This window comes from Phragmites australis, chromosome 3 (assembly GCF_958298935.1).
Source record: "Phragmites australis chromosome 3, lpPhrAust1.1, whole genome shotgun sequence".
Taxonomy (NCBI): domain Eukaryota; kingdom Viridiplantae; phylum Streptophyta; class Magnoliopsida; order Poales; family Poaceae; genus Phragmites; species Phragmites australis.
The window spans coordinates 16,079,292-16,136,451 of record NC_084923.1 but is presented as its reverse complement, the minus strand read 5'-3'; the positions used below and the strand labels follow the sequence as shown (position 1 = coordinate 16,136,451).

General features: G+C 43.9%; 4 protein-coding genes and 1 pseudogene across 10 annotated transcripts; 2 read left to right on the top strand and 3 right to left on the bottom strand.

The window, feature by feature from the left end:
* Nucleotides 1-9,629: 9,629 nt before the first annotated feature.
* Nucleotides 9,630-22,202, bottom strand: LOC133910533 (galactan beta-1,4-galactosyltransferase GALS1-like; annotated as a pseudogene).
* A 5,508-nt stretch (nt 22,203-27,710) lies between these two features.
* LOC133912415 (pyruvate kinase, cytosolic isozyme-like) lies at nt 27,711-33,085 on the top strand. Its single transcript, XM_062355126.1, has 3 exons — nt 27,711-28,114; nt 31,469-31,930; nt 32,019-33,085. Exons 1-3 carry the CDS (start codon nt 27,860-27,862, stop codon nt 32,832-32,834), a joined length of 1,533 nt encoding a protein of 510 aa, XP_062211110.1. The 5' UTR covers nt 27,711-27,859; the 3' UTR covers nt 32,835-33,085.
* Nucleotides 33,086-33,430: 345 nt separating this feature from the next.
* LOC133912414 (E3 ubiquitin-protein ligase SIRP1-like) lies at nt 33,431-35,451 on the bottom strand. 6 transcript variants are annotated; one of them, XM_062355122.1, is made up of 3 exons: nt 35,075-35,451; nt 34,881-34,953; nt 33,431-34,778 (listed from the first exon to the last, which is right to left on the bottom strand). In XM_062355122.1, the coding sequence occupies exon 3, from the start codon at nt 34,720-34,722 to the stop codon at nt 33,778-33,780; it is 945 nt and encodes a 314-aa protein (XP_062211106.1). In that variant the 5' UTR covers nt 34,723-34,778; nt 34,881-34,953; nt 35,075-35,451; the 3' UTR covers nt 33,431-33,777. The 6 variants fall into 6 exon arrangements, with proteins under 6 accessions (XP_062211106.1, XP_062211109.1, XP_062211104.1 ...); XM_062355125.1 differs by having other exon boundaries at nt 33,431-34,758; XM_062355120.1 differs by lacking the exon at nt 34,881-34,953 and having other exon boundaries at nt 35,075-35,450.
* A 9,136-nt stretch (nt 35,452-44,587) lies between these two features.
* LOC133912413 (RGS1-HXK1-interacting protein 1) lies at nt 44,588-48,607 on the top strand. The gene is made up of 8 exons (XM_062355118.1): nt 44,588-44,807; nt 45,201-45,267; nt 45,396-45,485; nt 47,243-47,295; nt 47,615-47,751; nt 47,874-47,938; nt 48,085-48,143; nt 48,222-48,607. The coding sequence occupies exons 1-8, from the start codon at nt 44,724-44,726 to the stop codon at nt 48,309-48,311; spliced, it is 645 nt and encodes a 214-aa protein (XP_062211102.1). The 5' UTR covers nt 44,588-44,723; the 3' UTR covers nt 48,312-48,607.
* A 1,145-nt stretch (nt 48,608-49,752) lies between these two features.
* LOC133912412 (probable arabinosyltransferase ARAD1) lies at nt 49,753-52,304 on the bottom strand. Of its 2 annotated transcripts, none has more exons than XM_062355116.1 (3): nt 51,377-52,304; nt 50,178-50,704; nt 49,753-50,102 (listed from the first exon to the last, which is right to left on the bottom strand). In XM_062355116.1, the coding sequence occupies exons 1-3, from the start codon at nt 52,190-52,192 to the stop codon at nt 50,069-50,071; spliced, it is 1,377 nt and encodes a 458-aa protein (XP_062211100.1). In that variant the 5' UTR covers nt 52,193-52,304; the 3' UTR covers nt 49,753-50,068. The 2 variants fall into 2 exon arrangements, with proteins under 2 accessions (XP_062211100.1, XP_062211101.1); XM_062355117.1 differs by having other exon boundaries at nt 50,211-50,704.
* Nucleotides 52,305-57,160: the final 4,856 nt, after the last annotated feature.

The window sequence follows — 57,160 nt, the reverse complement described above, 5'->3', positions numbered from 1 at the left end:
AAAAGAAAGAATAGGTGTTAGTGGTAGTTAAAACGTGGAGTCGGAGCATCCTGTGGTTTTTTAATAATATTATTTTATTAAAAAATTATAAAATAATAGTTAAATTTATAAAATTATAAAAATAGGTACTTATCGGCACGCAGAGTGTAGATAAGGGACTTGTCCGCACTCCATATGCCGACTTGCTACGTGGCAGTGGGTACAGGGACATGTTGGCACGTGGGCAATGAGTCCGCACTCCATATAACTTTTTGATATGATCTTAGATGAAGATAATTTTTATATAAAAATTGTATCTCTCAACGAGATATACAACTTTTTTAGTTGATTTTTTCATTTGAATCTATTTAAATATCCAGAAAATGACCAGAGTTCTAGATCTAGTTTTTCATATCTAAAATTTATAACTATTTTTTAGGCATCTAAACAGATTAAAATAAAAATTTGTTCAATTAGAAAGTTATAGATCTCATCGAAAGCTACAATTTTCATAAAATAATCATCTTCATCTGAGATCATATCAAAAAGTTATGAATTTTTTCTTTCAATATCGTCTACGAGACATAGGATCAGTGCCGACAGGCCTCTTGGCAGTTGGCACACTGCCACGTAGGATGTCAGTATGTGGAGTGCTGACAAGTCTAGTCAACATTCCATATGCCGACAGATATCACTTCTTACAATTTTATAAATTCAACTATTATTTTTGTAATTTTCCAAAAAATACTATTATTGAAAAAAAAATTCGAGTATCCTCGGCCTCAGCAATGGGATGGGCTGGGATGTGCAAACATTTCTGGGCTAACAGCTTTTGAACAGCCCAAACCGGGCATCCTGCACTGCTAGACGTTGTAGGACTGGGAGCCTAGCACCGTGGCAGCCCCCTGCGAACCAGCAGCAACTGAAAGACGCGCTGACCACGGACTACGGCCCGCCACCGCTTCGGGGTGGACCGCGGCTGGGCGGCGGCCGGTATGGATCGGTTCCCTTCCGAGCAAGCGCTAGGCCGGCATGGTGGGTTTGGTTTCACTCTCACGCGCGGCGCGGCCGCCGGCTGACGACCGAGGCATGGAGGCCGGCAGGCCGCCGGATAGCAGAGGTCGCGGCCTCGCGGGGCCGGACGTGTCACGCTGATTTGACGGTGACCGGTAGGGTAACTGGGCAAGTGAGAGCGGGGGTGAGAGGAGAACTGACGACCGTAAGCGCCAAGCCCTCTGCAACGACTAGTGCAGATTTACAGCTGGCCTGCCTGCCAAGTGCCGAATACCCGGCGCTGGGATCCTTGCGGAGGAGTAAGGGCCTGTTTGTTTCAGCTAGGGATTCTGAAAAGCAGTTTATAAAAGTTGGATTGTTAAAAGCTAGATTGTGAAAAGCTGGATTGTGAAAAGTTTTTAGACTGTAGATTCTAAAAAAATTTAATGAACAGTTTAGTAAAATGGACTTTCACAATCTATCAAAAGCTAAGGAAAACTAGCTTCTCAGATTCTCACAATCCAACTAGCAGATTTTAAAAAGCTATAACTAAAAGCTGCCTGTTTATTTCAGCTTCGGATTATAAAAGCTGAAAGCCAGAATCCGAAGCTGAAACAAACAGGGCCTTACAAACAGCTCTGCTTTGCTACACCAACCTTGCACGTCTTTCCATCGCAGCAGGCAGTAACAGCTCCTATTGACCTCTCGAGCCACGCGTCGTTCGACCTCCACGCTTTACAAAGTCTGAAGCCCTCGGAAGCATCGTCACTTCGTCCCTCACCACTTCACCCCCACCACCTTCGAAATTCGCCCGATGAAAAATGAGGGGCGGCTTCCGACCTTCGGAACATGAGCCTGGTCCCCGTCAGAAGAGCGCCGGAAGCCTTCCGGAATAGAGCATGTCAAGAGTAGGCATTACAAAAGATACCAATGGACCACAGTACCAATGGAGTAGTATCAAACAAAAAGGTCCTACACCACATGATTAAGTCATAAACTAGTACATTTTGGTGATGCGTGCGCGCTTAGAGTAGTTGAACCAGCAACCAGCCGAGGCCCCTGCAACATTCTAGGGAAACTGTGGTCTGGCCGGTGCCAGAGAAAGAGGCAGACATCCTCTCACCGAAACCTTCCGATGCTGGCCTCCAATTAACACGGGTGCAGGTGTGCAGCTCGAGCCTCTGCACTGCGCCGACAAAAGAGGCGCCTCCATGGCTCTGCTCCACGGTTCTCTTCCCAGCAACCACAACCTTCCCAAAATCCAACAGATCTGGGCAGTTAGTACTTACTACTAGTGACAGTTAGTACTTACTACTAGTAGTACTACTGTTATTCCCTAGCATTATTGTCGCCACCCTGTATGGTCACTTCATCACTTGGTTGAAATTAGCCTATGCCAGAGCTCTTTGCAACGCGAAAATCCACGGAATTCCTATGGGTTTGTACCGAGTTATATAAAATTTCTATGAAATTCCATGTTATTGAGAGAATTGTATCAAGTCAATCTCTCGACTTCAGTTGGCACCACCTAACCTCAAAAACAGGAATTATTAGTGACACTAGTATTTTTATTAGACTATTTTGTTACAGATATAGAACCAAAGGACGACTAAGGAGGGAAACTCAAAGGCTAGACTAAGGGTGGCAATGGATCACATCGGGTTAGGGTCCCATAGGTTTCAGATACGGTGGAGACAGATTTGCATATAGAAATACCCTCATGGAGCCAAAGGGTTAGGGCTCGACTCGAATTGGGTTCGGATCCTATTTTGAACCGTGGATCCTGATGTGCCCCGAAAAATCTCAACTTGGCCCACAGCCCACTCGCCTTATCTCATTGCGCGACTGGCCCATTTGTCTCAAACTTATCTACTTCGTTCGTCTGCAGCGCCCCTCCGCACCCTCTCCTCTGACGCAACTTCACGTCCGCCATCTCCTGCCTCCCCATGTCGCTGCGCTGCACCCTCCCCACGTCGCTGCGCTCCTCCCGCTCGTCGAGGTCCGAGCGGAGCAGGAGGGACACGTGTGTGGAGTTCCCCATGGAGAGGTCAAACCATGCGGTGAGCGGCGCACCGAGCGCGAGGAGAAGCGGCCCGCGATGGAGGCCGTGTCGGCGCACCAGAGCTCAATGTGGTGGAACGCGAGCGTGTGGAAGTGGTAGGTGCGCGGGTTGGCACGGACAAAGTGGCGATGTCCGAGTCCGACGAGGCGAAACGCCTTCTATTCTGCCACTGTAGGCGCCACCAGTGGCGGTGGGGAAGAGATAACTCGGGTTTCGGGCCTGTCGGGTCTTGGGTCCCGCCGAGGGTGGGAAGGATTTACACTCAAATTTGATTTTTGAGGCTAGGTCAGGTTTTATGTTTTGATGTTCTTTGTTTTATCTGACTCATTACCACCCTTATGCTAGACATCCGGGAAGTCAAAGACCACCTAAGGAATTAGTGAGACCCAAAGGTTTGACCGATACAGAGTAAGGAGCCTAAAGGAACAAAGCCCAAAGAAGATTTGAATGTTTGGTTTTCGAAGGCCAGAGGTAGCCATGACTACGGTGGCAAAGACCTGACATGCATGTAGATGTACTCCACATCCAGTATATTGCATGGAAGCCACATATCTAAAAATAAAATAATATGTACAATGCACCAAACATCCAGCAAACGGTTGTCAATTCATTTGAATAACGATCAACTCATGTACATTGATTGGTGTTTCTAACAAGATCAAAACAAACAAAATGAACATTGTATGCATGTATGTGACAAGATAAGCAAAAAATTAGAGATGCAAGAAGAAAAATCAACCTGTGTCACCATTCTAATACATCCCTGTGCACAATATTCTTGGTGCTTCTCCCCATGGCATCTATATCTTTATTTGGTTTAGCCTGAATCCGTGTCGACTACTGTGATACACCTCTTGACAATGCAGCGTCTAGTTGTCCATGAGAAAACATAGGATCAGGTAGATAAATACCAACATTAGGAATAGTTTGTCCTTAAGATTTATTTATTGTCATTGCAAAACTAAGGCGGATTGAAAATTGTTTCCTCTTGAACATGAAAGGAAGTGAAATGTCCTCTTAGGGGGATAAAAAAATCCTAGAAATGAACACCCTCTTTCGAGCATGTTGGCCACCAACAATCTCAACATCAATGGCATTATGTTGGTAGACTCTAACCATTAGCCTTGTTCTGTTGCATACAGTGGATTTTTCATATCCAATTTGGTCAATGTCCAATGCTGCAACTGAACCATATAAATTATCAATGTTTGACTATTGGTAGTTATCATTCGGCACAGCCAACAAGTATTGTCGTCGGAAGTAACATTTTTCTTGTTCCATGCGGTTCAAGGTTGCCCACGTACACTTGAAATGCCTACAAACACATCACAACAAATAGCATGGTATGCTTCATTAGACCGCCTAGAAAAGCAAAGGTGTTGATGAAGAACAGTATAATGAATAATTAGAATTACCATGTGTTATTGAAAGTGGATTCAAAGTTCCACGCGATTGACAATGAGAATTGTTGAACCGTCTATCTTATTCTTATGTCGCTCGCGATTCTTCCTGAGCAATTCTTCTTTCTTTTCTGTAGACAGTTGCGTGTACCGCTCTCTTTCCATCTGCCTCTTATGTTCTTTCGGATTTGTGAGCGCTGGCTATGTAGTGGATGCTTGCGATCCACCACCAAATCTGTATAGGTTGGGGCTGTCTAATAAACAAATGAAACATGTAAGTATTTCTTTAAACATTAAACACTATGCATGACATACTGCAAGTTATTGGAATTACCAGAAGTTACTGAAAGTGAAGTCAACTCTTAATGGCATTCAACACTAAGAAGTGTTGCATCATCTTTTTGTTGCATACAAGCTTCACTGGGTATTATGAGGAATTATTCTTTCTTATCTACAGTCATCTGCGCGTACCAATCACTTCCCCTCTCATGCTTAATTTCGAGCAACTCTTCTTTCTTATCTACAACCATTTGCTTGTACCAGTATATTACCCTTTCACACTTAATTTCGAGGATTAGTTCTTTCTTATCTACAGCCATTTGCTAGTAACATTCCCGTGTGTTGCAACAGTTCATAAATCTCTCTCGAGGTATCAATTTTATTTTTGACACCAAGAGAGTAAAACATAATGCTAAAAATGATACTTAATTTCATAGAGCGATAATTCTATGATAATCAAAAGTACATTACTGTCTTTAACAATAGCATTCAAGAGATAGCTAGATATAATAGATAATATTACAAACATGTGGAATATTGTACATTACAAACTTATACCCTTTACAAACATGTCCCTTTTCCAACAGCAGTAGATAATATTGTTTTTTCCTCGGGTATAAATAGAACATGTCAAAATCAAGGTAAGGGACAGAAGAAGTAACATCTTTATATAAATTCCAACCTTCGGAATTTATCTCTCTTCAATCGATGAAAAATATTTAGTTAATAACAAGTGATCTAAGGGTGACAATGGGTCGGGTTGGGGTTAGATGGAGCAAGAACGCACCCGACATGAAACCGAAAACATAAAACCCAACCAGACCCAAAAATCAAATCGGGTGCAAATCCACCCTGCCCCGCCCTAAGGGATGACCTGAGACCCGACGGGGACCTGAACCTTATCTCTTCCCAACTCACGACCACCCATCTGCCTGCTCCAGTCCTGTGCCCTCCCCGCTTTGAAGCAGAGTCAGGTAGTGAGCACACTCAAGCCGCATGTGCGTAAATGAAGCAAAAGCAAACCACACCGACTAGCACGATGGTTTGCTTTTGCTGCGGTGGCAAGTGAGCAGTGACATCACCATGTAAGTGGGCTACAACGGTCATTTTCCTTGGTAATCGAGTGTCGATAGCAGCAGATCAGTATTGTGGCCATCTTCGCGGCAATAAAGTGGTGACTGCAACATCTCGATGGGTTACAGCTGTGTTCCCACTGATTGCCTTGTCCCTTCACTGGCGCCACATCCATAATCCTTGCCTCCCTAGGTTTGGCGCCAATGGCTATGAGGATGGAGGCGGGGGTCGGGCATGTGACATTAGTAGACCAAACACGCAGAGCCATCCCGAGCCAAGAGTGGTGGAGTTCAGCACCTCGGCCCATTGGCGCAGGTCATGGGTTCAGCGTCAATCCCGGGAGATGGAGGTGGAGATGGAAGGGGGTAGGGGTAGGAGGAGGGAGAGGGCTACGGTGATGGCACAGGCTGCCGAAGGGCAAGGGGTCATGGCCGAGTGGGGGTCTAGGCTTTGGGCCTTTGGGGGAAGCCGGTCTGGGGTGAGTGAGAAGTGATGAGGGAGAGACCGAGATATCGGGGGACGACTGGTGGTGTGTGGATTGTTAACGGGCCTCGCGATTTCGTTGCCTGTGTGTCACATGCGGGTGTAAAATACAACTTGAACCCGAACTAGCTCGTGTCAAGCCCCTGACCTGATGGCCCTATAGGGCGGTTTCTACACCCAAATCCACCCCCGCCAGGTCTAAAACCCATAGGGCCCCAACCAAACCCGACCCACTGCCACCCTTAAAGTGATCCATGTTATAAAAAAATTGTGGATGGTGTATTCTTTTTTCCCACCTCATATGAGTCAGTACTTGCAACAGAATCAAGGTATTTACGAAACCTTGATTAACAACTGAACTTTCTTGAAACTTAATATCATAAAAGTAAGTAAATTATACCTCAACCTGAAGGCCAAGAAACAAAACAGAAGAAGCAAAATTGCATGGGAATATCTGCAAACAGAGTATAGAGATCAATGTGTGCAGAGAAAATAGAGTATAGAGAAATCATGAAAGATTCTACAGTTAAGAGACTCAAAGATCAACTCTTTGTTGCAAGAGCTTACTATCCAAGGATTGTGAAACTTGAAGGGATGGAAAAACTTTCACATGAAATGAAACAAAATATCCAAGAATATGAGCATATGCTTAGTGAAGCTATTTCCGATGTTGATTTTCTTAAACTGTAAGTTTGATATTACATCATTAGTTTCTTCACTTTTGATTATAACATACATTTGTAATCCAAATACTGCAACTAACTTCAGAGATCAGATGTTTACTGACATAGAAGTGCTGAAATTCATGCTTTTGACAGCATAGCCTTAATTGATTGTGCATTACCTGAGTCATAAGTCTTTTATAACTTATTAGAGTATATGAATTCAATAGAAGTTAGGGGAAAACATTAAGTGCTCATGTTGGCTACTAGTAACATCCCACTTGCAGGTGAGCGCAATCCATTTAGCAGAGTGTTCCAGTAGTCTTTTCATAAAGAAGGTTCATAGTGATATTAGGATAGTCTATGTGCTCACCTCAGATTTTGTTTTGAGGTTCACACTATTTTGTGATATATTATATGTTTCGCATCTTTGTGGACCTCAATACTAGTAGTGTGTAGTTTGATTGAATAAGTAAGCTATAAGTGTGATCTTGTGACTAATAGTTTGCCAATTAATAATGATAACAATAAGTTGTTGGTTGGAAGGAAATGAGTGGAATGATCAGTTGATGGCTCAAAGTGAAAGGACACATTCCCAACAAACTTTCTTATGATCTTACCCTACCTGACTTTCAAAGAACAAATTTTATTGCATTTGTCGAATAGGTCATTATAATGAATCTTCGTTGCTCTGTTTGAAGTCATGAAGTCAGTATGGCAAAGATGGATCACAATCGATGTAGTAAAATTGTGTGCCATAGAATGCACTAATGTTGGGGAAAAAAAACTGAGGTGGCTGCTTGATATGACTGAAGATGATGCTCTTTTTCATGCAATACTGAGTGCTTATCTTTACAGGTTTGGAGTTCAGACCTTACCCAAGATCATCCACTGCCTTTCAATGAGATTGACAGTTAACTACTTCAAATCCTTGGCTAACTTGGAGTATTCAGATGCAAAAAAGCTTGACAATCCAGCTTTCCAGCACTGTTATTTTCTCGACCAACCTTCTTGCATCATCCATGACTATCAACTCAACTATGATAAATTCTGAGGTATGGTCTTATATAGTGTTGGACCATGTATTATTTTGAAAAGCTGTGTCATTTCACTCACCAGTTCTTTTCATGGTGTTTCAGAATCTGCAAATATATTTTTCCATCTCGTGACTGATGCACAAAACTTCTATGCACTCAAGAACTGGTTCATCAGAAATACTTACAAGGGAGCTACCATCAGTATCCTTAATTTTGAAGATTTTCGACACCCAAATATGGGAAAGTAGAACAATTATCACCATATGAGGAATCTAGCCTTGACACTATTTGAAATTTGTAGGAAACCCAGTATGCAGCAACAAACTATGGAAAAAGATAAGCTAAGGTATTTGAATTTGTACGAAACCAAATATGCAGTAACAAACCTAGCCTTGATGCTATTTGAATTTTATTTTGCGTAACAATCAGCTAAGTTGCAACCAAACAGGTTGCAATTAATTGCAAACTATAATATACGTATCTTGGGTAAGGAACCGCAATGATTGTTTATCTATGATACATAGGTAGGCATATTTTAATCAAACTTTAAATGAAGGTGCAAAAAGAACACATCTACCTTATTAAAGAACAAAAGATCTCACATCTGGGTATTTTTACAAAGTTACAGTTTTGTAAGCATCTTCCACAAGGAGAATATTATATTGAAGCTATATGTTATGAGCACCCACCTGAAAATAAGATCATGTTCAATAGCCAACCGGGCTTTAGATGTTTAAAATTGCTAGAATGTATTCTCATATAGTCATTGGAAAGTAAATTTCACTATCTCTAAAGCATTTCAGTGAGCATGCCATACATTGTAGATCACATAATTCTAGCATCCATGCTCCACTTTGCATGTACAAGATACTATTTCTAATGTTGATTATAATGCCTCTTGTAAAAGGCACCTTGTCATTACTGATTACGTGCAGCACATACACATAGTTGCTATGTATAAATAAGAAAATACAAAGCAAAAATGCTTACATAGTGTAAACCAAGAGGACAAAGCCCATGAATTTAAGATATTGATGTGACTATGCAGCAATGGCTTTCTCAGCAGATTTATCATTATGTGATCTAATAACAAGATGGAAAAAATATAATTTGAACAAGTTAGCCTGCACAATTATGATGTCATGATACCAATATATGAAAGCTTGCTCGACTCCTAAAGTGTTATGTTTTTGGAAAAAATAAATAAACATAGAGTCATTCTCAAAACATCTACCTTATCTAACAATGAATGACTCCTTGTTAAAATTCTCAAGAATTGTCAAAAATGAAAAGCATACAGATTGAAAATAATGTGTATCTCTGGGAAATTAAAACAAACACATGGTGGGTTGTTCAAAAAGTTTCATCTGTGAGAAGAATTTTAACAAACATGTTCCCATCATGTTGCTATTCATATCAAAGTTGACACAATTTGGTGACAAAACACATCTAGGGAGGAAGAAGATGACATGTGAGTGGTGGAGGATCATTTCATGGTTTAGACAAAAAGCACATTAGAGCAGCCACATCAAACGTACTGGGCGGTGTTATGTTGGTCCATCGCAGCCATCTCATCATCAAGTGATCTAGATCAAAAAAAGAATTGGCTTGATTGGATGCAGCTGGAACCTCTCCTCGTCGAACCACCTGTGTTACACCTCTAGGAGTTGCTGCCATGCTCCCGCCGCACATTTAGAGCTACCGCTGCACATCTAGGATCCACCGCAACTACCATCGCCGCTACACTACGGGAGTCACCACCGCCCCTGCACTCCAAAAACATCCGCCACCACACCATACACACCTGATCCAGTGTAGAAAAATCAATCCAATCATGATGGGGAGGAGACGATGACAGACATATGCTAAGGACTCCAAATCATGGGCAGATCATATCGGGGCTAAGGATTGACGACATCAGCTCACCTACGACACATGGGGTGGTGCCGGCGATGTAGACCCTCCAGGTCCCAAATAGCTTGAGACTGAAGAAGGTGAACAATTCCAAACAGTAGTGTGATTCGGTAGCTACTAAATTAACCTCTAGCATCTAAATAGCTTTCATCACCCTACTTCACCAGCACTGAGAAACAACTCCTCAATAGTAATTCTTATCAATCCCTAAGGGCTCAAGGAGAACTCAGAGTGTTAGCCTTACAATAATTCTCTCTGATCCCTAAGAGCTCGAGGAGAGTGCAATCCAAGAACAGCTACTCTGTATGAAGTAGGGATCACAACAGGAGGAAGCAACATTGATACACATTTGAACTATTCCAAATGATTGCATAATTAGACCAACACTGACGATATGACATTAATATGAGGAAGATTACGTGACTTTGGAAGGTGTGCATACCTTTTGTTGCTTGTACTTGTCTTGAATTGCCCTTGAAGTTGAACATTTCCTACTGAGCTGCAAGTCATGTATGGCTATAATGCAATCCTTCAGGTCTGAAACATTGTAGCATGTCACCTTCAGCAATTTTTTTGCTCTAGAACCACATACTTGTTGGATTGCTTGGGTCCCGGACGCACAACCTGCTCGACATGGGATTATGCTCAATTGTGAATTGCGTGTACGGCTCAAGCTCAGTGAGGACATCCTCAAGATTGTGGCCGTTAGGAAGGAAGATATACTCATCTACATCAAAGAAGAAGGTCCACTTGGTGGCCTGCCGAAACCGGTACAGACAGTTGTTGATGACGAGGAATTGGTTATAGTACCAAACCAGTCGTCATACTCAGCCTACGTGGGCACGTCCTGCAGCATGGCGCGCCTAGTGCATACCCAAGGCTCCAATGTGGCCCGCATGGTGGGGCTCACCCCGTTGATGTTGTGGAACACGAAGTGTGAGTGCAGGACAAAAAAGCGCATGCAATACACCATCCACTCATGCACCCATGTCGCACTGAGATTGTTGTAAAGCGATGAGCCATAATAGAGGTAGTCGTACATATGCGGTGGCATGCAGAATGTGGCCTTGTCATAGGCACCCAGTGCCTCCTCCATCACCATGATTCATTCGTGCCAATTCAGCAGCATTGGCGCACCGTAGTGCATGTACAGGATGAGCCATCCCCCATGTTGTCAGCGTTTGGGACACTCAAGAAGGTACAGTTGATGACGACTATGGTGTAGATGTGGTCATAGCCCTAGTTTGGGAGAATGTGGTACGTGTTGGCCGCGTGCATCGGCAGCGAGGATGAGGCATTGTTGGGAGTGTTTAGAAGGGTTTGTCGTAGACGTGGATGGGCTTGGATGTGAGCTCGACGACCGTGAAGGTGTACGACCCACTATGGTAGGTGGCCATTAGCAAGAAAAGCACTGTCGCGCTGCCCAGCGGCACCCTGATCCACCCCACCGCTGTCGGATCCACCCGCCCCACATGTCGTCGTCCCTATCGGGTGCCATCCTGGCTGGATCAGCGCTGCCCGTTCTGATCCGATGCCGCTCCATTTCATGCCGGCAATAGCAGTATGTGATGGAGGGAGAGAGCGAGCAGGGAAGAGGAACGTTGGCCGGAGGAGGGCATTGGTGTGACGGTAGCACAGGGGCCGGGCTGGTTGTGATGGGGCGGTGCCACGGGGCTGGCCGCAAACAAGCGAGCTGGCAAAGCGGTGCGTGGGCAGGCGGGGGTGGAGGGCGAGCGTAGGGAAGCAGGGAGGAAGGGGCCAGTTGTCACATCCAAAATGATAATTATGGGACTAAGCATGCATAATCATCATGGCGGTATGTTTTAAGCGATTAGTTATTATTTTGGATATTTCGGGAGTGAAAATGCTATAGTAAGAGATAGGAAGACCCTAAATACCTTGGAGAAAAGAAGAAAAGAAAGAAGAAAGAAAAGAGGAGGAAATTAGGACAAAATTCAGGAAATAATCCTTCTCGCGATCTGACCGCCAGGTGGATAGCCACGTAGGCTTGCCACGTGAGCTTCCCACGATTTAACCGACCCTTCCTGCAATCTGACCGCCAGCGCACAGAGCCTCTCTTAAGTGGTCGATCGCCTCTCTCACTCCTTCTCTCTCTCATTTGCCTCTCTCTCTCCCCCTCTCATTCACTCTCTCACTCCAACAAACCATAGAGAGAGAGAGGGAGGGAGCTCCAAATCGATGTGTCGACGGTCGGAGATCAGAGGTGGGGACTCCCACGAGCTTCCTGAAGGACTTCCCCGAGCTTCTTCTCCCATTCCTCCCCACTGGAGGGGTTTCCTCGCCATTTGTTCCTCTGCGAGTTCATTCACCCTCTGGGAGTCCAATCGGTGGATCGAAGCTTCCTCGGAGGATTCCAATCCAATAAAAAGTTCCTCTACACTAAGGTAAACATCCATCTACTGTTTTCTTGTCATTTCCTAGCCTTAGGCGATCGCCATTTTGATTTTCGCCACGAAACCCTAGTGAATACTAGGTCTAGATCTCATTTTTGGGGTTCTACGTGTTCAGACCATGCATGTCGTCCGAACAATCATAGAATATGTTTCATTAGTCCTATAGAGTACTTTGGTGCCCTTCGTCATCAAAGGTTTTGTCGGTGTCCTCGTCAGCGACCCCGCAAAGGTGTTGTCAGTAAGATCTGGCGATCTGGTCGCCACTAGGGCTGATCTGACCACCAGTAGGTCGGCTCAAAATATCTGAATTTAAAAGTCAGACTACCGTTAGGGCCGGTCTGACCATTGCGGTCTGTCCATCACTATGTCTTTGGTCTAAACGCTAGGGCCCTAAACTCTCTGCACGCTCGTAGTCCGACTGTCACTTGCACGTCGGTCTGACCGCCAGCCATTCAATACTATGTGTACTTAGGTTACCTTATCCGGGGTTTCAAACTCTGAAACCCTAATCTTTTGGCAGTCTTTTGCAAATGTTTTTGAAACCCGACGCTCTATTTTTATCCAAGCATGCGTCATTTACATATTTCTCCATCGTTCATTTATTTCTGTAATGCATTCTTGATTTGTTTAGAGAGCGTTGCAATGACGATCCAAGCGAGTGAAGGCGACGTCGAGCTATCAGAGTTTTGTGAGTGATGTGCGGGCAGTATCGGGTAACCGCCAGAGCAGCAAGGCATGCATCTAAGCATATTGCACCTTGTTTGAATTGAATGGAGTCTAAATCGATAAGTCGTCGCTTATGTATATTTGCATGTTTAGCGAGTCGTTGTCGGGCTTATATGGGTAGAGCCTATGTTGAGTGCACTACTTGTACCTTGAAATTGTTGATTATCCATGTCCTTGTCGCCTCGGTAATATTGTTGATGTCTAACTGAAGAGTTGTTCAAAATGCTTAGCAATGCATATGTCCTCGGTAGTGAAAGTGCACCTAGGCCCCCTATGTGGGTTTTGGCTTATTGATGACAAACGATTAAGGAACTAATGGGTTTGCTAAAGTTATGAACAGGTTTTAAGTTCCATTGGATAAGTTAAGAGATGTCAGCGTCCCTCAAAAAGAAAAGAGAAGTGACGTGTTGTTACTCAATAGGCTTTAATTCATTTTATTTTGAATTTGAGTTAAGGATAGCCGTACTATCAAGAGGGATGCATGTTGATAGTCTTGAAGGTGTCTCAGTGCTCAAAATATCCTTTTAGAACCAAAAGTTGAGAGACAAAATCACCCACGGACACCGGGAAAAAGGTTTAGTTATCTGAGCCTGGAATCTCCGGGTGAACCCGGATACTTTGGACTCTATTCAGTTGGTCAGAGTCTCCGAGTGAGACTCCGGCAGAGAGTCTCAGTTTGAGTTTGAGAAGCTCAACCCGGAGTCTTCGGGTTAGCCCAGATAATCCAGTGTTTGGTATGTGGTCAGAGCCTCCGAGTGAGACTCCTATAGAGAGTCTCGGTGTGAGAGTAAGAGCTCAATCCAGAGTCTTCGGGTTAGCCTGGATACTCTGGAGTTCTGTTTGTGGCTGGAGTCTCTGAGTGAGACTCCGCGAGAGATTCTCGGGTAGGTCTGAACCCGGAGACTCCGGGTTCTGGTGTCTCTGGACCCTCCGGAGAGGCTAAAAGCATCTAGGCCCCTAACTTGAGTTTTGATAATTAATGACAATATGTATTTGTCGACTAACTTGTTTGATTGGGTTATAAAAGGTTTAGTCATGGAGATGTTGCAGAGTGAGAAGAATGCGTAAGTGGAAGACATAAGAAAGGCTAGCTCAAGGCAAAGGTATATGTTAGGGCATTTTTATTTTGCCGGTCAAACAAGATTAGAGAAGAAAATGATCGGATTTATAGGATAAATGTCGTACTATTAAGAGGGGTTGATGTGTGTTTACTTGAGGTTTCTATAGTGCCAAATTTGCTCAAACTTGCATTTCATATAGAGTTAAAAGAAATAAATTAAGTTTGAGAGAAACTCCTTTAGAAAGGGCTGCTTTTGAAGCTACTAAGTGTTGGCGGTTTGAAGCTACTAAGTGGATTTGGAAAGAGATTGAAAAGGATGTTGAGCGGTCGGGGAAAATCAAAAGGGAGATTTGAGGACTCTGACTCAGATGATGAGAATCAGGGATCAGATTGGATGTCTTCACAAGGCACCATGGGTGAGGAAGCATCTTCTTATGTTGGTAATTTTAATGAGGATAATATGATGCAAGATGTTAGTGATGAGGATGATGAATTTAATTTTCAAGCATACACTAAACATAGAAAATCTTGGGCTGCATCTACATATACTAGGGCTAGAAATGTTTACCAATATGATTTGGATAATGATGCATCTATGCCTCAATTCTATACAGTGGTGCAACAAGATGCTTTCTTTGGTCATATTGTGAACAAGCCAATATTTCAGCACAAATGGATTGATTAGGCTTATGTAAGAAGTCAACCTAGCATGACTATCTTAGCAGATATTTTTCAGGAGCTAGGTCTCTATGAATTTCTTAGTCTCAAATGTCCTTGGAATGAAGGTGTTATTAGACAATTCTATGCTACTGTTGAAATATCTCATGAAAATAGGAAGATTGAGTGGATGACTAGAACTAGAAAATATGAGACTTCTTTCATGGACTTTGATAATGCTATTAGGATTCCTTATGATTCTGTTTGTGGATCTATCAATGTGCATGATAAAGAATATCTGACTGAACATGTGTGGAGTACATTCTATGAGCCACAGGGGGTTGTTCCCAAGGTTACTTTTGGGACTGTCACAGGCTTAAAGGTGCTCCCTGCTGCAATCAACAAAATTGTGAGAGCCACCTTTGCCCCCAAGAGAGGAAACAGTGATGCTATTAGAGATATCTATTGGAATATCATATATCATATTATGAATAGACGCTGAATTGATGTGATCAAGTTCATTTTGAAGAAAATTGATTATGTCACTGTGAGCATTTTGCCAAATCTTTATTTTGCTCCATATATTATGTCACTTGTGCTCATGAAGACAAACTTTTGGCAATCATCTTGTAATTGCAAGCATCCAGGATATTAGCCTTTCAAGGTCAATCCAAGTATTCTGCGTAGAGGTCTGGATAATCAGGGTGCAGCACTGGGAGGGCAGGGTGATGAGCATCAACATTATGTTCCTCCTCCAGCAAAGCCAGCTCTAGCGGTAGTACAGGTAGTTCCGCCACAGTGGGCACCTCCAGCAGGGTGGTTTGATCCATACATGGCCTCTATTCAGCAAAGAATTCAGCAAAGTATTCAGCAACAGTTTGCGGCCTTTCAGGGTCAGTCATTCTATCAGCCAATCATCAGTGCCACTCAGAATGCTATAACTCTTGCTCGAGAGGACATTGCAGCACTCAACACTCAGAACCAAGAGTTGCATGACATGTTTGACAGCTTATCTCTTGGACAAAATATTCTGCAGCAACAGTTTAACAACTTCTCCAGGCGCTTCGACACCTTCTCCGAGCATTTTTATAATGTCTATCCGAGGCCTCCTCCTCCTCCTCCTCATCATCATCATCAGGATGAGTGAATCTTTTTGGTATTTGATGCCAAAGGGGGAGAAGATGTGAAGTCGGAAGAAGTGTAATCTATCTCTTTATCATTATGTCTTGCATGTTGCGTGTTTATTTCATTGCATAAGTACTTTGAAGGACTATGCTTATTGTAATATGTGATGAACTATATTTATTCGTGTACCTTTATATTCATCACTATCTTCATTTGTTCTAATCTTGATTGGATATCTTGAGGAAGAATACCTTGACGATATGTTTTTATTGGATATATCTTGGTTATATTTTTTTCTTCCCCGGATCCAAGAAAGTAAGGTAAACTCCACCCAAAATTTCATTCAAATCTATGATTTGTGCTAATTACCCTTTCTTTACTCATATGGGCACATTTGTAGGGGGAGCTTACCTTACGAGAGTTTTTATTAGCATGTATTTCGTTTAAAATTCATATCCTTGAAATTCTTGCTAATGGAAACTCACATTCGAGTCTTCTTTATGCACAACACTTCTTTGAGTTATTGTCACCAATTACCAAAAAGGGGGAGATTGAAAGCATCTAGGCCTCTAATTTGAGTTTTGGTAATTAATGACAATATGTCTTTGTGGACTAACTTGTTTGATTGAGTTATTAAAGGTTTAGTCACGAAGATGTTGCAGAGCGAGAAGAATGTGTAAGTGGAAGGCATAAGAAAGGCTAGCTCTAGGCAAAGGTATATGTTAGGGCATTTTTATTTTGCCGGTCAAACAAAATTAGAGAAGAAAATGACCGGATTTATAGGATAAATACCGTACTATTAAGAGGGGTTGATGTGTGTTTACTTGATGTTTCTATAGTGCCAAATTTGCTCAAACTTGCATTTCATATAGAGTTAAACAAAATCAATTAAATTTGAGAGAAACTCCTTTAGAAAGGGCTGCTTTTGAAGCTACTAAGTGTTGGCGGTTTGACTGGGCCTCAGGCCCGTCTGACTGCTGTATAAGCAAGACAATTCTTTTCGGTGCCGGTCTGACCGGTAGCTTGTCACGGTCTGACCGCCCCAACTCAGAGAGTTCTCGTGCCTCTAGTCCAGTGGCGGTCTGACCGCCGTATCAGTCGGTCTGACCGCCAAGTGCACGAGTCTAACCGAAGTAGCTTTGCTGGTGGTCTGACTGCCAGCCCATGCCCAGAAGTCAAATATGACTGTTGCTGTAGCGGTTGAACCAGGCAGTCTGACCGCCATGTTGCCTGTAGTCTGACCGTCAGCGACGCAGAGTTGTCAGAACTCCTGTAACGGCTAATTTATGATGGAAAGGGTATAAATAGAGCATTGGCTGGTCCTTTGAGGTCTCTCTTGCACTCTAGCCATTCAATACACATACTTGGAGCTCTTGCCTTCCTCCTCTCCCTCTCTCAGTTTAGTGTTGCATCTTCGAGAGGTTTGAGAGCATCTGGTGCATAATTCCAAAAATTTGAGCAATTAGGCACTAGTGATTCTTCAAGCAAGTGTCATCGGCTTATTACTCTTGGAGGTTGCCGCCTCCTAGATAGTTTGGAGATTGTGGCACCATCGAGCCCTTCAAGAAGATTGTGAAGGAGCCGCGGTGGTGATTGTGAGAGGTTTGAGCACGCCTTGCCGCAGTGGTGAAGTGCATCGCTAGGATTGTAAACCTCAACATAGCTCTTAGTTGTCTTTCATTCTTGTTCTAAGTGTTCTTTGGTTTGTTCCGTAAGTTTTCTTGTTAGCTTAACAATTAGTTTTTAAAACTGCCTATTCACCCCCCTCTAGTCAGTGTGCTTGATCCTACAGAGGCTCTGGACAGTGTTTTTGCCTGCGTTCCCCTGTTGTTGGGGGATGATCTCCCGTAACCCTTCGGATGTCAAGTCGAAGTCCGCCGGTGGCTGAGCACTGATGAATGCAGTTGTGTTTCAAGAAATGCAGGCGAACGCTATGGCAGGCCTTCGGTCGGAGGCTGAAGGTTGATCAGCGACTTCACTCGCTCGTGCAGGCGAAGGCTCTCGCGTGCCTTTGGCCGGAGGCCAAAGGTCGACCCACGAGGTCGGAGAGCAGGAGCGAAGGTCATGGAGAACCTTCGGTTGGAGGCCAAAGAGAGACCCACGGCGCAGTCACGAGACTGGCCGAAGGCGCCCAGTGGATGTTGAAGCCCACATAGTCGCTAAGGGTATGGTTGTAATTATGCAAATGTACTTGATAGTACCATAATGCCCCCGAATATGCCGAGAATGTGGCAGTTGAGGGGGTGAAACTATAAATCCTAGCATGAAGTGGTTGAGTACAGGCTATAAATAGGGTCATACTGTACCTGAGATGACAGAGGAATTAAGATTATTTACCCTCTAAACACGTGTCACTCCTAGGAGCCTTTGACTTTCCCTCGGAGCGAAGGCCATCCTTGTTCGGGACTTTGGTTCCAACACTAACCTTCGACACATCACTGATCAAGCCTTCCTTTACGGGCCCAACTAGCACCTCGTCATCTACCTTGGACTGTCCAATCCAGTAAGTCTACGGGCGGTTTGACCTGACCTTTGTAGCCATCGCACTTAGCTTTGGAAGTTGAGAGATTGTGAGAGACTTCGGAAGCGAAGAGACCACGAAGCGAAGAGACCACGAGAGACTCTGTACGAGAGCTACAGCTTCAGTGAGTTCACGCGATAAAAAATAGACTACCGCGTGACGCATATTTATAGTGGTGAAAAGGGGGGAACGACGGTTAAAATGAGACGCGTTGGAAGTTGAACTGTAGCCTTAAAAGACGTTTCAGTATGCAATGAAGACATTTAACGTCCTTGATACGATGGTTGTACAGGGACAAGATGGTCATACCAACAAAAAAAACATTAGTGAAAATGAACAGTTGAGGGGGCAATCTGCTAAAAAGTTAACCTAGCCCCCGCGAGCCTTCGACGGGCCGAAGGGGATGGCGTTGAGCTATATCATCCGATTTACAGGCTCGACCCCTCGAAGATGAACCTTACCTGTAGGGGGGCTACTGTTGGGGGATGATCTCCCGTACCCCTTTGGATGGCAAGTCGAAGTCCGCTGGTGGCTGAGCACTGATGAATGCAGTTGTGTTTCAGGAAATGTAGGCGAAGGCTATGGCGGGCCTTTGGTCGGAGGCCGAAGGTTGATCTGTGACTTCACCCGCCCATGTAGGCGAAGGCTATGGCGGACCTTCGGTCGGAGGCCGAAGGTTGATCTGCGACTTCATCCACCCATGTAGGCGAAGGCTCTAGAGTGCCTTCGGCCGGAGGTCGAATGTCGACCCGTTGCGCCGGAGAGCAAGAGGAGCGAAGGTCATGGCAGACCTTCGGTTGGAGGCCGAAGAGAGACCCACGGCGCAGTCACGAGACTGGCCGAAGGCGCCCAGTGGATGTCGAAGCCCACATAGTCGCTCAGGGTACAGTTGTAATTACGCAAATGTACTTGATAGTACCATAATACCCCCGAATATGCCGAGAATGTGGCAGTTGATGGGGTGAAACTGTAAATCCTAGCGTGGAGTGGTTGAGTACCGGCTATAAATATGGCCATATTGTATCTGAGATGACAGAGGAATTAAGATTATTCACCCTTTAAACGTGTCACACCCAGGAGCCTTCGGCTATCCCTCCAGGCGAAGACCTTCCTTGTTCGGGGACTTAGGTTCCAACACCTGTGTTACCTAGAGTCTCCGGGTGAACTCGGATACTCCGGGTCAGTTCAAAATACACTGTAATGGCTAGTTTTTTGAAGTGAGCGATAAATAACTCACACCCCCCTCTTGAGTAGCTGCTGAACCAACTCATGGACAAACACATTCAAAGCCATTCAATAGCCCTCCTAACTCCTTTAGAGCTTTAATTTGTGTAAGATTTGGAGATTAGGTTTTGAGAAGTGAGATTGAGTGCTAGAAAACAAAAATCCACTCTTGAGCACTTGATGTCATCGCCAAGCTTTTGATTTGTACTCTTTTCTCTTGGAGCTTTGTGCTCCTAGACGGCAAGGCGTCACCTGGATAGCACCCAAACTTATGGAGTGCCCTGGGAAGTTTATATTACCCCTTTTGATTTGAGTAATAACCATAGCTTGATCTTTGTGGTCGCTTGGGAGAGGAAATGGTTGAAAAAGACCCGGCTCTTTGTGAGCTCCTCAACAGAGGTGTAGGCATCTCATTATGAAGTGGCCGAACTTCGGGAACAAATCCTTGTCTCCTTTACTTTGTTGCACATTTACTTTTTTTAGTTAATCTTTAGGGATTTTCCCGATCTACTTGTTTGTTTGTGTGTGACTGCAAGTTGTTGGTGATAAGGTAGAACCTATGGTAACTTATAGAATCATTTAGATTTACTTGAAAGTTCATAAGTTTTAATTTCCTGTATAATCCGGATTATCCGGATAAGACTGGAGTATGCGGGTTCTTTATAACCCGAAGTCTCCGGATTAACCTAGAGTATCCAGATTTAGTAATCCGCTGCAAAGTTTTAAATTTCAGAAAACGCCTATTCACCCCCTCTAGGCGACATCAAGTCGAGCGATGGTTCAACTATTGTTCGTGAGCTTAGGGCTTACTTATTGTTCACAATTACATGATAATGATGTGGGATCTATGAGATGTGAGATGAGACGAGTTGTGGGCGGTGCTAGGGGTAGGTCGGGAGTGGAACTCGGATATCATAGACCGCTTGCATAGTTTAAGCACCGTCCGTTTGTGTTGTTGGCTTTAGCACTTTCCGTAAAACCACATATTCGGATAATGAATGGATGAGCCGAGTATCATATGCCGTGCTGATGCTTGCCATGCGTCCCTATGGCGTGTAAGAAAAATAAAGGAGAATCAAATTGGTGGGGAGCTGGAGGTTTCTGGGACATGGTCGCGGTAACCACGGTGCCATAGGAGCTTGTGCAAGTGGGTAGTTTCTGGTATGAGAGAGGGTGTCTCGGGGGCCAAGAGGATGAACCCATGTCATGTGGGTAAAGTTGTACCTCCCTGCAAGGTGTAAGAACAATTCGAATTGCCATGCTCTTGGTCGTGAGCATGCTTTTGTCCATCCACATTGGTCGTAAAGTTTCCGAATTTGGGGATATGACATAGTATGTTAGGTTTGCTTATTGAGGATTATTGATTATATAAGATGGTTCCTTTTACATTTATATGCAGGTTGATGTTGTAGGATAGATGTGCTTTAGTTAAGTATAGTTGCTCACACATAGATGTTAGGTTTCGTACGCTTATAAATTTACTTAACCTTTTAGCCTACTCCTTGCTAATGACTTAAATGCATAATCCTTTAAGTCGGGTTATTATATGTACCCATTATGGATTAGTCTTGCGAGTACTTTCATACTCACGCTGCTCTTTTAGGTTTTGCCGGTGAGGAGGAGCTTGTGTTTGGCTACTTCACACCCGCCAATGTAGGTGGCGAGAATGAGTAGTGCAAACTACTTGTGTGGCGTGCTTTTGGGTGGATCCTAAGGGTATATGGCTTCACCTAGCTTTTGGTGTTAATATGTGTTATCATTCGCTACGTAGTTTCTAGTTTTGGTTAGGAGGTGATCTGTTCTTTACACTCCTAGCTTACTTTTGTTGTAAATTGTGTAAATGGTTAAGTGCTTACGAACTTGTAATATAATTTAATTATACGCTCTTTCTTAAGCTTTGTTGTGATGTTATATGTTGAAAAGTCATGCATTCTGGTCTTGACCACAAAACACATGTCGGGACTACCGTAATTGGATTCTGGTCAATCGTTATGGATGCGATTATGTTATAGATCATTCTTGATGATTAATTAGAATACAATTTAGAAAGTTCCTCACATCGGCGTGAGTGGTGTGTGCCATGGGGCAGGGGTGGCATGTGCTCGTGCATGTGGGGGTGTGGGCAGGGGGTGCGCTGGTTCTCGGACTGGGTTGGGGTAGAAAGATAGAAAAATGTGATGCATTGTGGTGAGGGGGAGACCGTTAGATTCGATCTAGAAGGATTGGATGGGTGCTCGACACCAAACACATTCGCACTTTTAAAGTTTAGAAGTTCGAGCGCGGGCCGAAGAAGCGTGGGTGGTACGCCATCCACTCGCACACACATGCCGCACTGAGATTGCCGTACAACGGCGAGCCACAATAGAGGCAGTTGTACCTACGCGACGGCGTGTAGAATGCAACCTCATCATAGGCGCATGGCGCCTCCTCCATCTCCACGATCCGCTCATGCCGATCTGGCGACGTCAGCGGGTCGTAGTGCACATACACGATGAGCCATCCCCCTACATTGTCAGTATTGGGGATGTGTGGGAAGGTACAAATGACAATGACAACGGTGCAGATGCGGTCGTAGCCATAGTTCAAGAGCATGTGATACGTGTTGTCCGCGAGCATCGGTGACGAGGATGAGGAATTGTTGTTGGAAGTGTTGCACCCCCACTCGCAGCTAAAAAGGGTTTGATGTAGATGTGGATGGGCTTGGATGTGAGCCCGGCGACTGTGAAGGTGTACGGCGCCACGGTAGGTGCACATCAGCATGAACAACACTGTAGCGCTTCCCACCATCATCGCTCGGCTATCGACGCCCTGATCCACCCTACCGCTATTGGATCCACCCGCCCACTCGCCGTCAACCTGATCGGGTGCCACCCTAGCCGGATCCGCACTGCCCATTCCAATTCGGTGCTGCGCCATCTCATGCCAGCCGCAGTGGTATGTGATTGGAGGGAGAGAGCGAGCGGGGAGGAGGAACGTCGACCGAAGGAGGGCTTCGGTGTGGTGACAACACGGGGACTGGGCAGGCAGTGATGGGGCAACACCAACCTGGGACGAGTGAGCTAGTGGAGTGGCGATGCGAGGCACAGGCGAGCGAGGGGTGGAGGGCAAGCATGGGGAAGCGAGGAGGAGGGGGTCACGCGTGAGCGGTGCGCGCCGTGGGGCAAGGGTGGCATGTGCGGGTGCTTGTGGGGGTGGGGTGGGGGCAGGGGGTGTGGTGGTTCTAGGACCAGGTTAAGGCAAAAAGTTAGAAACATGTAACACATTGTGGTGGGGGAGGTAGACCGTTGGATTCAATCTGGAGGGATTGTAATGGGTGCTCGACACCAAACATATTCATGTTTTTATACTTTAGATTAGGTAACCTAACTGCTCTATAAAAGCCATAGTTTAATTCTAGAAAATCAAGCAAATAGGAGCCCCATGCATATTCTATAGAATATCGTATTTCAAAATTCAAATACATGGTATATACGAGCAGGGCTGGCCCTGGAGGAGGGCAAGTGTGGCGGCCATCCTGGGCCCCCCTCCTATATAGATATATATGTATATTAATTGTGACCCAACAAAACACAATAGTCCAAATTCCAGTCGACTGGCGGCCACAATTACATGATCTTACATGAGCTTTGGCCTTTGGTCAGCCTAAAAGAAGCAGCTTTGCTGCTTTGGTTCTTGCACAATAGATTAGTAGCAGTTCAAATTAGCAAACCTCTCGTACGCAGAGAAGCTGATGAGATCGCTTCCTCTCGTGCAGTATGCTTACTTCGTTAGAGGGTGATTGGATTCAGCGGCATCAGCGATTCAGCATAAGCCGTAAGGGTCCTAATCAGTGACTCAATGATCGATGTTCACTATTTGCATACCCTAATTCGCTTGTTTCGATCCCCTCCTTTCATCCCAAAACAAAGGTATGCCTAGCGCTTGACCTGACACACGATCATCTTCCTCCAGTTGTCCCCAACCCAATCTTTAAGGTTACCCATCCATTGTAGATTTACAGTAAGCCACCAATTGGTGGGTTGGGGATACAAATTATTGCAAGTTTCACATGATAGCTGGTAAGATTTCTTTAAGTTGATTATGTGATTTTATAGTTTTGCACTAAATTTCAACTGCTAATGTATTTTTTTCAACTTTTAGCACGTTCTTGATATCATGTCTTCTAGGAAGTATGCATTTGACAGCGAAAAAGGAAATAAGTAGTTGAGTGTCGATGTAATAGGTAAGGGGGTGCCCCATCAGGTGGGCCCCATGTTGCCAGGTGTCAGCCGACAGACAGATATCTTCAAAACCACGGCTTCACCTTGCGACCAGGACAAGACTCCTGCGACCAGTCCTCTACTAGTTGTAGGGCAAAATCCTGTGACCAGCCCCTGCTGGTAGCAGGACAGGTACTCACATAACCAGTCTAATCACATTTAATACCACTCACTCAAGTATTTTCCTTCCTCGGACACTCCCTTTCGACAAGCAAGATCGTGGACAAGCGTGGTGGCACAGTGACTCGTCTCGTAGCATTTAATACTATAGGATGACATCACAGGCGAGCGTGACGGCATTCGGTGGATGGGACAGGGCATGCAAGATGACCAGAGTAGGATGAGCGTGCCTATCCGTTGTTTTGATGAGCTAGGAGTAGTTGGCTTCATTAGGTATAGATCTACCACAGAGTTTGACATAATTTGTTTATATGTGCATCTTCTCTTCTGTTATATATATGGAGGAGGACCTGGTCTGTAGGAGATCGAAAAACACATTATGTAACAAGTTTATCCAATCCATAAGAAAATACACAATATGTGGGACTAGTGTCCCACGATAGGCCTAAATCTAGATAAAATTCTCGTGTTCTTGAGTCCATTAGATCCAACTCCAAGAAACATTGATCAACGCGTCTATCAACCGATATACTCCGGATTCATTGTCAGTGATTATTCCCCGATAATGAGTTGATAGAATCATAGAAGGGAGCTATTGACAAATTTTTTAAGAGGAATACGGATAGTTTAAGGAACCTAGATGAGTTGACGATAGTTGTTGTGAAGGAACAAACTTTATGCATTGAGAATAAATTTGTCGGTGAATCAGGAACCGGGGGTCCCCGAATCCCGAGGCCAGGCCAGCAATCCGCCACGTGACGCCATCCTGCGGAGTTTCCTCCGCGAGGTAAAAAAGATTAAGTCCCGGGAGAAGGCGCTCGGGGCCACAGTCAGTGGTCCCCGAGTACCCAAGTTCTCCGATGATCTGCGAAGTCTAAGTACCGGGAAGAAAGTGCTCGGGGAGGTATGCGGTGGCCTCCGAGCATCCGAGTCCCCCGACGATCAGGAAAGCTAAGTACCAGGAGAAATGTGCCCGGGGCCGCGAGCGGTGGCCCCCTGGGCACCTAAGTATCCCGAGGATCCACTGAAGGAAGTTTCGGAAGAGAGTGCTCGGGGCTGCGTGCAGCAGCCCCCGAGCACTCGGTCCCCCGAGGATCCGTACAAGCGTGCCCGGGAGGGAGTGCTCGGGGAGGTGAACAGTACCCCTGAGCACTCGGTTCCCCGAGGATCAAGAAAGGGCATTCTCGGGAGGGAGTGCTCGGGGAGGTGAACAGTGACCCCCGAGCACTCCGTTCCCCGACGACTCAGAGAGCCCCCTGACAGTGGCCCCCAAGGGGCCCACTGATGAGGTGTCAGCCAGTCAAAAGCCCAAGGCCGCATTTAAAGAGCGCGCGTGGCCTGTCACCTCCAACTGTTCCTGCCACGCTCGGTGTCAGTTCCTGCCACATTCTGGCAAAAGGGCGTGGGGTCATTAAATGCACGGGTCCCATCCCGTGTCATCCAGCTCGTCTCGGGATAACGTCGTAAGGGCTGAGGCGTTCCGTCTGCCACGCTGCTGTGGCAGAAGAACAAGACAGGGCGAGCACGCCGGGCCGCTCTGCGGCTGCCCGGTGGGCCCTCTCCACGGCGCCCGTTGCCAGTTCATTTATGGTGACGGATGACCAGGCGTGGGACACATTTTCCACCCCCGGTCACTTCGCGCAGGGGCTATGATGACGCCCTTTCCATTTATGGTGTCTTGGAACTCGTGCCCCCCTCCCGTTCGGGGCACGCCACTGCCGGCGGGTATTTAAAGCAGCCAGCAGCATGGACGAAGACAAGTTTTTTGAAGCTTTGAAATCTCTGAGCAAGCTCGATAAGTTAGACAATCTCTGAGAAGTTTTCGAGGTAGCGAAGAGAAGAGAAGAACAAGGAGCCCCAGGCTCTAAGATAGATAAACATTCTTGTAACCAGCAACATCCTTAAGGGACATTCTCAAGGCATTTATAGTATCCATACAGGAGTAGGGTGTTACGCCTTCGTGCGGCCCGAACCTGTCTAAACACCAGCGTATTTACTCCGTTCCGCACTAGATCATTCCACCCCACCGATCATCGTATTCATACCCATTTATTTCTCCGGCGAACATATTCAGGATTATCTCCCGGCCGAATCTCTAAAAAGGGGTCCTTCTAGATCTCTGCGACAGGAGTTAACCCTCCGATAAAATTGATGTATGGGATTGATGTTGATACAATTATCAACGACTTTGCATCTAGAAATATTAGAAAAAATATTTAAGATGATCTTTAGAAAATGTTTGAGGTGAGCGTTGTTTTCTATATAGTTCAAATGTTTATCAGAAATAATTTTTTAATGCACCGTATATTATTATTATAATTTATATATTAATTATTTTTTTAATATTTCAATTCAATGAGATCTCATTTTTAGTTTTACTATAGACCATCCAAATCTCAGAACTGGTACTGTATACGAGCATGCTTGCACTAGCCTTCCGGGTTAACCGGGAACAAATTCTCTGCAATGATGCTAGAAGCCGATCCCCACCGTGCCCGATTCACTCCACATGACCCCCGTCCATCTCCAAGCACTTTTCATGACTCCTCCCGCGACTTGTTCCCGGCGACTATTCCAAGCGAGTGAGGCATGGCTCCAGCGAAAGACGTCGGCTTCATATGAAAACAAAGCCGCAAACTCCTTGGCAGCGGCGCACTTAGAAGCCTCTAAGCCCTCCTTCAATTTTTGGGTATGGAAGAGAAATAAGAAGAAAAGAAGAGAATGAGGAATAAGAAAAAAAAAGAGGAAGGAAGAAGAATTAGATGAGCTTCCTACTTGATGACTCTAGATATGTCGCTATTCCTTAGCTTGCTTGTTTTGTTGAAGAGATCCAGTTTTAAATAGTCTTACAGTCAGGTAGCTACACAAGAAAGCAGAAAACTGAGTAGTAATGTGACAAACAATGGTAGCCATACAATTGTGTAGTATCATTCAGACAAGTTGTATCACACTGCTGTTGCTACAAAGACCAGAAACACATAGAGAGAAGAAAGAAATCGGACAAATGAGCACTAAACCAACATCAATATACACTAATTTCAGAAAAAGAACACTTCACACTTGTGCCAGCCTGAATCCAAAATAGCTCATCAAACTGATGCAGAGATCCTATCAAACCATGGGAATCCCCAAACCATCTACACATGTTTCCCTAAAATCTTGCTCTTGCATTTCAATTTGGATCGAATCTGAGTACCTTTGTGCAGCTTCGTGCAGAATATCGAATAAAGAAGCGATGATGGGGTGGATCTTGACATCGACGACACCCAAGGCATCAGGGACATCGAGGCGAATCTCGCCATCGACGATAGCTAAGATAGCGGGAACACCGGTGGTAGGGTGATTAGAGCTTTCTATTGGCGGTAGCCATCATAGGATTATCACATTCGTCACCACTAGGCAGCGGGGACACCAGATTTATTAAATTGATGATTCACTATTAAAAAGATTGAACATTTAATTATGATATCAGTTACGTCAATAAAATAAGAACTATCTAAGTCCATAACGGTAGACTAAGTGATAAATAAGCCGACGCAAATAAAAATCAGAAGCTGGACACGTGGAGCGAATCGGACAAGGTGGTACGCTGGATCGGCTTGCAGCACGGAGAATTTTTTTTCCGAGTTAACCTAGACGAATCGCCGAAAACCCGCCGCAAAAAGTCCACAATGAGTACGGCGCACCCCCCCCCCCCACCCCCACCCCACGCCCGGACCATCCTTTATATTCGCTACCACCACCGCCGCCCGTTTGGTTCTTCCGATCCAACCGCCTCGCCTCTACTCCCTCTCCTCGCCACGCTGCACTTCGGTTCTCCATCTCCACTCGCCCAGCCCTAGGCGGCTCTCCCTCTCCTTTCCTCGGGCAATGGCGGACGTGGATTGCGGCGCCGGGGGGCCGGAGGAGATATGGCGGCGGCGGCCCAAGACCAAGATCGTCTGCACCCTCGGCCCGGCTTCGCGGTCCGTGGAGATGTGCGCGCGCCTGCTGCGCGCCGGCATGTGCGTCGCGCGGTTCAACTTCTCGCACGGCTCGCACGAGTACCACCAGGAGACCCTCGACAACCTCCGCAAGGCCATGGACATCACGGGCGTTCTCTGCGCCGTCATGCTCGACACCAAGGTCCGCTAACTCGCATCTTCCCCCTCGCTGCCTCGCGCGCCCTCGTTTGCACTGTTTAGGTTTCCGTTGTAGGCGCTTGATCCGATCTGTGTGTTGTTTGCGAGAACGAGTTGAAATGAACGGTAAGGTTTGCGACTTATTGGCTTATTGGTAATGCCCCCCCCCCCCCCCCCAAAAAAAACAAAAAAAGTAGGATTTTGGATGTTTAGGTCTGGCTGATGTCATGTGTTGTTTCTTTATTGTTTGACTTGTGCCTTGTCCAGATTGGTTTAGACAAGGGCAAGATTGTGGCTTCAGCTGTGCAGGTATTAACACGTTTGTTGGGGGCACAATGAACGCCACTTGGCATGTCCCGGGGTATATTGCTCGAGCTTAGAATAAGTACACAAAAATGGTGCTAGTTGTTCGCATCTAATATGCTTATGTGGAATTGTAAATTAAATGTAGTCACTGATCAGGGAACTGGATGTGTGTGTGGGTGACGTTTGTGGCGTCCATCGTCGGAATTAGCATGGCAGACGCCTAAGACTCAGTTTTGATTTGTGCAATTATTGTCCATGTGCTTATTTTTCTGTGAAGGTAGTCATGGTAGGAAGGCCTATAGGAAATGCGGATTTTATATTAAATTTTTGGTGTTTTAGTTGATAGCTCTGAAGTACCTATTGGTCCTCACTTTGACATGTGGGTTCTGTTGTATGATCTACTGAATTGCTGTGGATTGCTGTCGAAGTCATTAGCTACATGATACTAATTTCTTGATCAAGTTTCTTTCATGGTAGATGTTGACAAATCTTTACTCTAATTTTGGAAAACATCCAAATCCTTTATGTGATCAGTTCGTTGGTATTAGTTTGAAAACTGGCTCATCTGATATACAAAGTGCCATATGGTTTTGTTCACTTACTAGTCGATGACAACCCATGGGCCTTATTTGTAGAGTTGCTTTCTTTCTCTTAAAATAGGCAGTACAGGAAGGGGATAATCATTAAACAGTACTTAAAATCAATGCGGTTGCAATTTGGTCCTAATTATTGTTACCATGGTCCATCAAAACGAATGAATACATTGTTCTTTTTTATCTGATTATTTACGGAATATATTGTTCTGTGGTGACACTAGACACACTTGTTACCAACTTTTTATTCAGGGCAAATTTCACAAAACAACAGATATTTTGACAAAATTATCACAAAACTACAGATTTAAGCAATTTTATCGCAAAATTACAGATTTAGTGCCAAATTTATCGCAAAACTACAGATGTAGAGTTGATTTTATCGCAAAACTACAAATTCTAAAGGAGTTGTTCCCAACCCCCTTACCATGACGACCAGGTCCCGCTTGCAGTCTCACAACAACTGCCACCTTATGAAACGGACCGTCCGGGAGTTCATGTGACTGAAAGTGAGGTCCATTCGTCAGGTTAACAGGTTTGTGATAGAATATATAGTTTTACGATAAAATCAGCGCTAAATTTGTAGTTTTGTAAAACTGTTGCTTAAATCTGTAATTTTGCAATTTGCGATAATTTTGCAAAAGTATCTGTAGTTTCATGAGCTCCCGACCGGTCCGTTTCATGAGCTAGTAGTTGCTGTGAGATTGCAAGTGGGGCCCGGTCAGGGCTAGGAACAACTCTAGAATCTGTAGTTTTGTGATAAAATTGGCGCTAAATATGTAGTTTTGTGAAATTGTTGCTTAAATCTGTAGTTTTGCGATAATTTTGCCAAAGATTTGTAGTTTTGCAATAAAATTGGCACTAAATCTGTAGTTTTGTGAAACTATTGCTTAAATATGTAGTTTTGCGATAATTTTGTCAAAGTAACCGGAGTTTTGCGAAATTTACTCAATCTAATATTGTGCTTTCTTTCCGTTGACACTCCTGGTTCAACGTTTCGGAAGCAAAGCCTGCATGCATGCAATTACTAGTCCAAGAAACTTTTGGTTGAGGACATATTAGTCAGATCACTTTTGCCTTGGTAATTGAGTCAATGGCTAGTACGCCTTCTATAAATCAACGGAGGGAGTAGCAAGCTTTAAGTGACTATATTTTTGAAACCGTAGTATCTAATTTACGTTCCATTTGAATAATAGTATTCCTTGCAATTAAATCTACAAAATAAGATATCACTTGGCTATATTTTGGTGAAAAAAGTTTAAATGACAAGTGGGTCCCATATGTCATACTAGCAGTTTTGATAAACTTTGGCATGGCTTCGATCCAAATAACATTTTGTAGTCTGTATATTGGCGCTGCCCTCGAATTGATATGGCTACAATCCAAACATCATTCTTTTACCCATGTTTTGGCATGGACCGCATTTTGGCATGGACCACATTTTGGCATGACCAAATTTTGTAAGGTTATCATGTGTAACAAACAAAACACAACCAGTATAGTCTCTTCAAACGACAGAGGAGGTACCTTGAATTGTGGCGTCATGGGTCGTGACAAGCATTGTCATTTTGCCGCTGCTCAGAACGGCAAGTGTGGCCAAGCTGAATTTGTCTCTTGGTCATTCAGGCCCCAAAACTGCAGTTGTTTTTTTAGCACTGGCTTTTCCTTTCGGCGTGACAACACGGTCCCCGTATTTCGGTAGACTCGATGGATGCCTGACTCAGAAATTCCCAAGACACGATCGCTACACCGGATAAGGAGACTGCCGAGAGCTGTTGTCTGATGACGAGAACAAAATGGACTGAGCCTGGGTAGGTGAACACTGTCGCCTGTGACCTTTTGCTCCCGTGAACAACCAACCAATCAAGAATCTTTGTAGAATTAATTTGATCTTTGTGAAAGAAATAAATAGCCAGGAAAGACCTGAAAAAGATTTGAAGCAGGACCATGAAAATGAACTTACTATTTAAGCTGCATTATCTGTATTGCGATTTAGTTGATGTTATTCTGATGTTTCCGAAGGCTGTGGTCACAAGTAACTTGAATTATAAGATGGTATATTGTTTGGTTTTAAGGATACACAAAATTATAGTATTATAACACAAATCTTGGTCTGGAATTTTGGTACTTGGCTAAATATACTTCATAGTAGATATCTGGTACATGAACGAATATACAACATGGTAGATGTTATCAATGTGTGTTTCGCCTTTCTGTTGCATATTTTAGTTTTGATGGTTATTAGAGGTCGATTCATTATCTGTTTAGTTTGCAATGGACTAGCTTCTGCTATGTACTGTTTGTCACATATTTGTGTTCAATGCTAAGAACCTGTTACATGCATTTATACCTAACAAACTATTTGAACATCTTGTGGAATTCAATGTATTAATGAAGAATGCATCAATTGTTCAAACTTATTTGTTTGTTGAACCTTGTAACTTACTTTGTTTGTTCAGGGACCAGAGATTCGTACAGGCTTTTTGAAAGATGGCAAGCCTGTAAAGCTGACACAGGGGAGAGAGATTACCATCACCACAGATTATTCCATAAAGGGTAATGAGGACATGATTTCCATGAGCTACCAAAAGATTGCTGTAGACCTGAAGCCTGGGAGCACTATACTATGCGCTGATGGCACCATCACACTCACGGTGCTTTCTTGTGATCGTGCTCAAGGCCTGGTTCGTTGCCGTTGTGAGAACTCTGCTCTTCTGGGAGAGAGAAAAAATGTCAATCTTCCTGGGGTCATTGTGGATCTCCCAACATTAACAGAAAAGGACAAAGTGGATATCCTGCAGTGGGGTGTCCCAAACAAGATTGACATGATTGCACTATCCTTTGTACGCAAAGGATCAGATCTTCATATGGTTCGAAGTGTACTTGGTGAACATGCCAAGTCAATCCTACTTATGTCCAAGGTATGCTTACCTCTTCCGTGAACTTGCATTTCTGTTTTGTTTTTATGCTATGGTTTGCTCTCTTATGCAATTGATTTCTTATGTGCAGGTCGAGAATCAAGAAGGTGTTGCCAATTTTGATGAGATTCTTGCAAACTCAGATGCTTTCATGGTTGCCAGAGGTGATTTGGGAATGGAGATACCTATCGAGAAGATATTCTATGCTCAAAAGGTGATGATCTACAAATGCAATGTGCAAGGAAAGCCTGTTGTTACTGCAACCCAGATGCTCGAGTCTATGATCAAATCTCCTCGACCTACACGAGCAGAAGCAACAGATGTCGCCAATGCTGTCCTCGATGGTACTGATTGTGTGATGCTTAGTGGCGAGACTGCAGCTGGGGCATACCCGGAGCTAGCAGTGCAGACAATGTCTAGGATTTGCTTACAAGCAGAGTCACATACAGACTATGGAGCACTTTTCAAGTTAATTACCAATGCCGCTCCAATTCCTATGAGCCCATTGGAGAGTTTGGCATCATCAGCAGTTCGAACTGCCAATATCTCCAAAGCATCACTCATCCTGGTTCTGACAAGGGGAGGTACGACTGCAAGGCTCGTGGCCAAGTACAGGCCAGCCATGCCGGTGCTATCTGCCGTGGTCCCAGAAATGAAGACGGATGATAACTTCAATTGGACCTGCAGCGATGAGCGCCCTGCTAGGCACAGCATGATTGTTAGGGGCCTGATCCCGATGTTGAGCGCTGCTACCACAAAAGCATCTGATACCGAGTCTACTGAGGAAGCCATCAGCTTTGCCATAGATCATGCAAAGAAGCTCAACCTATGCAAATCAGGAGATTCAGTTGTCGCGTTGCATCGTATTGGTGCAGCATCTATCATCAAGATCTTGACAGTCAATTAGTGTCGGAGATGTGGGTAGGTGTTCATAGGGGCAAATTTTGTTAGGCTGTGATTGGATTGGACCCCCGCTACCATTTTGTTAATGCTGCTGCCTTTTGCTCTAGAGTGACTGTTCCACGCTTTTGCTGAGCAGCTCCATTTTCATACATTCGAAAACTCTAAATAATTCATTAAGATATATGCTAATGTGCTCAGTGTCTTGTTGATTTGGTCGTTTTAAGTTACTTGTTCAGTGCCTTTTGATTTTGTTCAGATTTGTGACAATGTTTCAAGATGAGAATTTTGCACTCTTTTAAACAATTCCTTCAGCTTTGCATCACTAACATTTTGAGCAACTGAATTGTATGTGCCATTTGGGAAAGTTTGCGATAAGCAAAGGAAAGACCAAGTATTGGTTGATGGAGACGTATAACGCCAGTTCTAGTTGCTAATGGAGCTTCCAAAGCATACGGGAACAAACCAGCATAGAGAAGACACGCCGAACCATCCGAAGCCATGCCATTCTGAAGTATGTCTCGGTGTACATTTCGCCATGTCACAGACCGTGTGGACCATACGAGATTACGAGCACATGAACATGTTTCCTGAACACGATACTGACAGAAAGCTCTAGATTTATAATCCAAAAATGTCAAGAGATCAGATTGCTGTTCTTTAAGTTCTGACAGGACCACGGTGCCTAACGACATGGAAAGATAACGGCACAACTAGTGGCACAAAACCCATCTTACATGATCATCTCAGTGCTGAAACAGGAGATACATTCTCCATTCACCTGAATTAAAGCAAAATTAAAATTCGAACGAAGAACAAATGCATCTTTACAATGACCAAAATCCCTTACCGATCCCAAAAGAAACAACTATGTACGCCAATTGTTACGTAGAACACGAGGGAAAAAAAACTTGTACGCATATTCTTAATTTGTACAGTATTCATCGCCATCATGACGACGACGACGAGCTCCCGTTCGATCTTTGCGAGAACAACCCGCCAAAAGGCCACGAGTACCAATGCCTCCTGCCGCTGCGTCCGCCGTCGCTGCCGCGGGCGCCGCGCGCATTGCCGCCGGGCACGTCGCCAGCGCCCGTCGGCTCCGTTGGCTCCTCTGTGGGCAGCTGGTGCCTGCACACGGGGCAGGAGCTGTGCATCTCCAGCCACGGCACGATGCACTGGTCGTGGAACCTGTGCTTGCACGGCATCTCCCGCGCCACGCCGCCGGCCGCGAGCTCGTCAAGGCACACCGGGCAGGTCGCGGCCTCGCGCACCCGGACCGTCGGCAGGGTGGCCACGGCCTCCTTCTTGGCAGGCGGCGTGCCTTGCCGGCTCGGGTCGGTCTCGGCCAGGTACTCCAGCAGCAGGTCCAGCCCGGGGCCGAGGAACAGGTCCCCGAGCGTTAGACCACCGAAGCCCGGGGCAGCGCCGGTGCCTGCGCCGTCCCCTCGCTCCTGCAAGATCATGGCGCGCGCGCCCGCGGGGCTTACGCGGACGAGCCGCTCGCGCCCCGCGTCGGCAGCGTCACCTTCCTGGAGCGCGCTGAGCAGCTGCAAGACAGCGATGTTGCGGTACTGCCTTCGCGCGAAAGCCGCGGGGTCGCCGGCGGCGGCGGTCTCGAGGCCGTGGCGGCCGGACGAGGTGGCGAGGAAGTCCATGAGGACAGGCGCCCACAGCGAAACTTCGCGCTCCGTCCCCGCAGCCTCCGCGTTTGCCTCGTCGGCAGCACGATCTGGGATGGTCTCGTCGCTGCCTCGACGGCCGTCGGCCATCTCTTCCACAAAGCTGGTGTGGCAGTGGGGGCACTTCACCTCCTCGATGCCCACCTCAGGCCGTATGATCAGCGAGCACATGTGGCAATAGTATCTGGAAGTTGCACCGTATTCCTCTTCCATTTATTTCCTTTTCTCCTTCTCCTTCTTGATCAAGAACTACACACAAGAACAGAGCTCTGCATCAAGAGGTAAAATTGCAACAGCTCAGAGCCTGATGAAATCAGTGCCAAATTCCTCCACACAAAAAATCTACACGCTGCAACATATGAATCACGCACTGATTAAAATAGCTTTTGTTTTGGTCTCTCGTCTCCAGAAGAAAGAAGGCCCCTCCGCCCCTTCTTACTCTCTCTGCATATAGTTGCAGAAACTAATAATCCTTTGCAACTTGAGACCGAAAGTACATGAACACCGAACCATGTCGCAGAACAGGACATAAAGAATCGCAGCTAAAGTATGGATAAAAAATTACCTGCCAAGGGAGTCGGAACTTCTGCTTCTCCAAGAACCACCTCTATGCTCTACGTGATCACCGAAGCAGATGCCTCCGTGGTCAAGGCAGCAAAACGAGAGCAAATAACAAGTGGAGAAGGCGAGAAGAAGAATCCAGAGCAGCAGCGAAACCAGTCTATCTAGACCCTTGCAAGACCAGAAGAGGCGACCGAGTAAGAGAGGATGTACGATGCACGCAACTCGGGTTTTAGTAAAACTCGTGGGCGCCTTGGGATGATTGGCGACTTCTTGTTCCACATCAGCTGGTTCCTTGGTGACTGGGGGGTGTGTTTCGTCTTGTTACTTGGCCAACGGAGAGCTCGATCCGCGGAGACTGAAGCCTAGTTTTGTATGGCTTGTCGTTGCTGTCATGCGCAATGGGCCGCAAGGATAAGTCCTTCAATGCAATACGGCCGAACCGAAGAATGGGACAGGTAAGCAGGATAGAGACGATGTGAGAACAGTGTTTTTTTTTCCCCTTCAAATTCTTTGGCGTATCCGTGACGAACTCTGTGACATTAGTATGATCAGAGTTGATCGGATCAAACTATTGAGTGCTACGACAGATAACGTGCAACCGTTGTTATTAATTATTAAAACGGGATAACTTGAGAACCTTCTCACAAAAGAAAAGCCAATTGTAGACTCAAATGTCTATTCATCCTTTGATTCAAATAGGCATAATGTTAAATACATCATTTCACCTGTCTAGGTTTTTGTTAAAGAAAGGTTTCAAAATATGCTTTCATCTGCTTATTATCCACTATGTTTCCAAATAAAAGTTTTTTTTGGACATCAGCATGGTTTGCGATGTATAATTACTCGCTTTTCCTAACTACATGTTAACGGAAATCAAAGAAAAACTGAATTTATATATCAAATTACACTCGATGAAAATGCACTAACATCATTTCGACATAAATTTGAAGTATTTGTACATGATAACAGTCCATGAGTTTTAGAAGTTTGATTGTACGCAACCATGCAATTTGGGGGATGATGGAGTAGAACATTTCAACGTCGTTCTTCCATCACCGTTAGTCCCACCACGTTGTTTGCCTTAAAAATTCTTGAGCATTACAGCTCTTTTTTTATATACTAACTACTTATTAACTGTCGAAAATTGATATGTAAGAATATATAAAAAAAATGTGAGAATAAAATCAGATATTTTTATTATCTTCTATCAGATACATGCAAACTCATATATATATATATATATATCATATATATATATATATAATATTATTTTAAAAATTGATGCTAAGAGAGTTACATCACTATTGTCGTAAAGATTAAAGATTTGATGGTATAGGGGCTATAAATATCCACATAAATGAAGATTTCATAATACCCCTGGATGTCCATTACTTATGAATATGTATGCCTGGTTAAAAACATCGTAAAATAACCCAATGGGAAAAACTATGGTCAAGAAAAAAAGAGTACACACATATTTACTCTCCCTGATAGCAATATCATTTAATGTCTTTGAGTCACCGCAGTTCAACACCATGAGTCAATTTCTTGAATACCGAAGTAGGGAGTGCCTTCATGAATAAGTCTGCTAGATTCTCACTTTGAACGAATTTGTTTGAGTATAATAACACCATCCTTTTGAAGACCATGGGTGAAGAAAAACTTCGGCGATATATATAGGAACGAGATTGGTGACTAGAGGGGGGGGTAAATATGCGCCTCAATAAATTTCTTACGAAATTGATCACCTTTTTCTATTTGGATCACCCAATGCACCTCAAAACTCAAGCGGAAGCAAAAATAGAGAGAAATTTTAACAAGAGAAAATTGAGCCAACACGACTCCACAGATGATATATGAACAATAGGTTCCATTTAAGATCAATCCATATGTTTTAGCACTCGAAAGATCACAACTTGCAAAGAAACAAGAAAATATTAACACCAAGCAACGAAACTCTGCAAATTGATTATTTAGAGGTAAGAGAATTCAAGACCTTATCACATATAAGCGTGTATATGCGAATTTTATATCTCTAGCAATAAGAAAAATAACCTCACAAGGTGCTAAATTTCAGCCAAAAAACCAAAACAAAAATCAAAACTAAAAACCGAAAAACTTGTAAACTTGCAAGGGAACCAATAGAGAGAAACTAAAAGGAGGGAAATTCAAGCATATGAAAAAATATAAACTTCATTACTCAAAGATATCAGCCCTACTTTAGACGGATTATAAAGATTTATCTCTCAGAACTCTCACATATTACATAGCTTTAAGCTTTCAAATGGGTGGCACAAAAGGGCTCAAATAGCTAGTTCAAACTCTCTCATAGCCCTACCTCTCTATTTATATGCCTAACCTCTAAGTTTACTAGCTTTTTTCCAAAATATATCTCTCTTGTAGTACACTTATACCTACCACTGAGAGTATTTTGGTCTATTTTCTTCTCCATTCATCGGACGGCCGCGATGCCTTCACGACTTAGCTTCACCTCGACACAAGCTTCGTGATGGTGCCACATACTCATGCAATTCTCCCACGGTTTTGAGGCCAAACTGCGAAACCACATGCACACTTCTCAAAGCATGACTCGCCGCCTTGCTTACACCTTAAGCAAAGGTCTTAATATCGACGCGCGTACTCCGTCATGCGATCCTGACCGCCACAAAGTCTCTCCCCTCCTGATCCCTTGGGCCGCCTTGTCACTTGCACCGGCATCCCCTTTTCTTGACTTTGTCAACATACCATCTCCATCTACCTTCAATGCTTTGTTTGACCTCCACATATTCAGCTAGAATCGCCCTTGACTCCGCTTGACCTCCTTGATCGTCCGGCACCAAGCATTTCGCTTGGCCCCGATCATCCTACCGTCGACCGCCAAGTTGCATCGATCACCCGCACATCATGAGACAAGCAAACACATATCTCCAACTCCAATTCTAGTTAGTCCATAATCAATATGCTCAAATAAAATTCCAAATCAATTTACATCACATCAAAGCTTGTGCAAAACCAAAGATCATCAAGCCAATAAATGCCAATATTAATCACTCATCACAAGTAAACCGAGACACATTTCAACTTGGTTTCTCAATCTCTCCCTTGATGAGTGCATTGACAACCCTCAAAGAACAATAATTTTGGTTTGGAGAAATAAAGATAAGCTCATCCAAGTGGTCAAAAACTCAAGAAAGAGCAAAATATGTCATTTGGCATAAGAAAGGTTGCAAAAGCTCTAAGAGAGGCAAAGACTAGGTCTTTGAAAGAATCCTTAGGCAACTAATTGTGCATTATATCTTGTAATTTCTCCCTTATTATTCCTTTTTCATACAAAGACCCATTTATAACCAACAGGTTTGACACCATTGGGTGTATGGGTTACAGATCTAAAAACTTCCCTTTTGTGAGGGAATTCAATTCTGCTTGAATTGCGCTATTCCATTTTGGTTAATCTTTTCTTTGTCTGCATTTATGGACCGATCGAGGTTCTTGATCCTTATTTTCATCCATAATTTCTAGCGCTAGGTTATATGCAAATGCATCATCAATGATGATTTTATCATAGTTCTAAATTTTTTTAGACATGATACAGTTTAATGAGATCTCATTTTCTGAAGAATTAGGTACATTTATTTCCTCTGTAGCATTACTATTTGTCATTTCTACTATCTCTTCAAGAGATTTTTCTTGAATTATCGTTATTTCCTCGACCTGGCCATCTTGATTCTTTGCTCTCTTTTTTTTTGAGGATTTTTTGTCTTTGGAACCCAATGATCTACCATGTTTTATAGTAGGTTTTGATTCATTAGCAGTGGACGGTTGCCCGTCTTGGACATTAATTTTTTCAGGAGCATTAGCAGTTGGAGTATGTGACTTTGTCACTCTTTTCAAATCTGTGAAAGCGTCTGACAAATTATTTGCTAAACTTTGTAAATGAATTATCCTTTGAACTTCTTACTCACATTGTTTTGTATGAGGATCAAAGTGAGATAGTGATAATTCATTCCAACTTATTTCTTTATTCAACTGCTTGTTGTCTCCCTCTGTTATTGGGAAATTTGATTCATTGAAATGACAATCAGCAAATCTTACAGTAAATACACCTCTCGTTGATAGTTCAAGATATTATATTATAGATGGTGACTCATACCCAACATATATTCCTAACCTTCTTTATGGTCCCATCTTAGTGTGTTTCGGTGGAGCAATTAGAACATATACCGCACACCCAGAAATTGTGCTCGTAGTTTGATTATTTGAGCCAATAGCCACGCAAATGCCAATTTGCGGGTTGATAATAAGGAGACATGTGACCATCTAGTTGATGCATCAATTAAAACCAAGAAGTATCTAAATGGTTCACTTGGTGGATAAATAGGTCTACATATATCTCCTTGTATGCGCTCTAAAAAAGTAAGGGATTCATGTCCAACTTTAGCCGGTGATGGACGCACAACTAGTTTTCCTTAAGAGCATGCGATACATGAGAAGTCACTAGATTGAAGAATCATCTGGTTCTTCAACATATGTCCGCATTAATTATTAATAACTTTTCACATCATTACTGATCTGGGATGGTCTAACTGGTTGTGCCAAATAGTACAGTTGTCATGGTTGATGAACTTTTGTTCTACCATCATATATGATTCACTCTTATTGAGATTTATGTAGTATAAATCAGAAGGCAATATTAGTAATTTTTATCAACACATACTTTTTCCCTAATGACATCTTTGTAATGTTGAGGTACTCCAAATTATCCTCACACATTGTCTCAATGTGATATCCAATTTGTCGGATATCTTTAAAGCTCAACATATTTCTTTGATACTTAGGAGAATATAGTGCTTCGTGTATGTTTACTTTTGTCCCACATGTTAATATAATTATGGCAATTCCAGAGCCCTATATAAATTTAGTACTTCTAGATATAGTATGAATAGTTGCATCTTGTGTCACAAGATAAGAAAAATATACTATACTCTTTAATATGATATGTGTTGTTCTATTATCTATAAGACATATATCTTCTTCATATACATGCTCTTGAGCCAACAACTCATCTATTCACTTCAAAAAAAAAGTACTAATAAATACTAATACATTTAAAAGTACTAATAAATACTAATATGTTTAAAATAAATTTATAAGTAGTAAATATATCCATGAATGTTAAATACAAACATAATAGAAATTATTCATTCATAAATAAGGTGCAGCATGCTTTATTCTTACTATTATTACATCATATTTTATTCATGCATGAAGAAATAAGTAACAATTAGATGATCTATTCTTGTGTGAAGAAAATCTGCAATATCTAAGTGAGTTGCATCATCGTGGTCGTGTTCTCCATAATCTGTCACACCAATAAGATCATCTTTGAAAATATAATTACCACTGCCGCTTGTAAAATTTGTCTCTATCTTTTTCTTTTCCTTCTCAAGTGATTCTTGATATAGATTGACAAGGTATTTTGGTGTACGACAATTACGTGTCCAATAAGTTCTTTCTCCACAACGGTGGCATGTATTTTCAGTTATTTTACCTTTCTCTTTATCTCCCTTTTCTTGTCTTTTATGAGGATTGACTGGGTTCTTGAATTGAACACTATAATTTCCTCTATCACGGCCACACCCAAATCCATAACCACGACCATGTCCACGTCCATGTACATGTCTGCAACCTCACCCATGTCCTCTATTTTGATTATCATATCTAGTTGCATTTGTTTCTGAGAGTGGACTTGAACCACTTGGATGAGACTCGTGGTTTTTCATCAAAAACTCATTATTTTGTTCAGCTACTAATAAACAAGAAATAAGTTCAAAATATTTCTTGAATCCTTTTTCACGGTATTGCTGTTGAAGTAGCACATTTAAAGCTTGAAATGTAGATTATATTTTCTCTAACATTTCCTCATCAGTAATCTTTTCTCCATATAATAATAATTGTGAAGTGATTCTAAATATGACTGAATTGTATTAAGAAACACCCTTATAATCTTGCAACCTCAGGTGCAACTAGTCATAATGAGCTTTGGAGGAGAATTATTGTTTTTTTTATCGTACATTTCTTTCAATTTGTTGCAAATAATAAGTTGATCTTCATTAGTAAGGTATTTATCATTTAAATCTTCATGGAGGTGGCGATAAATAAAGATCATAACTTTAGCTTTGTCTAGATCAGATACTTTATTTTCTACTTTGATTGATTCACCAAGCTCATTGGCATTCAAGTGAATTCAACATCTAAGACCTAAGGTAAGTAGTTCTCGTCAGGAATATTCAAAGCCATGAAATCAAGTTTGGCAAGATTCGATATAACAAACTACAATATACGAATGCAAAACATAAATATAGAACATAGACAATATCTAAATTAAATGGACTAGAAATAATACCTTACCGTAGAAAATGATACAACGATCAACAAAATATTCTTAAAGAAATGTAATTCACGATACCCGATAGAGATAGTCGTGCTGATAACGTGTTATATACTAACTACTTATTGAGTATCGAAATTTGATATACAAGAATGTAGAGAATAAAGAGAGCGAGAAATAAAATCAAATATCTTATTGTCTTCTATCAAATATACATGCAAACTCCTATATATATATCATATATGTTAAAGATTTAATGATATAGTGGTTATGGATATCCATATAAATGAAGATTTCATGACACTTTATAATTAGTTTGACATCAACAATGCCACCATGAATCATGATGCTGTTAAAATTAAACAATGGTGTTATATTTTTTTGGTCAACCGGATTTATTCTAACGCATATAAGCTGGAATGAGGTATAATTTTTTGGACCTTCTTTTTCATTTTTGATTTCCTGTTCCTTCTTTTTCTAGAGAAGAGACAACGCATAAAAATGATCTTTGGTTTGTTGCTGACCACGTTCGCCGCACCGTGCCCGCTGAGAAATGTTCTCCTAACACCGTTTCTTTTTGGCAACATGGAAACTATGATATTTAAAAATGGAGAGAGAATATGCAGGAGGAGCTGAGTGCTTTTATTCTTATTTAAAGGATATATATATTTAAATTGTATTACTCCAACCATCACAAGCTTTGTGCAGTAGGCCACAGTAGCTTCGGTTAACTAAATGTCGTTTTGGTTTAAGTGCACTCAAAATAGCTAAATTTGGTCATTGATATCTTATTGCGTGTTGAGATTTAACATTTCAAAATGATTTGAGTAGACTTGTCTTGAAAAGTAGTTTTATAATATTTTAATTTGTTATGTCTTATAGGTGTATTAGAATAGAAATCTGTGGATAAAGTGGTGTTTGGATCCATCACTGATATAGAAAAGATTATCACTGTCGGATAAAAACTATATTACTGTTGGTTTTTGAATGCTGTTAGCTCAAGAACCGATACGCAGCCTAATAACGCATTAGAAGGGAGCTTGCAGCTTTGCAACCTAAGCGGTATAGCTAAGCTTACTCATCAAGGGCCGATAGATAGAGCTGCTCTTGTTGCTAATGGAGAAAGATTGGGATATTCATTATTACTGCCGATTGGATCAATGAACCAATAACGATAGTTTGTATCATTGCCAGTTTTTGGCTTCAATCTACCAATTGATATACTTGTCACTGCCAGTTCTAGCTATGAACCGGCAGTGATACTCAATCACGGATAAAAAAATAAAATTAAACAAGTAGTTGATAATTTATCTGAGCTTTATATTACTAATCTCCAGAATCACTGACCCATATCACACTAATAATTAATTAAGTCACTAATAATTTTTCTTCTCCAGAATCACTATACACCAAAACAAAAGACACGACCGTGCATGTGCAGAAGAACCCTAAAGTTGACAGTTTGCCTTTGTAAAAAAAAAGAGGCCACTGGCTGCAATTGACGTACGCACCTACCACGGCCAGTTGGGGTCGACCACGATAACGAAAAAATAGTCATCATCACTGCCACCGCTGTCGTCATCCTTCTCGTCCTCCTCGGCGTACTCCCTCTCCTCTTCCTCCTCCTCATCATTCGAGCTCCGGAGGCTCTTTGGCTTTGGCTCATCGATGAAGTAGTCCCAATCTCCCTCAAAGGAGGGGGACCCCGCCGATCCAGAGTCCGAGAAATGAACCTCATCCGAGCTCTCCAATAGCGCTGAAGTCTCCTTATCGGACAAAGGTGTGGGGGTGGGTGGTGTGGCCGAAGATGGTGGTGGCAGAAGGGACGATGGAGTGGCCGGAGTGGGAGATGGTGATGGAGTTTCTGATCGCACGGTGGGGCGGCGGTAGAGAGGATAGGGCGGAAGAGAGTGGCGCGCATGTGAGAGAGAGTGACCTGAGCGATCGGGTGCATATTTTTGGGCTATTACTATCAGTCCATAATTACAACTGGTAGTGATAATCATTATCACTGTTAGCTATTGATAGCAAATCTTTTTATGAGCTGCTATCATTGACGGTTCTTATTACGAACTAACAGTAATATATCAGTACTGGTTCGTAATAAGAACTAGTAGTGATAATCAGTATTACTGTCGGTTTTTACTGGTTCAACTTTTTATGTACCTCTTGAGCTTATGAATCGGCAGTGATAAATTATCGCTGTCGGTTATAATATTACTGATAGTGATAATAAGGTATGAATGATCCTTTCTGTAGTAGTATATAGCAGTGTCTAGAACATTTTTATGTGTAATATGTCCTCAAATCAACAATGTCGTTAGCATTTAGATGAGTTCTAGAATTCATACTACTTTTGGTACTTAAAAAAAACTAGTGTTCCCTAAAAGGCAAAGGAAACGTCCGTATGACCCCATCAAGTTTGATGGTCCAGCCACATATCCTAAGGAAATAAAATGTCTATACAACATCTCAACATTGCAAAACTAGGTCAACACACCTCATATGATGGTTTTGAAGGTGATTTCTCTACTATGGTAGCTGATGTGACTGTCACATGATGATGAAAAAAAGATTAAACAGTGGGAAGTTTTTTTTTTCTTCACCTATAATTTTCTTCTCCTATTCTATTTTTTCTACATCCTTTTTATAATAGGTGCCTCCACGTGGTAGTGGTGGTGATGTGGTTGCTACTTTTTTTATTTCTTTTTAAATAGTGATAGTTATTTTATATTAACGACTATGGAAAAAATATAAAATAGAAGAAAAAGTTAATGAAAAAATATACTTCCCACTATTTAAAATATTTATAAATAATCAGTGTCACATGGCATCTACTTCAATCGCCTTCAACCGCCATGATGGCAAAACCACCTTCAAAACCAACTTATAAGGTGATTGACCTGGTTTTGCAAGGTGAGGAGTTGAATAGACCTTTTCTTTCCTCATAATATTACATGTCTGCACAATCGAACTTAAGGGGGTTAGATCGGTTTTTTTGGACTTTTTCCAAAGGCAAAAGGTAATGGATGTAAAACAGCTCATGGTAGATGAGGCCCAACGTATTATCCATGGGCTGCATCAGAAACCTCTTCTTAGCCCATCATAAAATGAGCCCAGAACAACACGGTGCAAAGAAGTAGAGGACGCCGCGGCCAATTTGGTTACAGCGGAGGAAGAGGAAAGACCGAAAGAGGAGAGACCCGAGAGGTCCGCCAGCGCCCCAACCCATCGGTCACCGGAGAAGGAGCAGCACCGGTCGATGGCGTCATTGGATCCCGGCCGCACGCCGGCGCAAGGCGAGGAAGCAGCTTCCACCTCCCCGTGGCCTCTTCGCAAGCTCCAGGTCTCGGCCCTACCCGTAGCCCCAAAAAGAGAAATTCCTTTTTTTTTTTTCCGAATCGTGGATGGATTGTGCTCATGGTCGCCTTTCTTCATTTCAGATGAGGTATTAGGTGTACGAGATCATGTATTTGGTTAAACTGGTCTTTCTTTAGATTTCGAATTTGCTTCATACGTGTTAGAGCCACCTTTTCTTTATTCATTGGCAATATTTGCTATTTCATTTGTGGTGAGAGAATCAGAGAACCTGTGCATTGATGCGTTATTTGTATGTACTGTCCAAAAGTCGCCCACAAACTCTTCAGCTTACATTTCTTGCATTTCCCCTAAAGAAATGCGCTATCCTCTCAGGTCTTTTTGTTCTTTTGGGCTTACCCTAGTTATGTTGCATATGTAGAGTTTCACACCAGGGCTATTGTCACAGTACAAAACTTACGAGGACGCGATTGTGGAGAGCACTAAAGGTAAGAGCCTTTTTTCTCCCAGGTTGCATTTGTCCTCTAGGGTGGTTCTGAAATCGCTATTCTCCCAGGTTGCATTTTGTCCTCTAGGGTGGTTCTGAAATCGCTATTTGGTTTTACTTTCACTGTAGGAACTATTGCGGATGCACTGGTTCTTGTGAGAGAGCATCAGGCGGAGGCAATTGGATGTGCCACTGTTGCAGGATTCATTCTGTTCAGAGGTATGTTTCTGGTGTTATTTTGGAAGCGTACTGCTATTTATTTGTGGTGCCTGTGTGGGAATGATCAGGAAAGCTATGGTTGATGAATCATGGTTTTGTGGATAGCTGTTGACTGCTGAAAATTTGTTTGTATGCTCATTCTGTCTGATATGCCATAGTGCTGATTTCTGAAACTTCATACAAAAAATGCCACAAGTTCGATAAGATGCTGAAATATGAAATTTTGAACTATTAATTATTTGTTTCAGATATGATTTGATTGCTGGAACCATGTCATTTTTATCATCTTGGATTAGGAGGGTTTTAAAATATATTTTAGCTGCTGGAATCTTGTGTTAATTTGTATTAAATGTTGCCTTTTAGCTACCCTGTTGATCTTTATGTTAATTACTAGTTATAGGCCTTGCTTAGATTTGTTAGGATCCTTTAAATGCAGTGTAGTTGTAGCTGTAGCATTCCAGTTGCCTGTTGAGGGCCAGGGTGTTACACCAAGGTCTTTTGAACTGGTTTGGTGGCACGTATATACCCATAAATGCACAAACACATTCTTGGAAAATGAAATTGCCAAAGAAAACCATAAAAGCTCGAGGCCCTATATTAACGTGGAGTGAATAAGGCAAACACAATCTACTTGTTCTCCTGTTCAAAAACATGTATTTCAGACATTGACATTGTCTACCTTGATGACAAAGTCTTGGTTTTATGTTCACATGACTAGTGGTCAAAGTTACAAAGTTCGACTGAATGCATTCTGATATGTAATTTTTTTTTTTTGTAGAATAAATATTGTAATACCTTGCCTTACCCATTTGATGCGTTATCAATTATCAGTCAGTTTGTGGGAGAAGATTGATTTCAGTTGCAATTACAAATTCTCTTGTTTTTAACAGCATCTTATACTATGTTTTATCCTTCAGCAATCAAATTGAACTGTCAAACAGTATTACCCCTCTTGGGAAGCTTTCATAAGTTCTATTGTTTCACTATTTAGAGAACATGTTCTGCTTTGTTGTAGCCATCTCTTGTTGATTGAAGTTTATGCAGTGCTCATGTCATATTGGCCTCCTTGTTAGCTCCTAACTGTTCTTGATTGAATATAGCGTTGTCACTAGAGATCTACATGAAAGTGTATACATTTATTTTGCATTTGAGAGGTCCTACCATATATCTTGAACTTAAATATTCAAAAGCGGGATCAGCCGAAGCGCAAATCAAGACCAACTAGGTGTACCTGGTACTACCTTGTTTGCTCTTCTTAGTTTGATAGTTCCATGTCTAACCTTGTAAAATGGTAAGCTCAATGATTTTAACTTTGTTTGGACAAAACTTCTGCGAAATCACCAAATAGACATTGCACATGAAGCCCATTGCAACCATGCACATTTGATAAAAGCAGCAGCCAAAATATGCTTTAAAACATCAATTACTGATAGGCATTTTACTTATCAAAAATCAACTTTTGTAAACACTATATGTATGGCTTTGCCTGTGAGGGGTCATCTAGTAAGTGCACAAAGCCATGATTTTTTTGTCAATGATGTACCAATTTACCAAATGTTTCATTGATTAACAGCTGGTCTGATGGTAAAAATCAGCCATTTTGAAAAGCTAACTGTTCACTCCTTTTTTGATTTAAAAGTGGTTGGATATAGAAGTACCTTCCCCTTAGATAATATAGTTTTTCTTCATGAAATAGATTGAGTTCTAACTTCTTTTTTTGTCTCAAATCTCGATACTGATGAATTTTGTACCATCAGGTCCTCGGAGATTTTTGTACCGCAATACCCTTGGGCGTTTCAAGACTGAGAAGGTACAGTTCCTATAAATGCAATTATAATAACTTTAAAACTTTTGTTCAAACATATGTATTGTTAGACTGATTTACTTCTCTATATTTCCTTTTTACTGCCATGGCCATCTTAACTATCATCTTTCCAAATCTTAATGTGTTTTGTCAAAGACTTACATCCGGGTACAATGCTTTTGTATGTGTATAGTTATCAATTCCACTTATGTGAATAACATACCTTGTCCAATCAGGTCATAAATATTAGAACCACGGGAGATGAACTTTCTATTCTTTCGTGGATGTATGTCTGCATCTTATGTTCTCGTTAAAATGTTTCCAGGATTTACTGAATGATGCTGAGCAAAGTATGATGGAGTACAAAACATCTATTGAGAGCTTGAAAAAAGATTCCAAATATACTCTTGACAAAATAGCCATTGGTGAAAGTGATCTGCAGCGTGGACGAACTGATTTGAGGTAATTTATTTGAAAATTTGGTTGGAAAAGTCCACTTTTCCATGCCGATGTTGTTTTCTCGAACAATGGTTTGTAGATTGTCAGCAACATAGTGTAAACTTTATGCCCATGCCTTTCTCCAGATCTACTGGGAAGCAGATCCAAGCTCTTATAGGTTCCATTTACAAGGCAGAATCCACAGCTGCAGGTATTAAATTATTTCTTCAAGTTCTATTGATTTAATTATTTTGCAACTTAATTTGAAACTATATGTCCACAAAGCAGGCTACACTCATCCTTTGATGGCTCACTTTATGTCTTATAATTTCATACCTGTTACTTTTGTGACCTTAGGTCTGATGGATCGACTACGAACCATACCAACCAGGCAATCTCTCGAGCTGCGAGCGGAGGCAAGTACATGATCCGTACGTAGAATACTTTTGCCATTTCATGTAGTGCTGGTTTGAAGTTACTTATTCTTTTCTCAGGTGGCTTCCATGGCCTCCGATTTGAAAAACAAGAGATATGTCTTGGAGGAAAGGATCAACAAAATATCAGAATATGGCATCCGCGTCTGAACTTCACCATCTATAGACTCCCCTGAATTCATTTTGGTCCTTTCCTCTATAAATTGAATATGGCGTCCGCATCTGAACTTCACCATCAATAAATTGAATCCACAGTGAGAAACACGTTTGCTGATTGCACTTATCGTTCTCCAGATTCCAACCTTTTCTGTCAGCATTTTAATGCTAGGACAGACAAGATCACTATCAGAACCTTGAATTGTTCTTGTCACTGTACTGTGGAGCATTGCTCGTTTGTGATAGCTACTCCCCATTTATCTGCATATGCAAGGAAACCTTTGTTCTTCTGCTTTTGTGTTATTTTTTCTTTCTGCAAACAGCCTTCGTGCCATTCAGATTCGAAAGAATTCACTACAAATCCTATCTAATGTAAACCGCTGCTTCAGGAGGCGATAGGAGTATGCAAGTCCTCTTTCAAATCTTTTTCAGGCCTTTTCCAGCTATTTATTTCTTTCACAAAGATCGAATTAATTCTAGAAAGATTCTTGACTGGCTGGTTCACGGGAGCAAAATGTCACGGGCGACGATGTTCACCTTCACAAGCTCGGTCGTTTCCACGCACGTTTGTTCTCATCATCAGACAACAGCTCTCAGCAGTCTCCTTATCCGGTGTAGCGATCGTGTCCTGGGAATTTCTGAGTCAGGCATCCGTCGAGTCTGCCGAAATACGCGGACCGCTTTGTCACGCCGAAAGGAAAGGCCAGTGCTAAAAAAACATCTGCAGTTTTGGGGCCTGGATAGAATGGCCAAGAAACAAATTCAGCTTGGCCACACTTGCCGTTCTGAGCAGTGGCAAAATGGCAATGCTTGTCACGAGACTCACGACCCGTGACGCCGCAATGCAAGGCACCTCCTCTGTCGTCTGATGAGACTATACTGGTTGTGTTTTGTTTGTTACACATGATAACCTTACAAAATTTGGCCATGCCAAAATGCGGTCCATGCCAAAACATGGGTAAAAGAATGATGTTCGGATAGTTACCATATCAATTCGTTGGTAACGCCAATATACGGCATACAAAATACTATTTGGATTGTATTCATGCCAAAGTTTATCAAAACTGCTAGTATGACATATGAGACCCACTTGCCATTTATTTTTTTTCACCGAAATATAACCCAGTGAGATCTTATTTTATAGACTTAATTACAAGGAATACTATGCTTCAAACGGAAATCTTAAACATCATGCTCCGTGCGCCTAATAGCCTGGTGCCACCTAAGCATGTGCACTACACCATCCTTGCCAAAACGAGGGCGAGCAAAACGCTCGCCCGCATCTCGCCCAGGATCGATAGTGTACTGTAGCGGGCTGTGCCAAATTTTCGTTGACAGCGCCAACTGTTGGCAAAGATCCAAATGCTGGCCAAATTGTGGGTACTACCAATATTTGGTAAGGCTTTCTAGGGTAACAATCCAAACAGCCCCAGAATTCGGCAAGGTACAAAAAATCTTGCTCCAAGAATGTTGAGTTACATTTATGGACTCCAGTGCAAGTGAAACCAAAGAGCGAGCAATTGTAGCCAATTAGTAATCACACTACCGCCGAGAATATACAACTTCTGCTACAAAATTTATTGCCCCTAATTTGCAGTTGAGGACAATTTACCCGAACACGAGTAAAAGAATAAATAGAAAAAAATTATGTCGTGGGACCTGTAGTTCTGTGATGCTAACATGTATCAGGTGTACTCTACTCCATTAATCTCTGCAGCCGTAACAATTTGCCCCCAGGCTGCGGTTCAGGTTCAGACTTCCATATCAACTCTTGTTTCGACAGGACTGAAAACCGCGGAGAGCCAGAGTTAGCTACTCTAAAATCAAAGAGCCTGATTCTGTAGCCAAGAAGAAGATTACGGTGGAGTCTCATTTGTGTTGTTAGTTTCAAACACGGAAAATCTTCGTAATCTGTTGATCTTCAGCCGGATTGAGGGCACCTTTCGAGCTATGGCCTTCCAGATCATCTGGACAGCATCGCCATTCTGAGATGGGTACTGGTATTCAAAGTACCTTTCTACTTCCTTAAGCCTGTTCCACATGCGTGTCCACTCTTCTCGGCTAATCCCTTTCATCAGATTCATCAGAAAACCCTTCTTCACTGCATCTTCACCACGCACAATGATGCAGAACTTAGAGTAGTCAAGGACATCCTCGAATGGGAGCTCAATTTCATCACTGATGATGACTGGAACGCAGTGGCTGACTATGGAATCGAATAGGCGGTTGGAGGATGGCGTGTCACCTGCAATGTTGAGGCAGAACTTGGAAGCCCGCATACCCTGCGTCACTTGCTCAATCCCGTTACCAGCCACACTTCCAAATGAGAAATGCACATCTTTTTCGTCTTTCAGAAGATAATACAGTTCTTGCCGGATGAAACCACCCTACAACAATGCATTGAATATGTCAATAGGCTATCAAATATTTATGTGAATCATAAACCTTTTCCGTAGTTCATCTATCATCAGAACCTCAGGTCTTAGACCAATTAATATACCCTACATCCTGACTGCTAACCCATATTTGCATTTTCGCTGGAAATCTGTGAAGATACATAAATCACAGTTTTGATCATTACCTTTCAGATTGTAGAACTACCGAAGGATGAAGTATTGAACTTGATGGATAGTTAGATAATATAACATGGTAAGGGGACGTATGGAGACGGTGGTCATATGAAAGAAGTGATTGTCTATCAAACTGAGCTGGTTTAATTACTGATGAACAAGACAAAATTCTCCAATTTATTAAGCCACTGACATCGATTTCTAACAGTGGCATTTTCCAGTGGCCTGAAGCCTAGAATTAATGCAACTTCAGGTAAGTGCCACACGGAGGGGGAGGTCCGTGTTAGCTATTTCTAGGTGTTACAGAGTACAGACTGAAAACTTCAGTAGTGGTACATGCCACATGACAAACATTCTCAGTTCTTTTTAGGGAAGAACACATGGGAAACAACGTTCTTTAAACAAAAGAGGCATGGTCACAGTATTAAATTAGAAGTAACTAATCCAGGTACGATTCAATTAGGATGAGTAAAATAACAAGGTACTCACTTCTTTTCTGTAGATAGCGCCTTGGAAGTAGAGCATCGTCGGTCGGTCGTCGTAGCAGGTGGTGTCATTGGCGAAGTTGCTGACGACGTGCCGGTAGGGCGCGATGATGTCCTTGTCGAGGTTTGCGACGCTGGGCGGGTACCTCCCGAAGTCGCAGAGCACGAAGACGCAGGACCAGAGCTTGTAGCGCGCATCGAGCATGCCGTTGGGGTGGTGGGCGAGCACGACGTGGTCCCTCCCGCCGGATCTCCGCCACTCGGGCCGCGCGGCGAGGTACCGGAGGAGCCTCCGCTGCAGCGCGCGGTCCTCGCTGTCCCGCGCGGGCGGGACGACCCTGGAGTGGCGGTTGAAGCTAAGCGAGGCGAAGAAGGGCACGAAGACGACGTCGGCCGCCGCGGCGTCGCGCACCCGCACGGCGGCGCAGGGAGTGGGCGCGCCCTGCTCGGAGGCCAGGAGGTCGAGCGTGAGCCAGTACTCGATGCTGTGCTGCAGGTTGAGCCCGCTGGGGTACTCCGGCACGCCGTCCCTGACGTCCGGCCACACGCCGCCGCCACCGGGGGGCTTCCAGTCGAGCAGGCCGAAGTGGAACTCGTGGGGCAGGTCGTACATGAACACCCGCAGCAGCGCCTTGGCCGGGTCACATTTCTTCCCTGCGCCGGGGCGCCGGCCGCCGCCTAGGCGGAGCCCCTGGTGGTGGTGGCGGGCCGGCGGCGCGGCGGCAGAGTCGAGGAGGAGGTACCAGGAGGCGAAGAACAGTGCGGCTGCGAGGGCGAAGAGCCAGACGAGCGGGCTCCTGCAGGAGGCGGCAGCGGCCATGGCGCTAGCAGTGGCGACGCGGGAGGAGGCGGGCCATGGCCGGGAGGGATCTGGGGATCTGAGAGGACGCGCGGGTGGGAGTCGGTGGGTGCGGCTGCAGTCCAGTCCCGATAGGGACGCGCATCCTCTTGACTTGCCTTCACAAAGTCATCTAAATACATAGTAATATAATTTTGATAAACAGTATTCTACGATTATTATATAGTAAAATACTGTAACGATTCTACTGTTTATAGAGATACTATAGTAGATAATCTGGTGCATCCATTTTAGATCTAACGGTTAAAAACACTAATGTTATGATACTGTTCATCCATCTGACTTTGCTAATAGAGAGGATCGGATCAGAAGTTGAAGGAAATGGTGGGGTACCCAGGTGGATCGATGACTTCAGGGTGGGCAAAATTTAAAATTAGATAATATAATTGAGTGTATTTGTCAAAAATAGGTAAAATGTAGTTGTATTTATTAATTTATTTTCGGCACACGGTGTGCCGAATACGATACTGTTACTCGTATTCGGCAACACTGTATGCCCAAAAATACTGTTTCGGTACACGGTCAATGTCGTGTCTGTTTTTTGGTACACAGTCATGTCGGTATCGAAAAAATGTTTTTCGGCACACGGTTGCCTGTATTCGGCACATCATGTGCCGAAAATGGCTTTTTGACACACGGTGTGCCAAAAATAGCTTTTTCGGCATACGGTGGGTACATCGTGTGCCGAATACGGATGCTAAATTAATAAATACGACTAAATGTTGTCTATTTTAGCAATATATATTATCTAATTTTGGATTTTTGCCCTTCAGGTGAAGTCAGACAGGACTAGTAGTAAGGCTGGTAACGGGGCGGGCTGGATTAGGTATTAGTGGGTGGGGAAACTAGGGATCGTGGGTTAGGGATTCAAAATGGGGTTAGGCGTAAAAATTCACTCGTGGGTGCTCGCGGGCGTCCGAAAAAATCCCGTCACCCGCGTCTGCGATCGAATCCCACAACTCTGCATCTAGTCCTTATGCTGTAATTGTCGCAGCCTTCGTCCGTGCCACCGCCTGCCGTGCCAGTCGTTTGCGCCGCTCCCGCTATCGCCCGCTACGCCCGTTGCTCCCGTCGCCACTCCCGCTGTCGCCCATAACCCCTGCTGTCCTCACCGCTCCCGCTGCCGCCCGTCACTAGCGCTGCTCCCTTCGCCGCCCACGCCACCACCCGCTCCACCACCCACGCTATTGCCCGCGCTGCTCCCGTCACCGCCCGCACCCGAGGCCTCCGCTCCAACCCGAGGTTCGGGGCCGAGGATGGGTTTTCACCCGTTAAGGATTTCAGGGGTGGGTTGGGTTTCGGGTTAGGTATGTTCTTGCTACATCCGGCCCTGATTTGACCCGTTACCAAGCCTAACGACTAGATTGTTAGATGGTAAATAGTACCATAACTTCAAATACTGTAGCAAAAGTATGGTAGTAAATGCATCGTAGCAATGGTATTGTAGCAATTATGTCAGCTTACTGTACTGATTGCACCATAGTGGGCCGAGGGGGGAAAGGCACATGCCGAGGGCGAATTATATATATATATATATATATATATATATATATAATTACATAGCCATTTCGAAAATTTATAAGAATAGGCTACTGTCGCTTGTTCATCGGGTGAGAGCAATATCTCGCTCGTTCTTGTGGGCCCTAGCGGTCAAGCAATTAAAAATCGGTGACTATAACATGTCGTCTGTTTACCGGGTGAGACCTTTGTCTCGTCTGTTAAACGAGCGATAACAAGGTGTCGTCCTATGAAGGAGCGACACCTTCATTTGATCGAAAAAATTAATTTGTGGTAGAATATATGTCTGTGCATCGTAATTTGTTTGTGTTGTCGAATCAGCGAGGGCCATTAGATGTTGTGCGATATTTTTGATACCCAGATTTGACGGAAACGAAATTTGTAACACGATGATTTTAATGGGAACAACAACATCATACGCGGATGTTAGTAGTACGATACACGATCATTATGACGTAAACAAGTACCATATCTAAACCTAACATGCCTTAAGGCATATAAACAACATGATCAACATAGGTGGTCTACTGAGTGCTGTCAGGGAAAAAAATCCGTGACAATGATTCCGGGGTGTATCGGACGATGGGTGCGTGATCTTTGTTCGGGGAGTGCCTACTGAATTTGTTTGTGTATGTGCAACTCAAGAACACCGAAGATTATCCAGGTTCAAGCCCCCCTTAGGGTAATAGCCCTACATCCTGTGTATTCTTTTTTTGTGGTCTCTATTTTTTCTCTCCTCTCCTCCCTTTATAGCCTAGGGGGAAAGATCTTTACAAGTGGGCCAATCCAACTGACCCATCCCTATCTAGACTGTCAACAATAGGCTATCATTACGGAGCACACACGCTTCGCGTCAGCTTCGGAGCGCTGCGAGGCCTGTCCCATCCGTCAGCTCCTTCTGTACTTATTAGTCCGGGTCACCCGGCTTGCTCCGTCCCATCACCGGTTGCCCACGCGCGCCTGCCACTCCCTTAGTGACGTATGCGAACCCATCCTGTAACAATTAATGCCGTGGGAGGGAGCACGAAGCTCTGCATCCGCCCCAGTCGCCTCAGCCGGTGGGGTGCACCTGGGGAAGGAAAACTGCATGGGCATTAGCATTAAATTAGAGTGGTTTGGTTTAGACAAGTACCTGCCCTGCGACCAGTAGGGACTGGTCGCGGGAAATCCAGCGGGGGTTGGGAGTGTGGTTGTGCGATGCCGAGTGGACGCGCAGTGGACCCTGTTCAGAGAAAAATAATTAGTACTGCAAAAACCAGTCGTTGACGTCCGACCTGGTAGGGGACCCCCATATACCTTACATCGACAATAGCCCCTAAACTCCCCCGCGGGTATGGTGGCCTGAACCGATCCTTACACGGACACTGCTGGGTCTGGTCGTGCCATTCAAGACCCGAACGAACTCAAGCCATGCCCGAGGAGTGGTCGGCAACGCAGCCCGTTTTAGCGATGGGTTCAGAAAACCGCACCCTAAGGGGAGATTAAGTGCCCATAGAAAAAGGATAGTGGGAGAGAGAAAATAGGGAAGCATGCGCAAGGGAGAGAATCGTGGGAGAGAGGAACCTTAATGGACGTTGGATTTCGAGGGAATTTCGGTTCCCTAGAAGGATCCTCGGGAGTCGAGGCGGCGGAACCGAGTCGATCCTATAAATGGAAGGACAGAAGGTTTCAGAAATCTCTCCTCCTTCCGAGCCCTTGCACTAGAGAACTTCGCCTCCAATCCCCACCAGAGTCTTTCAAAGAACCACCACTGCATTCCCATGGCGCCGCGCACCGGAAAGGAGGCCGATCTCCCCAAGTCCAAATGCATCACCGCAAAGCTGAACTAGATGTATGAGAATCGACTGCTTCCGCGTTGTCTATCCTCCGGATACCGCCTTGGGGGAGAAGTTCCTGCTCCCTGCTAGGGGGAGATTGTAATCTTCACCTCGTTTTTCTTGGCAGGTCTCGTCCCCTCCTTCTCTGAGTTCTTCTGTACCGTCATTTCCTTCTATGATATCTTTCATCTTCATCGAAACCCCAATTCCATTATCATGTTGAGTGTCTTCGCTCACATGTGTGAAAACTGCATCAGGGTCGAGCCATGTCTCGACCTCTTCAGGTTTTTCTATGTGGCTCAGCTGCAGCCAGGGCCGGCCACCGGGAGCTGCAGTTTCTGTCTCCGAGATGGTGTCACCAGTTCCTACCTGGAGATGAATCTTAAATCGTCGTGGTCAGGCTGGAGGGAGGAGTGGTTCTACCTTATGACCAACAACTCATTCGACAACCATTGGGTGTCGAAAGCGCCGCCGCGCCTTGCATAGAGTTGGTTAAGCTCTCCCACGCCGACCACTGAACTATTATCCCTTGCCGACCGAGTCAGGGCTATTGCGAAAGCCGGTCTGTCGGGGTCAGATGTTGTCCGCAACTTCATCAAGCGCCGGCTGTGCCCCTTACGGTGAAGGGCGCACCAGGCCTACCTATACACCGGAAGCGATGATGATACCTGGGAGAGCTCCGCAGGTAATATTATAGCCGTCATCTTGCCTCGAGAGGCTTGATCGAGTGCTGTTTACTATTATTATTTTTATATCTTTCTGACAAGGTCATCGACCTGCAGGTCAGATCGCTAATGGCAGCAGCCGCCAGGAAAGGTGGCCCTCCATGTGTCCCTCTATGTGAGCTCCCCCCAGTGGAGAGGGCCTGGGTTAGGCTGGTATGTTTAGCATTTTCCCAGAATTTCCTCCAAGTTTTTTCCTTGGTTAGAGTTTTATTTTTCGAGCTATCTTCAGCATCTTCCCGAGGTCGAATGCCCTGAGGCTAATAATCGACGAGGTCGAGGAGGCCCTTCGGGAGATTGATCGTGAAGTGTCTGCCCCCACCTTGGACACCCCCATCCTGGTTGCGCTTCGCACCTGACTGGGCTGGGAGGTAGCCAACCTTCGCAGGGTCAGGTGGTGGTTGAGGGCGGCGGCCTCGTGAGTGATGTTAGTTAGCAGGAGGCCGACCAGGCGCCCCGTGACCGGTCCAAGACCGACATGGCGTCTCGCGACCAGACCGGGACCGACCGGGCGCCTCGTGACTAGCCCGGGACCGACCCAGTGCCCCGCGACTAGACCCACCCCGGCCAAGCGCAGTCTGACCCCACCGCCGTGGGCCTAGCGTCTACACAGCGTGGGAAGAGGGCGATGGAAGAATCGTGAGGTGCGGAGGCGTCAAAACGTCCCCGCGGGACCCCGATTGCCAGTGGCCCACTCGAGGGTTATCATCTCTGACCGGTTGATCTGGCGGTTTCATGAGGGCCAAGCTGGTGCTCTGTCCTCTGTCGCTGAGGTAAGCTTTTCTAGGCAGGTGTAGATACTTTGAATCGCTCTTTTCTTCTGATTCCGCAACTTTACTCATTTGTCGCAGGCCCTTGGTGACCACTGTGAT

Coding starts and splice junctions, on each gene's coding strand:
- LOC133912415 (XM_062355126.1), top strand. CDS start 27,860: ATGGCGGACGTGGATTGCGGCGCCGGGGGGCCGGAGGAGATATGGCGG. Junction 28,115..31,468: donor CCGTCATGCTCGACACCAAG/GTCCGCTAACTC, acceptor TTGTTTGTTCAG/GGACCAGAGATTCGTACAGG. Junction 31,931..32,018: donor CAATCCTACTTATGTCCAAG/GTATGCTTACCT, acceptor TCTTATGTGCAG/GTCGAGAATCAAGAAGGTGT.
- LOC133912414 (XM_062355122.1), bottom strand. CDS start 34,722: ATGGAAGAGGAATACGGTGCAACTTCCAGATACTATTGCCACATGTGC.
- LOC133912413 (XM_062355118.1), top strand. CDS start 44,724: ATGGCGTCATTGGATCCCGGCCGCACGCCGGCGCAAGGCGAGGAAGCA. Junction 47,752..47,873: donor CGTGGACGAACTGATTTGAG/GTAATTTATTTG, acceptor GCCTTTCTCCAG/ATCTACTGGGAAGCAGATCC. Junction 47,939..48,084: donor GGCAGAATCCACAGCTGCAG/GTATTAAATTAT, acceptor TTGTGACCTTAG/GTCTGATGGATCGACTACGA.
- LOC133912412 (XM_062355116.1), bottom strand. CDS start 52,192: ATGGCCGCTGCCGCCTCCTGCAGGAGCCCGCTCGTCTGGCTCTTCGCC. Junction 50,705..51,376: donor GCGCTATCTACAGAAAAGAA/GTGAGTACCTTG, acceptor GCATTGTTGTAG/GGTGGTTTCATCCGGCAAGA. Junction 50,103..50,177: donor AACACAAATGAGACTCCACC/GTAATCTTCTTC, acceptor CGCGGTTTTCAG/TCCTGTCGAAACAAGAGTTG.